The 70,918-nt window shown below is 41.2% G+C and overlaps 6 protein-coding genes and 1 long non-coding RNA gene across 20 annotated transcripts in view; 4 read left to right on the top strand and 3 right to left on the bottom strand.

The window, feature by feature from the left end:
• The window catches only part of wnk2 (WNK lysine deficient protein kinase 2), a 42,305-nt gene extending 34,030 nt beyond the window's left edge, over positions 1–8,275 (bottom strand). For 4 of the 10 annotated variants that reach the window (XM_035520430.2, XM_081705579.1, XM_081705580.1 and 1 more), the window contains exon 1: positions 6,639–8,275. In XM_035520430.2, coding sequence (XP_035376323.1) covers positions 6,639–7,301 — 663 coding nt within the window. In that variant the 5' untranslated portion in view covers positions 7,302–8,275. The remainder of the gene's footprint in view (positions 1–6,638) is intronic. The other 6 variants (XM_035520429.2, XM_081705578.1, XM_035520432.2 and 3 more) reach the window with 3 other exon arrangements.
• Positions 8,276–12,315: 4,040 nt separating this feature from the next.
• On the top strand, positions 12,316–18,996 carry LOC145653101 (uncharacterized). The gene is made up of 2 exons (XR_014119421.1): positions 12,316–13,363; positions 17,801–18,996. It is a non-coding gene; the product is annotated as an uncharacterized LOC145653101 (long non-coding RNA).
• LOC145653100 (uncharacterized) lies at positions 13,409–18,996 on the top strand. Its single transcript, XM_081705647.1, has 2 exons — positions 13,409–13,457; positions 13,782–18,996. Exons 1-2 carry the CDS (start codon positions 13,424–13,426, stop codon positions 14,969–14,971), a joined length of 1,224 nt encoding a protein of 407 aa, XP_081561773.1. The 5' UTR covers positions 13,409–13,423; the 3' UTR covers positions 14,972–18,996.
• A 5,577-nt stretch (positions 18,997–24,573) lies between these two features.
• ninj1 (ninjurin 1) lies at positions 24,574–34,351 on the top strand. Of its 4 annotated transcripts, XM_081705174.1 has the most exons (4): positions 24,574–25,021; positions 31,425–31,474; positions 32,496–32,733; positions 33,306–34,351. In XM_081705174.1, exons 3-4 carry the CDS (start codon positions 32,541–32,543, stop codon positions 33,446–33,448), a joined length of 336 nt encoding a protein of 111 aa, XP_081561300.1. In that variant the 5' UTR covers positions 24,574–25,021; positions 31,425–31,474; positions 32,496–32,540; the 3' UTR covers positions 33,449–34,351. The 4 variants fall into 4 exon arrangements, with proteins under 4 accessions (XP_081561300.1, XP_035376085.2, XP_035376084.2 ...); XM_035520192.2 differs by lacking the exon at positions 31,425–31,474; XM_035520191.2 differs by lacking the exons at positions 24,574–25,021; positions 31,425–31,474 and adding an exon at positions 25,044–25,571.
• Positions 34,352–34,496: 145 nt separating this feature from the next.
• Positions 34,497–38,949, bottom strand: card19 (caspase recruitment domain family, member 19). Its single transcript, XM_035520190.2, has 6 exons — positions 38,802–38,949; positions 37,882–38,021; positions 37,556–37,715; positions 37,223–37,288; positions 37,054–37,119; positions 34,497–36,684 (listed from the first exon to the last, which is right to left on the bottom strand). The coding sequence occupies exons 1-6, from the start codon at positions 38,806–38,808 to the stop codon at positions 36,572–36,574; spliced, it is 552 nt and encodes a 183-aa protein (XP_035376083.2). The 5' UTR covers positions 38,809–38,949; the 3' UTR covers positions 34,497–36,571.
• A 51-nt stretch (positions 38,950–39,000) lies between these two features.
• On the bottom strand, positions 39,001–52,545 carry bicd2b (BICD cargo adaptor 2b). The gene is made up of 9 exons (XM_081705173.1): positions 51,999–52,545; positions 46,896–47,108; positions 46,415–46,567; positions 44,535–44,972; positions 44,054–44,383; positions 42,888–43,529; positions 42,242–42,393; positions 41,748–41,997; positions 39,001–40,332 (listed from the first exon to the last, which is right to left on the bottom strand). The coding sequence occupies exons 1-9, from the start codon at positions 52,236–52,238 to the stop codon at positions 40,330–40,332; spliced, it is 2,421 nt and encodes an 806-aa protein (XP_081561299.1). The 5' UTR covers positions 52,239–52,545; the 3' UTR covers positions 39,001–40,329.
• A 1,138-nt stretch (positions 52,546–53,683) lies between these two features.
• Positions 53,684–56,892, top strand: LOC145653104 (uncharacterized). 2 transcript variants are annotated; one of them, XM_081705665.1, is made up of 7 exons: positions 53,684–53,770; positions 53,861–53,897; positions 54,139–54,210; positions 54,997–55,065; positions 55,400–55,450; positions 55,618–55,680; positions 56,133–56,892. In XM_081705665.1, exons 1-7 carry the CDS (start codon positions 53,768–53,770, stop codon positions 56,222–56,224), a joined length of 387 nt encoding a protein of 128 aa, XP_081561791.1. In that variant the 5' UTR covers positions 53,684–53,767; the 3' UTR covers positions 56,225–56,892. The 2 variants fall into 2 exon arrangements, with proteins under 2 accessions (XP_081561791.1, XP_081561792.1); XM_081705666.1 differs by lacking the exon at positions 54,997–55,065.
• The last annotated feature ends 14,026 nt before the right edge of the window (positions 56,893–70,918 follow it).

Genomic DNA, 70,918 nt, shown 5'->3' with positions numbered 1-70,918 from the left:
AGGAAATTTTAGATATGGTGAACTGGGGTGAGGAAAAAATATGCAACTTAATGTTGGGAAACCAAAGAAATGATCATCGATTTTAGCACACAGGGGAGGGCAGTAAGGCCAACTAAAATGAATGATGAAAGGGTGAAATGGATAGTTGAGGAGGTGAGGGAGTTTGCATTTCTTGGTATGGTCATGGCTGTTGATTTTAAATGGGATGGCAATGTACAAAAAGATTTAAAAGACTGCACACCAATGATTGTACTTTCGTAGAAAGTTTAAAAAGTTCAGAGTACCTAGAAATGCTCTGTTTTTTTCGATAAGTCTGTCATAGAGAGTGTGCTCAATTTCACCATTACAACATGATAAGGCAATCTAACTAATCTAACTAAAGAATCAGAGAGAGTGAAAAGGGCCACATTTTAGATTTCTGGTCATGCTCTTCATCTTTGTCTTCAGTGTACAATCTCGCCTGAATTGGCCTGGAATATAATGAAGGATCCCTCCCATCCTGGCCTTCCTCTTCTACTTTCAACTTTCTGCAAGGTGGTTCAGACAGATAAGGTCTACAACAGGACATTTTAGAAGAAGCATGTTTCTGGAGGTAATTCCAACTTGCTATGCAAGACTACTCAGACAGCAGCAACACAGATGGTTCTCAACTGACCTTAGAGCAGCTGACAATAGTTATACATTTATTTGCTCAACTAGAATTGGCCTAATGAATCAGAAATAGCCTATTGAATCAGACACGGCACTGCTAGCATTAGTATTCCTAAACATAAAGGTTTGGTTTGTTATATTGATTTTTTTTTTTTTTTTTTTTTTTTGGAGCATTCATAGTTTTCTGTAATATTCTCATTAGTCCTCAAAAAAATCCACTGCTTTCCTATTGGCCATTTTGAAGTTGTGTGTGTGCTTAGTCAGTGCCTTTCCTTGGTATTATTGCCAAGCCACAATATCGCTTCACACATGTCGTGCAGTTAATAATGCTGACTTAGCAAAATTTATCTGGAACTTTTAGCAGCATTTGAACAGTACACTAAGATAGACACATTTTTCCTAAATGACACAAAAACGATTCTCTCTGTCACACACTCAGTCACAACAGACAGCCTGTCTGCCTGGCTGCAAAAGTGCATTGTGAGTGACATCTGCAGTGGTTATGGCTCAGCTCAGTAGCCAGACACATCAGGAACAGAAGTCATGGCTGGCTGCAGCAGCAGTGCTACACTAAAATACAGAGGCAGAAAAGCTGTTAAACCAAATGAGTGTCAAAGTCAAAGTTAAGAAATAGCATGTCACTGCCGACTCTTTTCTCCACATTCCTCGTGTGGTATGGACTGGAGCTGGCTGGTGATTCCTGCTATCAGAATTATCGAAAGTTCAGCTCAGCAGCAGTTTGGCACCACAGCAGCAAACAGCTTTAAATTTGCTCTGTCCGCTTCTGCTAGTTCCAGTTCAACGACAATGCAGCTGGACAGTGACGATGAAGAGGATTTCCTTGCCAATCTATGATTTAACTTATTTACATATGCAAGGAGTGCACAGCTGATGGTGGCAGTGTTCAGTGGAGTGTGAACGAGCACAGTGCCAATATCTGGAGGCAACCATTAAACAGCTAGCCAACCAAGCAGCACAACAGCCTGGAGAGAACTGGAGATAGGTGTCTAACACACACATCATATTTGAGCTGCTATTCTTTTATTTGCAATTGTTCAATAAGATAGCATATATGATAAACCTTGTTAATAGATTGAACATATAACTGTTGATCAGTTACGTAGCATCTTAACTAACTATAATTGTTCAGAATTGTGTAGTTTTATTAGTTAATAAGTCACATAATCAAGTGATAATTTACTAGTAAATAATTCAATGTGTTAGCATAAAAATGTGTTGTTTAAAAATGTGTTAAACAAACAAATCCAAACTAACAAATTTCAAATCATATTTTCGTTAAGAAAATATGATTTGTTTCATCCCATCAAACAAATAGATTCTGAACTGAATGTGTGTAAATGATTTGACCCAAAGAAATTTTGTCTGGTTGAACACGTTAATTCTGCTGCAGACATCCAATTTGAGTAATGTCAATTTTTATGATCCGCAATGATGACATTTTAAGTCATTATGTAATAAAATCAAAAGCAATGACACCACAACATATTAGCCACACACTGACCTGCATGTACCAATTTCTGCTGAAAATTAGTTGGCAATATTGTGTACAGACATGGTTAAGTGAACTGTAAAACCTGTTTGTAGCTAGCTGCTCTCAGCGATGCAAATAAAACTGTAAAAACATTTGATTATATGATCGTAGTACCTTCCCTGGTACTTTTAAATTATATTAGTAGTCTTGTATAGTTTTATAGATGAGTTTGAACATTTTGCATGCTTCTTTTAAGTGACCAGCAGACTTTGGTGCCTGCTGGTTCTGAGATTATGCAGCTAGCTACAAAGATATAGTTAGTTATATTTGATCTGTTGCTATTCACCAAAGTTGGCTTGTTGGATATAAAATAATTTTACAGTAGGCTAACAAAATTAGTTTTAGCTAGCCAGGTAAATCTTCCAGTGTAGATAGGCGGCTCATAAAAAAACAGGCACCCTCAACCCTAGTTGAGCTGCCTCCACTGTTGAGCCCAGCACAACCTTCCAACACTGAGCAAAGTGTTGTGCTGGGGGAAGCAAACTTCCATCCTCTACAAAATCAAGACACACCCTCCTCCATCTTAAGTGTGTACTCTCCTGACTTAAGTATGGATAGCCAATCCCAACAAATTTTTAGATATTTATCCCACGTGCCCATTTGGACTAACTTTTTATTATTAATAATAATAATGATAATAATAATAATAACTTTTGAATGGTCCAATATATATATATTCAGTCACAGACATTATATTCAGTCACAGACATTATGTTGCTCACAGGTGCAATGCTCCTACACTCAAAAGGCTGTTAGAGATTCAATGGATTAACCATCATGATGTCACCAAGACCATTGTTAACAATAAGGAAGGTATAATGCATCTTTTGTCTGAGGTAGCAGAGGATGACGGTGCTCCTTTAGATCTTAGTACAGAAGTGTGCGGTCTTTTGACACAGCTAAATAGGCAGAACTGCTTTGACATTGGCAAATTTCTCCTCCATGTGCTTCTTGCACTGTAGCTAGCCAATTCAATTCTGCAGTCACAAATAGTGGATTCGGTGCCCTCACTGGGCACACTGAAGGAGATGAGATGTGACTGGTTCTGGGAGGAGCATTTCTATAAATGTGGAAATAAACTCTCCTAAGAGAATAAGGATAGTGGACTTACAGCTTGAAAATAGTATTGTCTGGTGAACAATTGGGCAAGGTAACTCTGATAGCCAAAGTAGCACTCCAGATCAGCCTTTTAAAAAAACTATGTTTAGCATTCTAGATAGAGCTATTGAGGAGAAGGAGACAAGATTCTCTCAAAGAATTGTTAATTTAATGAAAGTACAGAATGAAATTGTTGCAGTGAAAGTAATGTTGCTCAGTAAACTGCCCACTGATGCAGTCCTTTCTTTAGTATGCAAATGCTTTCAGGAGTACAAAGACGCCCTCCCCTTGCTGCACAAATTGCATGTCAAAGCACTCATCATAGGTATGATTCCATTCTGTTGCATTCTATGAGTAGATGAAAAAGCACTTTTGTAAGTCGCTCTGGTTAAGCGCATCCGCTCAATGCCAAAAATGTAAATTATAAATGTAAATAGTTAACATCAGCTTCATGTGAAAGCTCTTTTTCTATATTGTCCCACATTCGCCACCCTTTCTGGCAGGGGCATGGTCACTTGTGATCACACTGTGTGGCAGCTGCCACCCTAGAAAAAAAGCTTTGCCATCACAACTCAAGTCTTAAAATTCACTAATATAAATAAATACATTAAACTAACATGTGCTCAGATTTACTGCACCTCAGTAAGAATTATAGCACCGTGAGTTCTGACTGTGTAAACTTGATTGGTAGATCACTGTTATGATGTAGTATTACCTTAAGTGTGTCATTTGTGTAATTGTTATGCTTGGATGCAGGTAATATGTCTTTCATTTCTGCGTAAAAAGATATTCCCAATATAGCTTAGTGCATGGTGAATACAGATTCATTCCTCACTCATGTAGATCTTAGCTAAGATTAAGGTTGGTCCCAATATGAAGTGAGCATGCTGTTCATTGTTCAAGGTTTTAAACCATAATTTAATTTACCAAAATGAGATTTTTAATATTTGAGAGGTATATTAGACCTATACAATTTGACTAGTCTTTATTTATCAAAATTAGTTCAAACAAATTCAAAACAAATTTGTTTTTTATAGTTTGTCATGTTTTTTTTAAAAAAAATAATTATAGTAGCACTATAGGTAATTAAAATCAAATCGCATGAGCATTAGGAACTACAGAGTTAATATGAAGCCAATACTATAATGTCATTATAACAATCATAATAAATTTAATTATAATAAATAATAAGATTGCCATCCCCTTGCCACCTCATAAAATCCTGGATATGCTACAGCTCTCTACTGATCAATGCTGAATTCAAGTCATAGAGATTTAGTCATTTCAGCACCTGAGAAAACCATTACAAAAAATCTGCACATGAATCAGTTTGTTACAGAATGTACCAAGGCTAACAGCAGAATGGTCCTGTAATTAATGTCTATTCACTGGAAACTGGCATCTCAGCTTCCCATAGGAATGACTCTATTGGCCTATGTTTTACTGTTCTAGCTGTCCCATTGACATCATTTGTTATATGTGGTGAACTGATAATTTACTTAACTGCAACTGTAAGCTTAGCGTGGCATCAACAAGAAGCCTGTGTGATTTAATTGCACTCAGTAGGCACACTGAACATTTGTTCATACTGTTTCCACTCATCTTCCTCACATGTTTCTTCATCTGCATTTACTGTTGTTTAATCTAACTAGTTATCAATAAATAATTTAAAAAAAAATTAAATTAAAAATTTGATTGCATCTGCTTATCATATTGGTCCTAAACATTGTTCAGTCCTAGGCAGAACTATCCTAGTTCATCATACAAAGATTCATCATATAGGTACTGCTGATCCTGAACCTTCTATTCTCCTCTAGCCTACTGAACATACAAACAAGATTTGCTCACAAGTTTGCTCTGTTCTTGCTCAATATAAAATCTATATTCAAATTTTACAGTTTAATGTTTTTTCTTTTTCACATGTAATGCCTCCACTTACATGGCCTATGTAGGAAAAGCTACATTTTTGTTGCTGCCCACCCAAAGATGACATCCTAGTAACACCTCAGAAATGACTTTATAGTCTATGAAGTTTACTCTGATTGGGTATACACTGCCATTAGGGCATCTAAAACCATACTGGCTGGGACATATGTCTACTAATGCTGATATCCTAAGCAAGGGTCATATTTAAGAGGTTTTTACAGTGCTTGTATAGCTACCTCTGATTTCACCACTTTCACTTACGCATGTTATGGTATACACACATTTGTTCTAGAAAATTCTTTTTAGATGACTCAGGAGAACCTTTCTTAGCCTTTCTATGATGAAAGTGTGGGACCCCACTATCAATAAACAATTACAGTATCAGCAAAGCAATTATAATATCAAAACGTCTGTTGAGTCATGATCATTCCTGTAGGTTTTGATATTTCTGAACAATGGTAGAGGCATCATCTTCAATACTTTCCGTTGGGTTTAGGTCGGCTCAAGCAGCAGACTCACCAGTCTTGTTCTAAAATTACAGTGTACTGTTCATATACTGGTGAGTTTAACCACTACAGAGGAGAGAGAACTGTCCCTACACTTAAGGAGTCTGGTGTTTTTGCAAAGCCTTCATTCAAATGACAAGAGTCAGACAATGTTACAGACCAAGAAACTGATAAGCCTAGGATAGAAGAAGACCCTCAGAGCTTCTGCATCAACAGGTCTAGATGAAATTTGTAATATGTGTTATTAGTTTTCCAGAGAAACCTTTCCCAAAAGGGGAAAACTCCAGAGAGTCAGTAAAGTCAATCAATCAGTCTTTAAACATATCCAAAGAGGCACATTAATAATAAATCACACTGAAATGAGTCAACATCTCATGGACAGACACTCATCAACAGAGGTTCATACACTCACCTCCCACTTTACTAGAGATGCCTAACTTGGAACCTACCCTTACAGGTCACTTTATTAGGTACAGCTGTTGTATAGTTGCACTTTGTAGGTATATAATTACTGACTGTAGCCTGTTAATTGGCATGCACAATTCATCAACTAGTCATCAAACCACAATTAAACAAATCAGCTTTCCACTACCAAGTTCATCACTGGTCAGTTTCTCAGCACAAGACCACTGCTGACGAGATGTAATTTGGGCAGTGGACAATTTTCAACGCAGCAGTAACATCAACATGAAAGTAGCATAGCTATTATGAGTGGTAAACTGGTACATGTTAATCAGTTACACAGTACTGTCTTTATAGACTTCAGTCTCAGAAAATATCTATTATACAAAATATTTTGAATTGAATAAAACGTCACGATATATGCCTGCTGTGAGAGTTATAAGTTTGCTAGTCTAGGCACTTACTTTCAGAAAATCTATATAACGGGGTTTATTCCTACTTACCTGTAGTTCACACCAGGCAACTTCCACCCATGTCTCCGTATCTAGGCCTTTGTATACGGTTTTAAACGACCCCCTGCCAAGCTCTATATCAAACTTAAGGAACCGACCGCTCGGGGATGTAGACACAGCTTTCATTCCGGCCTCTTCCTCATTTTCATCGCTCCCCGTTTTCCCGGGGCTCTTGTTGTCCTCAGAAGCCGTCGCATCGTCTTGTTTCTGCTTGCCCTCCTTTTTGTCTCGGTCCTCGTGCGCGCTTGATGTCTCCGTCGGCCGGTCTCTCTGGCCGAGGCGACTCTCCGTGCTCGAGCTCTCCCGGAACCCCACACGTGCGCATCGAGTTCTGTCCACGATCGTGCGTAAATGTGCGGTGGCGAGGGGGCTGTGGATGGCTTCGCATTCTGGGCTCTCAAAGCCTTGGTCCTCGGACTCTGAAAACCACAAACTTCTGCGTATGAACCGCTGCCGAACCAAACACCTGTAGTCCGACAGGGGATACGCGCTAGGATCACTCGCCCCTCTCGCTGCAGCAGGCTCGGTGCTGACGACATTCTTGTCGCTGTTTTCGTAAATGCCGGCGCTGACAATCGTTTTCACGTCTAGATTTGGCACTGACGAGAATGCGGCCAAAGACGGCTCACAGCCTGGCGCTGTCCCCGTGTCCATTTCTCGTGGATAGTTAAGCGCTTATCTGTGACATTCAGGAGTTGCCGCTAATATCGTTTTTCCCGAACAGCGGGAATAGATGCACCTGCAATGTCCGTATACACTGACGTAATCTGGCATTCTCTGAAGACTGAATTATAAAAGATTTTGTTTACATGAAGTCTCAAACCTATCTAGGCCTACAGAATGTATTGGAATATTATACAAATAATTGTAACAAACAGGGAGCAAGGACATTTAACTCATTTCACCCCTCACTCCACGAGGAGCAACTGCCTCCCCTAAACTACAATGTCATTATGTAACGTAATGCTGTTTCGAACATTAGTAAATAAACCTATAAAATTTCTAAAATAGTAAAAGAAAATATATCAGTATTGTCACTGACATATTTTAGTGTTAAATGGGCTATCATCGTGCATCGCCCTTGGAAACTCACAAACGTGCTGGGTACTTCAGTGCTTACGTCGCTTACTAATCCTCAAGCGGCCCATCATAAAACTAAGTGCGCAGCTGTTCACCACTCCAATCCCGCTAGTTGACGAACAATGCCCTTAGAATAAAAAAAAAACGAGGAAAAATCTCACGAACAAGACTTCCACAATCAAAGCTCGCACAGGTCATTTAACACCCGTCCTTCCTTCATGAATGTCATCTTCGAAAAGGTGCCCGATCTCCACCGACAAGCATGCAGGGTTTGAGGAGATTATCAGATCACTGCGACAACGCATCCGTTCAGCCACGTATCGCCGTCCTCCGCCGTACCTACATATTGCCATAGATCGTTTTCTTGGTAGTTATGTTGCTTTTATAACACACATCCCACGCCCCTAGCAACAATTTGCGTCCAATAAAAGCGTACGATTTGGGGCGGTACCTTACGCGTCGGTCTCGCGGGCCATCACGGACCACACGCCACGCTGCGCCCGCTGCGTCCGCCCAAGCCCTCTCCGTGACGCCTGGACCACAGCTGAAGGAACGTCGGCGCAGCGAATAAAGCATCTTAATATAGCGCTCCTCAGGACGCACAAGTGTTATGACTGTGAAGGTGAATATGCTGTTAGACTTGGTTGGTAACTGTGTGTATATTTATATAAATATATATAAATAAATAAATAATATATATATATATATATATATATATATATATATATATATATATATATATATATATATATATATATAGTATCGGAAGTATCGGAATCATTATAAACGGCGCACGTGCTCTGTGTATGTGGTACAGTGAATGTAAGGAATTCCAAATATTTCATATTCTTATAGAATCAGTGTTGCATGACGATGCTGTTTTAACACTGACCGCCCTTCACCCCTCCCGCTCTGAAAGATCTTTCCACCTACTCGTACTGCAAGAGGTCGTTTTTCTCATCCATCCATTCGAGTGTTTTACGAGAGCTAACCGTGATTCCGCTCACTGATAGGAGGATCGGTTCAGACTGGCTACAGCGCTTGGTTTATAGGCCACAGGGCATTAGTCATCGATAGCCTATGCTACTTTATATATCGTGCTTTACTGATATATAAGATTTATCACTTCGTTCGTTTCCGACGGCTGATCTGAATTTGATTTGATCACCTCCTTATTAACCCCAACGATTAATCGTTACATTCAGAGCAACCTCTCATACGTCACTATACAATAAAATTCATTAACATCCTAGGAGAGACAACCACTGTCTTCTCAATTAATGATAATACGAGGAATATTTTCAGAAGTAGAATATACATTTATTCTGTGAATATACATTTAAGTCACAAGGATTCATGGTTACTTGAACTCGACTCATTGAGCTCGCAGCGCTCAATGTCGCGTGCTCAGGGTTCCTGCTGTGCCGCGTTCCTCTGCGCGTGGGTCTACTATCCGGCGGAATGCCAAAGTCATCGGTAATGCTACAACCAATAATTAGTTTAATGAGTTTCTAGTGTTGTGAACGGTGTTTAAAATCTGCTCTTTTTGTAAGAAGACTATAGGCTGTGCAAAATAAAAAGGTTGTAAATCAACAGGCAGTACACTAAAAAAAGTGAAAGACGTGCTGTTGAATATGTTAGACGTGTTACGTGTTAAATTTAATAAATGAATGTCTGCCCTGTAATGTCCAATATATTAAAGCATTATAAAATGTAGTGCACTAATATATTAAATAATTGATGTGTAATCAATATGCACAATTCAGTATCTTTTCAGCATATACATATAGTGCTATGCCTTAGATTATGAACAAAATGCCATAATTATACAGTAAAAATAGGAGCTGGCTGTTTATTATCAATCAATTATAATTTTAAATATCTAGAGCTTGATTTGCAAGTAATCAAAAGCAATTGTAATTATTAACATCAGGGCTGTAACCAGTATCAAAATTAAAGAGGTACATACTGTAGAAGTGTGACTTCACATAAAGTAATAAACCACACTGCTGGTTATTTGTAGGCTGCGTGTTCCAGCTTATGGAACCTTTATTTATATTTGGGGTTGCCCACTCAGAGGACTCATCAGCCCGTCCAATGAAAATTCTGAAAAAATCACAATTAAACCTACTTAGTTTCTTTTTTCTTTTTTTTCCTTTTTTTTTTTTAGCATTTATAGTTTTCTGTAATTTTATTATTGGTTAACAAAAATACACTACTTTCCTGCTGGCCATTTTGAAGGTTTGGGTGTGCTTAGTCAGAGCTCCTTTATTATTGCCAAACCACAATGTCTTCACACATGCAGTACAGGTACTGATGCTAACTCAGCACTTTTGTTGCTAGTTTTAGCAACCTTTCAGACTTTGCTGGGAATGTTTTTTATTTTTTGGTTGTTTGTTTGTTTTCAAAAAGCACTTAGCAACAAATTTAGCTACTTTTTAAACACGTTCAGTTGAGAGTGCAGTTGTTTGGGTAGGAAGTCAAACAATTGTGGGTGATTATCAGGCATATGGTGTGTACTGTAAATTAGACATGTATGACATCAAAAAACATGCTACAGCAGAACATTTAAATATATCGAAAGGCGTACAACCCCACAATGCAGTCTACATTACCACAGTTGGTTAGCAAAGTGGATAACTGCAACATAATAAAACACCTGCTGGATATTTGTTGGCCTGGTACTATATATTCCAGTCACCTTTAGGTTTTTCAGTACATGATTGTTGCCTTAATTAACAACATTCGAGTCTTCAAACCACTCATTCTTTTTACTGTCATTCCAGCTATATACCAGTATACAGTAAAATAAAATAATGTTCATCCAGGACCTGGTTGCAATACAAAAGAACAAACAAAAAGAAATACAACAATAAATACAAAAGTGCAAACAACAATAAATACAAAATATAGGTAATCAAAATTATATCTAGGGCAACACCAACCAGTTAGTCTACATCGCACTGATTAACATGACTGGATGTGCAGAAGATGTAAGTATTAAACAGATATGCTTATAGTATATATGAACACAGCAGTCACTGAGATAGCAGCCAGCACAACAATGTAGGAATACAATATTTCTTAAGTGTTATATATTTGTTAGATATTGCATTCTAGATTTACTCCAGTAGTCTGAATGAGCACATCACCCATGTAAATGCAGTCCTGAGCAGTCTGCTAGAAGCACCAATTATATATCAAAGCCAAGAAGCATCTTTTCCACTAAACTCAGGTTTCTATCCTTAGGTACCATATAAGTTTGGAACACATACAAATGGCCACAAAGACGGTACAGACTGTCAGAGACTGACCAGAACCCAAATCAGTCCATGAGTTCCAAAAGTTTCATCAGAGGCTTTAGTACCATAGCAGCGCCTCTCACTAGTCTATTCAAGGGCAGCTGAGCATAATTATGACTCCTGGCCATAAAGCTGACATTAGAGGAGTGGAGATACTGGCTGGAGGGACTGAACTCCCTGTGCCAGAACACCCACGGGACTGCCTCTTTGTGCCTGTTTCCTTCCAACAAGAACTGATCTCCTGGGCCCATGCCTCTTTGGGTACTGGGCTTCCTGGCATCCAGGCATACCGCTGACCTACGTTTGCACAGGAGGTCTGCACAGCTGCACTCTTGTGCATCATAGCAGCAGTTGGAAGAACTAGAAAGAAGAAGAATCAGTTGTTGCTGACAGTTTGAGAACACAAATTTTGATAAATGGAGGATCATGCTTATTATGTAGTACAAGAAAAAGCAAGGGAGGATGAATCTTTGTTGTCAAAGTTGCAAAATCATGAAGAAACAAATCTAAATCAGGACAGGCAATGGCTGAAAACAAGGATAAACTTTGGTGTGCCCTTTTAGATGGAAATTGTGGATGTGGGACAAATATTTGATGCAGAAGAAGCCTGCTTTCTGCTGGACAGGTAATTAGCATATCACTATAAATGCAATTTGTTGTTTGATAGCTAAATATCTATCTAAAATAGCCTCATCACTTGTCACTTGACCACTCCATAGATGATGACATAATTTTGGAAGTAGTTTGGCATCTGACAGCCACTGTAGGTTCTACTACATGCTTGGAATGTGAGTGGGTGAGGGAGGAGATATTAAGTTAGTTGCAATCTCACCACTAGATGCTACTAAAGCGGATACACTGCTCCTTTAATTCTAATTGTTTTATGTCTGTAAAGCCACTTCTACTTGTTACAAGAAGTGTAGAAATAGGTATGTGATAACAGTTCGGTACTAGATCAACATACAGTACCTTGATTTCCATAGCATGGAATGCTTAAGATGGGGGATGTTTGTTAGTCAAATTTAATCTTTCAGGTGATTTTAGGAAGGGACAACTTACCTATGTGGGTAGAGGAAGCCCTTCAGTAGCTGGCATTGGATCTCATTTACATAAGGTTTGTGTGATTGAGTGAGGTGATGTTTAACAAGTTCAGCAAGTTCACTTGTTGATAATATCACTTTCCCCTACAATGTGGGTTAAACTGATCAATGTTATTGGTATTTATTCTTAGAGCAGATTAGAGCCTGATCTGTTGGCAACAAATCACCATATTCTCTGAACGAATGTCTGACATGCGAAATTAATTAACTAGATAGCTGTTTAATCACTTGGCTATAAAGCTAGCATGTCTGTCAAGCTGTCAAACCTCATTTAATACAATCAACTATGATCCAAAGCCAGAATTTTATATTTGTCAAAGTCAAATGTATTTATATAGCACTTTTTACAACAGCCATTGTCACAAAGCAGATTTACACATGTCTGAGTTGTGAAGGAAATATTGTTGTGTTTCTTTCTCTATCATTGTAAAGCGTGAGAAAGCTTAGCATAAGATTAGAAGAACAGGACGTTCCCTAGAGAACGTCCTTGAAGAAATACACTCCTTCCAAGGAGTTATCTGGTCTCAGCAGAAGCAAACCCTCCCTCGTTCTCTCGAACGCTACGGCTATTATATAAGGGGAGGGAAATCACCCAAAGGGGAGCGAAGCAAATAGGCACGCTCATTTTTTGAAACTAATAACTCAATAAAATCTTCTTATCCACATCTGACTCCTTGTTTGCTGAATTTCCACCACAGAATTTGGCGTTGTCGGCAGGATCAGCGAGAGGCACCATGCGGAGCGGCGGTGACTAAACTTCGAGGACGCGCCTCAGAGAGAAAACTGAGCTGGAGGAAGAGGGAAACCCACAAGAATACGGGAAAGTACCTAACCAGGGAGTGACGTCCCGCTTGACTCCGGTGGTGTGCTCCGCCTGATCTAACGAACAGAAAGTAAGTGGTGAAGTTCAGTAATTTAATCCTAGAAGAAAGTGACATAGTGATCCGCCTGAGTCTACCCTGGGGTGGGTCTGTAAAGTAGCATAGTATATGAGATACTAGGGCTTAAAAATAGGGTCTAGAGGACTCCGGAGTCTGGGACTCCGCCAGCCTAAGAGAATAGGCACACTGAGTAGACGTACTAGTGTAAGAAATAGGCCCGGGCCGACAGAACACCCCGCAGGGAAAGGAGTGGACTCAGTATACTAGCACGATTTGCTGGAGCGGAACTAATCCATATCGGGGGTAGATGGTGTGGATAATAAGATAAAAAATAGGAAAATTGTAGAGAGTAGGTAAGTTTCCTTTGTTCGTTTGTTGCCTGAATCCAAAAGTAAAAAAAAAAAAAAAAAAGAATGGGTGCGGGCAATAGTAAGGAGTATGAGTTCGGTAAGGACAAGCTCTCCAGTAGCCTATTCTTTCAAATGAGTAAAGATTATGGGGAACATGTAAACAAACATGTCCCGTTTTGGATTAAACATTATGGGTTTAATACCTCAGGGACGCTGAGTGTTGCATACCTGTTAAAATTAATTAAGAGAGTCGAGGTCAAACCTAGAGAAGCTGATAAGAAAGCACGGAAATATTTTGACAAAAACAGTGAGGATATGCTAGAAAAGGCAAAAATGTGGTTAGAAGAAGCTGAGAAAAGGCAGAAGAAACAGGAAGGGCAAAAGAAATGTAATAATGAAGTGTCTCAGTGTGTTTCCTTAGCTGATCCTGACCTCGATGCCGCCCCGCCGAGAGCCCCCCAGCTGATTCAGCAACCACAAGCGCTAGCAAATCCACCTCCTTATCCCCAACCAGGAACTTCATCAACACCAAAGCCGTCTCCATATGACGAATTAAGACGACAACTGGAGGCAATAACCTCACCAGTGGCTCATCGTACCCGAAGCCACACCTCTGCAGAGTCCTCCACAGAGCCTGAGGTAGGCTATGCCCCACAGTTCCCGATGGTGGAAGTGTCAGGACCTGAGGGAGTGATTATGGTCCACCGTCACTGGACTACAGACGACATCATGAAAGCGGCCGACGGCCTGAGCAAGCCAGGTGACATCGGCGGACGACGCTTCGGACAAGAACTGATGGCATTCGTGCAGTCCTGCAGACCAACTCAGGCTGAATTGAGACGGTTGCTGATGATTCGACTCGGACTGCAGTATAACCGCATTGACAGAAACTGGGTGAATGGAGATGTCCGTCTCCATCTGCCTGAGTGGAATGCACCGCCCCAAGGCCAACCTGACCTAAACAGCGCATACAGAGAGATAAGAGGACTCATCGAAAGAGTGGAAGCAGCATACCCAACAACTGTTAACACTGATGTGATAGCAGCATGCAAGCAAAGAGACGATGAGCCCGTCGCAGATTTCCTCGTCCGCTTGACACGCGTCCACACTGACCATTGTGGAATTGACGCGCCAGCACAACGTGCAGTGGGCCCAGGAGAAGTGGGGGCATGGGAAGCTCATCTGAGAAACAGCTTCCTTATGAACATGAGAAAGGAAATTAGCGACCTTATCAGAAAAAACTGCATAGGCTATAGTAGAGCTCCCCTATCTACTATTGAGGAGCACGCCAAGCATCATGAGACGATCCTGGGAAAGAAAGACGCCAAACGAGAGTGTCAACGAGCAGATACCACGCACCAGGCAATGCTAACACTAGTCCAGACGGCGGGAGACCAAGGGAAAGGTCGCGGACGAGAAAACAATCGTGGAAGGGGACGTGGCCATGGACGAGGCAGAGGCAGAGGCAAAGGAAGAGGAGGGAAAAACGAGTGGATGGAAAAGCAGGAATGCTACAACTGTGGAAAGCTTGGACATTTTGCCAGAAACTGTCCGGAGGAGGATAACTCATATGACGGGGGCACAGACCTGGATCCCACTATCCACGAATGACGGGCGGTGGAGAGGCAGGACAGCAGCGGACCACTGAGTGAAGACGGCAAAAGGGAAGTAACAAATTTAAATTACCAACTATTGCAACAAATTAGTAAGGGGCCAAAAGGCCTTCCTGAGGTAACTGTGAAAGTAGAAGGGAAAAGTGTTAGGTTTTTGGTTGACAGTGGTGCCACCCACTCAGTATTGAAAGAAGGGCTGATAGAATGTAAAATGAGAACAGGATATGGGATAACAGTAATCGGAGTAGGGGGTCATCCCATTGATGAAAGGATGTCCGAGCCTCTCCAATGTAGTTTAGGAAACAGCCAATTCAAACACAGCTTTTTGGTGTCAGAAACCTGTCCAATTAATTTGTTAGCTAGAGATTTAATGTGTAAACTCGGGTGCACAATTAGCAGCAACCCAGAGGGGTTATTTGTTATGTGGGAAACACCTACACAGGGAGTCCAGCTAGAGGCAGGAGTCCCTTTGTACGTGTATGAATTGTAGTGCACTGCTGGGGAAGTACTAACACATTTTATGACTGAAGTTACTAACACGCTACCTGGTGAGCTGACAGTTAAACAAAGTGACTCTATTCACTGTACAATGAAGGTCCATGAGGGATCTGATGTTGATTTTGAACAGAAATTTGACTTAGGGGGCAGTGACAGTCTGATTATCACAGCTATAGCGTGGGACTGCGAGTGGGCTGCGGGAGTGGTGCAGCTCTCAGATAAACAAAAATCTTTATATGCGATCTCACATGCAGCACCTCATGTGTCGCTGGCTAGCGCACATGTTGACCCAGACTGGCAGAGAGTAGGGTTGTGGACAAAACGCGTGTTGAGCGCAACTGATTGGATAAAAGAACCCCAGTGTAAAGTCATGTACAGCCCAAGCATAGATGTGTGGAAAATGCCAACCCCGTATAGGCTAAATTGTAAAAGGGGGGTTGAGCTTGTAAGTCCTAATATAGTAATTATGGCAGCCTCTGTTACCCTCTCAGAGGAAGAGGAGGAGGAATTGAAAACAGTTCCTGCAGGGTTAAGGGCACAGGGAAAAAATGATGTGGGCTTAATAAAAGGATGTGAGCCCGTCCACATCACCCCAAAATCTGATTATAGACCACACCAGCACCAATACCCTCTAAAACCAGAGGCAACGGAGGGTATTGGGCCAGTGTTCCAACCTTTAAAACAAGCAGGAGTTATCATACCATGCCCAGATTCACCAGTACGTACTCCAATTTTCCCAGTTAAGAAGCCAGGGAGAGATGAATGGAGATTTGTGCAGGATTTGCAGGCTGTCAACACGGCAGTACACCCTAGAGCCCCAGAAGTTCCAAACCCGCACACCATTCTCTCTCAGATCCCACCAGACAGTAAGTGGTTCAGTGTAGTTGATTTGGCCAACGCTTTCTTTAGCGTACCTGTGCACAAGGATAGCCAATTTTGGTTTGCTTTCACTTTTGAAGGAAAGCCATACACATTCACGAGATTGTGTCAGGGGTATTGTGAATCACCAACCATTTACAATGCCGCCTTACACTGAAGCCTAGAAGCTTTAGAGCTCCTCGAAGGAACAGCCTTGCTGCAATACGTTGATGATCTTTTGATGTGTGGGAAAACACGAGAAGCGTGTAAACAAGCCACGGTGGCACTGCTACATCATTTAGCAGGGGAAGGCCATAAGGCATCCAAATCCAAATTACAGTTTTGTAAGCAGCAAGTGCATTTTTTAGGACATGACATCACTGAACAAACGCGCATGCTGACTAAAGACCGAGTGAATGCCATCTTGACTATACCAAGACCCACGACGAAAAAACAACTGCTGTCCTTCTTAGGCATGTGTTCCTATTGTAGAACATTCATACCATCTTATGCAGAGCATGAGGGGCCACTCAGAAATATAATACGGACCAAGGGATCGAATTCCTCTCAGTTAGAATGGGCGCCAGAAGCTGAAGCGGCCTTTACAGCACTAAAGCAGTTATTACAGGTCATGCCTGCTTTAGGCATTCCAGATCCCAATAAATCATTTGAACAAACCATGTCTCCCCACTTCTTATATGAAAGGACCAATTGAGATTGCTCATGGGAGAAGTCACATGAGCAAAGGGGGGATAGTGGAGAGCATAACAAAATATTGGTATGCACCAGGAATAAACACACACACCAGTAAATTTTGTTCCCGATGCTTGGTATGTGCACAAAACACACCACACGGAGACAATCATACCAAACACGCACCCGCCGGACACCCGCCGCCTAGTGAGCCATTTCAACATTGGCAAATAGATTTTGTAGAACTAACACCAGCCAAAAGGAAGAGGTACATGTGTGTGTGTGCATGTTTAGTAAGTGGGTGGAGGCCTTCCCAACGGGAAAACAAGATAGTGAGGCAGTAGCAAAAGCGCTATTGAGAGAAATTATTCCCCGGTGGGGGTTACCACAACGAGTGTCCAGTGACAATGGGACACCCTTCGTACACGAAGGACTAAAAGCTTTGACTAAATACCTAGGGGTAGATATGAGAAAACACTGCAGTTACCACCCTGCTAGTGCAGGGGCAGTAGAACGGACAAACGGCACCATTAAAGGAGGTCTAGCTAAAGTAACGCAGGAAACAGGCATGAATTGGGTAAAATGCCTTCCCCTCGTCCTGTGGCAATGTCGAACCAGACCACAGGCACGAACAGGGTTATCAGCTTTTGAAATAGTGTTTGGACAGCCTCCCAACACGGGGGTGGGTCCGCCGGACTGGGATACTAACCTGACCAATGAATCACTTTTGCAGTACTGTGTGTCTCTGCACAAATCTCTCTCCCATGTGTCTAAGCAGGTGAAGGCAGTTCTTCCCGAGGTGATGGATACTCCACTCCACACCCACCAACCAGGTGATTGGGTGCTGATAAAGGACTTCAGAAGGAAGCGGTGGAACCAGCCCAGGTGGAGAGGACCATTCCAAGTGCTGCTGACGACTAACACTGCCGTCAAAACCGACGGACGAGCAACGTGGATACACCACACTCATTGCAAGAAGGCGCCAGAACGACCTGAGGACTCATGATGAATTCTCTGTTTGTCACTATCCTACTCACTACTCTCGCCCCGATCGCGGGACGAGAACTCCTGCCAGAGGAAAGATGCAAAGGCAATATCGCTTGTGCAATGGCATTGGTGACGGCAACCACTGCAGCCTTGAATAAGATTAACGGTTTAGCGTGGCAAATCCTAACTCTGGCCAATAGGACTGAGACGATTTTTACACTCCTAAACCAAGAATTGCACCAGATTCGCCAAGTAGTCCTGCAGAATAGAATGGCCTTAGATTTGCTCCTAGCCGAGGAAGGTGGGGTGTGTAAGAAGATAAATGTATCATGTTGTTTTCACATCCCAGATTATTATGATAATATAACAGACCTGATTACACATATGAAACAGGACATCCAGGAGCCGTCCCCAGCAGACAATTCATGGTTCTCATGGTTCACCTCGTCCCTGGGCCCGTGGGGACACTGGACAGTGACGGTGCTTTTTCCTGTGCTCATTGTCGTATTGATGGTTGTGTTTCCTGCCATGTATTATGAATTGTTGTGTCACCTGGGTGACTAATCTTACTCGTGTACAGTATCAACTGTTGCAAGAACTGCCAAAGGGGGTGGATGAGGATTCTGAGGAATTTAATGACCTCCAGGCACTATTCATTGAAAATTGAAGTCTAGATGATGTTGATGATTGACAAAGAATCAAAGGGGGGAAGTGTGAAGGAAATATTGTTGTGTTTCTTTCTCTATCATTGTAAAGCGTGAGAAAGCTTAGCATAAGATTAGAAGAACAGGACGTTCCCTAGAGAACGTCCTTGAAGAAACACACTCCTTCCAAGGAGTTATCTGGTCTCAGCAGAAGCAAACCCTCCCTCGTTCTCTCGAACGCTACGGCTATTATATAAGGGGAGGGAAATCACCCAAAGGGGAGCGAAGCAAATAGGCACGCTCATTTTTTGAAACTAATAACTCAATAAAATCTTCTTATCCACATCTGACTCCTTGTTTGCTGAATTTCCACCACAGAGTCTAAGCCTCCAGTGAGCAGGCCAAGAGCAATATTTGTACTAACATTGTGCACCTAATTGGTGATTAAGCAACATTGAAATTAACTTATTACCAAACATTATTAAACTCATCTTCAGCATTACCCTTTGGTTAAGCATCATGATGACGATGATTGGAGGCGGGTACCGATCACTTTTGAAAGCTGTGACAACTACTCAGTGAGTGTTATGTTTGGATAAAACATACTTGCTCTCTGATTGAACCAGGAATACCTTTCCTATTTGTCAACCAATTTTATGGCAAAACACGGTCAAATATCCACGCTTGAAAAAAAGTAGTTCACACAAACAGATGTGGAGATGTGTGTGTGTGTGTTTTTGTTGTCACTCTTGAAAATAGAACATTTTCTTTATCTGAACCATTGGGAAATCTCAGTATGGATCTCACAAAGGTAGTGAAATGAACACTGAACAAACAATAAGTGCCAGCCAGCCTGAGTGCCCCAACAGAGCCACAGGGCTCCAGCATATAGACACAGCAGATGCCCTCATCATGGAGGACCAATGTGTTGATGATGTGAAATATCAGAGCCTCATAGTTTAATGTGAGCCAAACATTACAGACTCTGAGCTTAATGAAAAGATGCCAACAATACTGGCTGACTACACAACAGTAAAGCAGATCATTGAGCATGTTGACAAGAATGGTATGAGAAAGCATGTCATGAGTTATTAAAAATGGACTTTAATAACCTCTTCAACACAATTAGGAAGCTCAACGTTCAAACATTTATCAATGGTCTTCTCTTCAATGCTACTTGAAAAAAACATTTGGCTACACAAAAAATGTATGTCAAATAGCCTGAATATTATTGACAACTTTAAGCAGTTTTTTTGGGAAGAGGGAATTTTATAGGTGAGATAGACTGCACACAAGCAAGAAGGGTGTCAAAGTTCTGACAAATAATTTTCTCATTGTGCGGTGTATCTACCCCCATTAGTAGCAACACATTGGCACAAACCCAAAGACTCCCCTGTATCAGCAGAATTTATTGCTCCAAAGCCACAACATCTCCCCCCCCCCCATGGTGGGCGCCTTGACGGAGCTGCAGACCTTGGATGATGACCAAGCTTATCAGCTTCTGGGGACACCACAACCCTGTGAGGACTCTACACTGTCTGCTATCTCCACTCCCCTCTCACCCCACATGAACCTCCCAGCAACAAAAGAGAAGCCGATATATCGGCTGGTATGAGGGTGTCACTTTCCCTGTCGGCCAACCCTTAGGTACAGCGTAAAATCAGCCCAGCTCCTACACTGCTCTCATCTACTGTGTCATCTCCACTTCCATCCCCTAGACCTTTCTCTAAGAAGCATCAAGCTGCTCCACCACCTGTAGCTCAAAAAAAGACAGAAGCTCCTCCACCATCAGAGAGGCGGCTTCGCTCTCTTCTTCTCTACCCCATCGCCAGCAGAAACCTCACCCACCATCATTCACTGTAATGGAGGAAGACACCCCTTTCTCAGATAGCATGTCGCACTGAAATTCTTCAGGTCCCTGATGCTACAGTGATGACTTCAGCAGTGCGAGTTTTCAAAAAGAACTTGGACCCGACATGCCTATAATCTCTCCCATTTGATTGCTTATCAGAAACAGAAAATACAGGGAGTAAATGTCAGATACTGTAAATGTGTCTAACCTTCAGTATGTAAAATGTGAACCACAGCTAAGATATCGCTTCTCAATATTAGATCACTCAGAAGAAAATCTCATTTAATTAATAGGTTTATTGTAGCCCATGGGCTTGATCTTCTGCTTTTAACTGAAACATGGTAAAATGAATATACTGCAGCAACTATATTAACTGAGTCGGCAATTTTACAAATGTCTTGCTGGCCAGCTGGAAAGATGGTGGTACAGCCGTTCTATTTTATGGTTCTTTCCAATGCCAGCAGTTATGATTTGGTTACTTTACATCCTTTGATTATCTCTGTACAGTTCTGATAGGGATACCAAAAAATATTACTAGTAATGGTGTTCAGGCGTCTTACAGATGTTATCTTTTATTTCCACTGATTTTGACCATTTTGTAATTGCTGGTTATTTTAACATACACATTGACAATCCCAAGGACAATTATGCAAAGGATATCTGTGCCATATCGGACTCTGTCACTCTGTAATGGTCACACTCTGGATTTGGTTATCTCAAAAGGTCTCAATATATCAGCCTATGTTAAGGATGTGGCTTTGCTACATTACTGTGTGTTCTTTAATATGTGGGACCTCCGTAGAACCGAGACTCGATGTGTTTGTTTTAAGATGAGGTTTATAAATAACAACACAGCTACACTTGTCATGAACGAAATGTGTACAGGACCGTACAAACCATCAGAGTCTGTTGATGCTCTGCTGGACACCTTCAACTTGAAAATGGTTAGTGTTATAGAAAAGACTGCTAAAGCTTTTAGTTTTTAGTTTTAGTTTTAGTTAAAGCTAAAATCATTTCATGCCAAGAGAAAGCACCATGGAGAAATGTTACTGCAGTTCAAATTCAGAAGAGACAATGCAGGAAGGATGAATGCAGGTTGGGTACAACAAAACTGATTCAAATCTTCAAAGATTGGCCGCATGAATACAATATAATAATATGCAAAGCAAGACAAACCTTTTTCTCCAGAATTAGCAGCAATAACATTAACAATAGCAAAATACTCTTCAATGTCCATGTTAAATAGCAAAATACTCTGCAATATCAGTGTTTTATCCCTGAATCGAATAAATACATTGTATAAGTATACAAGTGCTGTCTGACTGCTTTCACAACTTTGATTCTTTTTTGCAGGTCCAGCACATCAGAATTCTTGTTTAGCTATCATGCAAATGTCCCAGTTTAGTACTAGTAATGATGAAATTTAAATTGTTAAGGCGAGTTACCATAAATCAGTGGAAGCCTTGACACTTTACTGACTTACTACTTAAAGAATGTGTTTTACTCAATAGCAGCCGACATACTTCAGATAGTTAATACCCCACTCTTATCAAGTGTTTTTCCTAACTCACTAAAAACGGCATGGGTGAAGCCTCTTTTAAAAAAGAAAAATCTGTTAGCATTTGTGTTAAATAATTACAGACCCATTTCAAATCTACTGTTCACTGGGAAAGTATTTTGGCCTACTCATAGTACTGAGACTGCTTTAATTAAGGTAATTAATTAATGGCATTCATTTAAAGACAACTTAATGTTTTACTATTGCTCAGCCTCAATGCAGGTTTTGATACCATAGACCATAACATTTTTATAGACAGACTTGAGAAGTAGGTTGGCTCTTAAAATGGTTCAGTAATTGTTTTGTCTATATAGAAATAGAAAGCGTAACAGTGACTTATGGTGTTTTCCAGGGTTTGATTCTTGGGCCAATATTATGTAACTTATATTTGCTCCAGTCCCCTTGACTCTCTTTGCAAGTGCCTTCAGCACGTCATTAACTAGATGGGCCAAAGCTTTCAGCAGTTAAATAAAGATGAATTGATAAAACAGAAATTATTATATTTGTCAACAGCAATGAGAGACAAGCAGACTAGTGCCTTTTGGGGCTTGAAAAACCTAAAATCTAAAAAGCTAGATTGTAATTGTGGTGTACTAATGATCTTGGTTTTGGCAGTTACATCAAATCTTTTACTAAATCACATTATCATCAGCAAGAAAATCAACAAGATCAAAGATTTCCTGACAATAGCAGCCCTGGAGAAACTCATCCATGCTTTCGTTTATAGCAGAGTACTATAACATCCTCCTAAATGGGCTCTCAAGAAAGAAAATCAAACACCTTCAGTTTGATTCAAAATGCAGCTGCTGAAGTTCTCACTTGAAGCAAAAGAAGAGAATATTTCACCTCCATCCTTAAGTCCTTACACTGGCTACTAGTGTACTACAGAGGTGATTGTATTATTACAGGTATTATTACTGGTCTATAAATCACTTAATGGTGTAGAATTGGCATATCTATCTGATATGCTGCAACATTATGATCTGGGTAGGACTCTCAGACCATTAAGAACTAATCAGTACTTCCTGCCTTTGGTGGAGAGGGAGCATTTAGCTATTTTGCTGTTTTTAAATGGAACCAGTCTGAAGATAATAGAATAGCCTAGACACTATATGTTTTTAAATCAAAACTAAAAACATCCTTATTTGGGCAGGCTTTCAACTCAGGCTAAACATTGTCCTCTCAGATCCTGTGGCATTGCACTTTTAACTTTTAAGCAACTATTGTGCATTTTAATTTTTATATATAGATTTTTTAAAATATAATTATTTATTGTTATTAATTCTTAATTTATTCTTAGTATATTAAATTTGATTTTATTCACTTTATATTTTTTATATTTTTTATGAATCATATTATTTTAATTCAGATTTTAATTCAGAATGTCCTGACCAGCTGCATCTTTGCCTGGTTTGGCAACTTCTCTGATCTGAAGACTCTACAGAGGATAGTGTGGACTGCTGAAATCCGCATCAGCACACCTCTATACCCTGTAAAGGACATTTTCCACTCATTCTGCAAGGCGTCTAACAGTGTGGAAAATCCCTCCCAACCTTCCCGTTGTATGAAACGTACCGTTTACCACACTAAATAATGTCTCATTTTATACTTCTCAGTTCCATTACCATTCATACATTGCCACTTTATTCTGTCACTACACTGCAGTTGATACTTTACACTTAATTTCAGTTTGCAGCCAACTTGTGTGTACTGAAATGTCTTTCTGTCGTGTTCTTGTTATTATCGTATTAAATGCTCTACTCCCCCAGCCATGTGGGCCATGTAACCCAAGAACCAGTTTCCCCTTTCTCCAACCATCAGCCAACATGCTTCTGGATGTATTTCAACTGCACTCCTTAAGAACTGTCTTACATATATGCATGTCTTGCACCTTGGGTCCAGGAGAAACTTTATTTTTCATTGTATACTGCACACTGTATATGGCTGTGATGACAGTAAAGATGAACTTGACTATTATGCATATGAATATGTGTAAAATATTATTTCATTCTTTCATATATTCGGAAACAACTTGTGCAAGAGGATAAAAGCCCTTATTTAGCTGAGTAAGCAGTTTGTCAAGAAACTCCGGCAAACTTTTGATGTTGCTACACTGCAGTTATGTCCTGGATTTATGTATGCTTGTTTTCCACTCATTTAAGCAATTGATATTAGTTAACAATTTCCTTTCATTACAAGCACTAGTGTAGCAGGGGGTCCCTTTTTGGATTTGAACACCCTCCACCCTTAAGAAACCATACGAATCCTGTCGGTTATTTGATATACAAAATTTGCACCCTTGGTCAGATGTAACAGTAGCAACATATTCAACAAACATGAAGATAAAACCATAGCCTATGGTTTTTAAAAAAAGGTCTAATTTATTGAAAAGCACTTTATCTGTGTGGGCATGATCTGTGTCTGCTAAAGTAGAACGGACGCACACCAACGACTCCAGTTATATCCGTAGCCCATATAGACAGATGGAGATCAGATTCTGTCAGCTGAGACTAGTGTAGTGTAAACGCGTAGTGTAGCACGTTGACTGTCTTTGGGTTCTGAGAAAGGCACTATACAAATGTAACATCATATCTTAGAGATCTATAGCAATTAAACCACTACGACGAGCACATCCCCAGGGGAGGAGATTCAGCATTCTATTCAGTGTAGTCGCACAGTAGCCTAGTTATCAATTTAGTCCTCAGGAAAGTTTAGGTGTTTCTTTGAATTTTTGCGAAGGCTTTCATTGCGGAAAACCCCGCGGTTACTCGAGACGCCCCCAACGGGTGGGCACAAAGCCAGCTGACTCCTTTCATGTGAATATTACTCATACAATTTAAGAAAAGTCAATCGCACAGTCAGATTTTTTAGAGACATACAAGGTAATTCTAAGGTGTGGTCATGGCGTCTGAAGCGATGGAGATGAACGGAGATGCCGACATACATCGTGGACGAGAGGTGAGTAACTTAATGCCATGAGCCCATCCAGCTAGCCGTGTTTACTCGTAGCCTATAGGCAGTCTCACGACATGTAACGTTAAACATAGCAGGTTTATCTAATAATATCTAATCAAATACCTTAATCTAATATGGTTTGCCATGGTTAGGTATTTAGGTACTGAATGTTTGGTTCGGTAGTCGAGATGAATTAGGCTAGGCTATAAGATACTCTTATTGAAGAGCTAACGCTTGTTACATCTCACTCTTATATCCAAACTTATGGGGATGTTTACATATTTACTATCTCGTAGTTTAGTATTTTTATGTGGTGTATAAGATGTTAATATAAATAGCCGGTGGATTTTGAGACGCCATAGATTGACGCTTGAAAAAATGGTAACCTAGCTAGCTTAGGTGGTTAAAGAAACTTGATCGGACTTCCACAGAAGAATGGGCCCAGTTTCCAAGGAACTTTAAAAAGGGACACTTGATCTTATAAAATATGGCTTTGTCTGAGCTAATGGTAGTCCTCGATGTCCCGTTAACGTCGTCTTCGCATAGGCACAAGGTGAGTTTAGCCGGAGAGCATAGAGCCCTGCAAAAATGCCCCTGTTCATTTTAGTAAAAGCTCACCTGTTTGTTGAAAACGATTTGGGAGATAATAATAGGCATGTCCAGTGGGATTTTACAATCTGTGAGTTTGCCAAGTGACTTTTAGTAAAACGTTAATTTAACTTTGAAAACATGTATTTGATGACTTAAATTTTAGTATACTATAATGGTAATTGTCTTACTGACAATTTGTACTAGGCCTGTATAGAGTTTTATTATATATGTTTAATGAGAGGTAATAGGTTGAGGTTATAAAAAAGTTGACCATCTCTCACTTTACTACAAAAGCTGACCATCTCTCTCTATAAATGCCTCAATGTTCCCACACTGAGAATGTTAACAGGAAAATACTTTCTTTAAATATTTACATTTGGATGCCAGTCCCCCTCAAAAAATAAACAAGTAGTAAAAAAGTGTTCAGTACAAAAATAGCCTGATGTTTTGTTGTTTTGTCAAAGGTACTAATTCTTTAAAATATTTTTAAAGGATATTAAAGAAGAAACAAATGTTTGTTGGTGTTCATTTGCTAATCTTTTCTAGTTTCTGGTTGATGGTTTCTGGCCATCTGAGAATGATTAACAGACTCTGTTTGTAAAAAAGAGTGTAAATTAAATGCTAACTCTCCAGGCAAAAAAGCAAAAGAAAGAAAAACAAAAACCAGGCAGATTAAAGCAAGCTGGGAATCTCATTTAAACCCCTCAACATTCCATCACTGGGTGAATTTCAGTTTCCAGATGAACTGAAATTGTAATGGTATGGGCTTGTAATGTGATTGTTTTGTGCTAAGGGCCGGTTTCCAACTCCCATACACTAGTTCCTGGTCACATGCCAGGGAACCCTGTTTAACGTCACTGAAAACCAGAAGAAATGAGCCGAAATGTCATAGGGCCATGACTTACAGTGATCCATGCTGTAGGAGAAAGGGAAACTTACATAAGTGATCTTATGAGACCTGTAAAGGTACAAAGGCTGTAACCTAATACCATTTTCACTTAAAAGTATTCGTGCTTCAATCAAATAATAACTCAAGTAGAAGTAAAAGTACCCTACAAAACATGAGTGCTGAGTTCCATACTGTAAACCTGTGCACTAAACCTTCTTAGTAGCATCTATTAGCATAGGAACTGAAGTTTATTTGGAATCACTTTATTCACCAGCACCTGTCAAGTACAGAAATTTTCTTTAGCATAATGGAAATTGCTCAACAGAGAATGCTGGCAACATTCCAGTGCACTGACATATCTAACCATAATAGAAGAGAAGTACACAAGGCACAAGACATCTCTTTTTATGACACTTTTGGTCTAAAATTAGTTATAAGTATAAAAGTTATAAAGTAAGAGGTATGATGAATAATAAAACAGTCCAGGTGCTGTAACCAACTAATTATAATTATATCACATGAAAAAGAAAAATTAGTAACTTATTATTATTATTATTATTAGTTATTATAATATATATTACTTATTAGTAATTATTATTTTTAGTATTAAAAAAAAACAAAAAAGCATGACATGATGTTACTTGTTCCAGCTCATTAAAGAAGTTTTGTTGTTTCAAGTATAGCATGTAATTTTATAACATGCAATTTTGTGTAACTGTATTCTTCACAATTGGGTATACATTTTACTGTACTTCAACAATTTCATTAGTGAGGCAGAGAGCAAAGAAGAGGAAGTGAGGATAAAGCAATTTAAAAAAAAAACCTCTAGGAGGAAGGACCTATACAAGATACAAGAACAGAAACACAGAAATAAATAACTGAAATTCAGATAAGCGACTCTGTCAGAGAAGCTTGATGGGTATGTCTGTCGGGAGATTCTGTGTGTGTTTTTGTGTGTAAGGGACAGAAGCTCTTCCCCATTATGCTGTGGCCAGCTCACACACAGGGACCCTTGTATTGGGCAGAAGGACTCCACTTCATACAAAGGCAGCGCATGGCCCCTCGATAGCCAGGAAACATGGAGAATGTTTGTGCAGCGTTGCGTTGTAGGCCAAGACGAGACTGTTTCTTACAAATTGTGGAGTTTAAACTACCTGACTGCCTGGTAATACACAAGAGGCGCAGAGAAAAGTTGTCCAGAAAGATGACCACAGAATCCTTACATGACTGAGCTTGCAGCATAGCGTTTATATTAAGGTGGAATATAAAAAAAAAAAAAAAAAAAAAAAAATATATATATATATATATATATATATATAGAGAGAGAGAGAGAGAGAGAGAGAGAGAGAGAGAGAGCTTGCAGCATAGCGCTTATATTAAGGTGGAATATATATATATATATATATATATATATATATATATATATATATATATATATATAAAATATATTATAGTGGTATTAGCCTGTTTGAGGAGAGGCAGGAGATAAAGAGGCGCTATGTGGCCCAGTGCTGCTGATACAGCCGTTCGCAACTGCCAGTCTGATAACTTGAAGGAATGCTTCATGCAGAGAAGGTGAACATTGCTGATAATTTACAGAAAAAAAATTTTGGCAGGACAGTTGAAGTAATATGGTTGAAATTATACTTGTTCACAGTATAGTTCACACTAGCTTTCAGGATTTCACTCTTCTGCATTAAAGCCACTTAAAACATGTAGATACTTCTCTCATATTGCTGAATAACAGTAAGAAACCTTGAATAGCAGCTTGTGAGAGCAGCAGAAAACATTACAGCTGAGCTCATGACATAGTTGGGTGTGTTCCAGTGCAAACTGTCAGCTTTTGGTTTGAGTTGGGTCAAGGACTCAGGGCTATGAGATAATATATGGATGAAGATACTCATGTCGGAAGGTCTAGCAAAAAAAATTGACACCAGTTTCAAACCCAAACGACATATTGCTGGTAGCTGCATATGAACACTGGCCACCTGCCATGTACACCAAAATTGCTGGATGTGGTGGGTGAAATAGTTGTCACCTGTAAGCTTGGCACATTAGCTTTTACACCTTAAAAGACTAATGCAGAACATTGCAGGTGTGACCTAAAATCACTAATCGTTTATTAATTTATATATGCTAGTTGCAATATATAGCAATATGTTTCACGATTATTAAACTTACAGAAAAGAGAATTAAGGCAAACAGGTGAACTTTTAAGATGATACGATTAAAGATTAGCCTGCTTTATTTTGGGCAAAATGATTTGTTGATCATGTGGGCACCATGGTTTATCAAAGCACAGTCATATGGAGTTCCTGCATCAGATCATAATCTTCAAACACATAGAAAGGTGTGATTGTTAGAGGGATAATTTGCATTTTGCACCATCAATATCAATATTGTGCACCTGCCTTAGAGGCTGGTGGAGAAAATATATAAAATATATATTCCGACCATGATTGATAGACCTTTATAGAACTAAAACTGCATTCTAGAGCCAAAATGTAGAAAATCCTAGATGGTTTGACAGAAAATTCACCATTCATTTAATATCATTAGTGTCATGAATGGCCACCCTCCTGGCATCCCTGTTGTCATGGTTTCCCTGTCGTCTGTTTTCCTGCACTCCCTGGTTCCGCTCCTTAGTTTCGTTTTCTCCGCTCGTCGTCTTCATTCCAGGCCGTGTTTTGGTTCTCCCTGTCCCCAAGTTCACCTGAGTCTGTTTATTCCCTAATTGTCCTGGTTCTTTGTACCCTGTGTTTTGTCTTCGAGTTCGTCGGTTATTTTGGTAAGTCACGCTCATTCTGTCCTGTTTCTACTCCGCTCGCTGCATTGTCGTCACCAGTGCTTTTCCGTTTGTCTAGTTCTTGTGTTATTCTACCTCACTGTCCTCCCCTTGCTCCCTGTTTATTTTGCCCTTTGTGATTTTGTTTCCCTCATTCAATAAAACCACCTCCTGCGAATGCATTCTGCCTCTCGCCCGTTCTGTTAGGGAAATCGTTACAGAATAACTGACCACTCTAAGAGAATGTAGCGGGACGGCTTCGGTCCGTTGCATTGTGCTGAAGCATCAGCAACCCTCACGCCACACAATGAGGGACGCTGGATTACTCCCTGAGGCGGAGTTGGATTATATCAAGACTCTGCTCTCCACGCTCAAGGATGGGAAACCCCTGGTATTGCCCCCACTTATGGCGACTCCGAGTGAGTATGACGGGGAGGTTCATTATGCAGTGCCGCATCTATCTCCAATACCTGACCTGCCCTAAACCCCCTGAACTAGTGAAGGTGCTGTTCATAAAGATCTTTCTTTGGGGTAAAGCACTGGAGTGGGCGGAGATAATCTTCCAGCACAGAGCTCAGGAGGCTAGAACGGTGGAATCTTTTCTTCCGGCTGTTAACACGGGTTTCCTACAACCCCACCAAACCTGCCTTCTCTAGCTACGCCCCTCTCAGCCGCCCAGCCAGTCTGTGCCTCCTGCGTGGAGAACACAGCCCGACCAGTTGCTATCTCTGGCGTGGTGGTCGCCACCTGGCTGGATCCAACCCCCGGCGTGAGAGATCCCGCCGACCCTGATCCTGTCCCCGTCCCTGGCGCAAGAGAAGACGCAGCCCGGCCAGCTCCGGTCCCTGGTGTGAAAGAGGACACCAGTCACAAGCTGGTTCGAGAGATGCCGCCCGGCCAGATCCAGTTCCTGTTCCCGGTGCGGATGATGCCACCTGGCCGGATCCAGCGTCCGGTGCGAGAGACGCTGTCCGGCCGGATCCGGCTCCCGGTGCGAGAGATGCCACCCGTCCCGACCAAGTCCCGGTCCCCGACGAGAGAGACGCCGTTCTTCTTGAGCCTGTTCCCGGCCTAGTGCTGGCCTCCTGGCCTATCCTCGCCACCCAAGAGGTCTCTCAATCTGTTCATGTTCCCTGTGTCAGGTCTGTGTCTGTAGGTGCACCTCTGGATCTCCCCGCAGCGCCGCTGATCGCTGTAGCCACGCCTCCAGACCCTGCAGCACCACTAAGCAGCGCAACCGCGCCTCCGGACCTCCCGGACCCGCCGCTGAATGCCGCAGCCATGCCCTCGGGCCCACCGCCGCTGAACGTCGCATCACCGGACCCGGCTGTTCCTAGAGTGGAAGAGGCCACTCCACAAGTCCCAGCGCCACATGCCAGGCTTGTACCCGTGGTCGCTCCACAAGACTCCCCTGTGTCACCTGTAGCTGCTACAGGTGTGCCTCTGATGACATTTGGGACTCCCTCAGTCATGCCTCGTGGTGAGCCAGTGACCCTTGAGGTCCCTCCGTCAACCTCCCGGACCCATACGAGCTGTTTGGTTATGCCGGGAGTCACTTTTGAAACTCCTCTGCTCCCTGAGGCTGCTGCGCCAGCCCCCATTACTGCTCCCTTCAGTGCATCAGTGTCCCCAGTTCCTGTGTTGCCGGTTTTATCTCTGTTCCTGTCTGTACATCCATACCTGTTTATGTCAACCTGGTGAGACCCGTTACCCTGCCATGTGGCTTTAGTGTTTCCTTCCCTGTCCTAGTGCCTGTATCCATGTACTTTGTTCCTGTTCCTGTGTCGGTCATCCTGGATATACTCACCTATCTTTGCTTTTGCTTCCACATCTTTGCCCGCTACCTGCATGTCTCTTCCCCTCTCCTGACTCTACGCCCACCTACCGTTCCAGCCGCGTTACTAGTCCACCTGCTTTTCCCCTTCCTACTCCCGTCCCTAAGTCTGCCCTGACTCCTGCGCTGGCCCAGGGTTTAGCATGGAATCCCGTATCTGCCCCAGGCTCTGACACTAAACCTGGCTCTGAAACACAAGTCTCAATTATTAAAGGAACATTGTATTTACACCATGAACAGCAAACATTACATGTTAACAACAGTGTTCAAATGTTCTCATGTACAAATCATTTTTGCTTTTCCTCAGCTACCAGTATACCTAACTCCGTGATCAGGAACAGAGAATATGTGGTACAGGTGTGTTGTGAACTGGAATATCTTAAAAATATAGATTGTCTGGGGCACACAGAGGAATGCACTTGGAAATGCTGGATTCGTGTCTGTTTGAAAAAGCCTGTTTATGACCAGACAGAATACTAATATAATTTATTTATATAAAAGTTTTATATATTGAATTTGTCAAGGGTGAAACATATGGACTTGCTGGCATGAGCACCACTCCCAAATATCACGCACATGGGTCCATGCCACAGGCCCACCCTGAATGCGGGAAGGAAGTGTGGTCAGGGTAACTGCTCAAATCCTTCCACTTCCCTTCTACATATTGGTCACATGTCCTGCAATAAACCCCAAATTCTCCTTTCTTTCCTCACTGAGAAAAGCACAATACCAAGGGCCTGAAACTTCCTTTCAACCTTCAAACTGCAAACAGAGCATGTTGGAACTTCCTTGTACAGGATTCAGTGGAAAGTAGAATCAAGCACAGTAAGACAAGTTTGGAGTCCTAGAGAGGCAAATGTTCTCCTGCATTGAAAGAGTACTGCAAAAATCTTAAAGCCTAGTCTGGGACATTCCCAAACGCATGCAAATGGAAAAAGGTGGTGAAACACTGAATTTACTTTAAAATCAACCATCAAGGAAAATGTAAATATGTTGTTTCCACTGATACTAAATGACTAAGAGAAACATAAGCAGTCAGGCCTTTGGTACGCTCAATAAATCCCTGTAAAAAGCAAAGGAAAGAAAACGGTGCTTGAATCTCCCTGATTGAACTTGGAATTTAAAACTATGGAAATTATATAAAAACTGGGGAAGACATGCTGTATGGACCACTGCAGCAGCAAGTATCTGCTGCTTTACTCGTTTTCTTTATGGCTGTCCTCAACACACCTCCTCTCTGCAAGCCTACTTATCCCAGAGTAATTACAGTTTGTCACTGTGCTCTGGATGCTGTAATAACAGTATTTCCCTGTGTGATGCTGGTATGCATCTACAACTTGTGCACAATCTGTATGTTTACGTGTGCGTGTGTGTTTAGGCTACGACGTCGAGCCGATGGAGAAGGTCGCAGATCCCCCTCAACATGAACCATTACGCCAATAAGAAGAGCGCAGCGGAGAGCATGCTGGACGTGGCCCTGTTGATGGCCAACGCATCACAGCTGAAGGCCGTGCTGGAGCAGGGCCCTGCGTTCTCCTTCTACACCATCCTCATCACCCTCATCAGCATCTCTCTCATCCTGCAGGTATTCGTCGGAGTGCTGCTTATCTTCATAGGTGAGGCATGCACTTGTGCACACATGCACACACTATGCCTGCTTTTGCTGTTTTTATATAGAAATAATCACTGACCTAAATGTTACTGGAATCAAACCATTTGGTTTCCCAATCCTGGTCCTGCAGTACTGCTGCACTCTACATTTTGGAGTTCTCCCTGCTATCAATAACCTGGACTGGGCTGACTTATTCATAATTGTAACAACTGGACTGAAACAGACCACTCAGATTGTATTTCCCCCCAATATTTTAGTCATACTCTCTGACTATAAGGCTTACCTTTATTGTGAACATGACATGATTACAAGTGTATTAAAAATGGCTACTGGATGAGGTGATGTGGCTTGGCACCCTCTAGTGGAGATCTCTTGAATCCGGCTGTTGGGTCAGTCCTGTATAGCTGGATTCCCAGTTTGGTGTGTTCCTACCTTTATTCATCTGATGAACTGATAACATAGTAAATTTTTTGGCACAGTGACCTTGTGGCCGTGTGAGAAACTTTTATAAACCTCTAGTTGTTTATTCTTTGATATGTAATGTTTTTCCCCTCAATTTCTGTCTTTGTTACTTAGTGAAGTGGAACCTGAATGATGAAAGTAAACACCACAAGCTGAACATTATGGAGAACATCTCCACAGCCCTTGTCTTCATCATCGTTGTCGTAAACGTTTTCATCACAGCATTTGGCGTACAGAGGCCGCAGACCAGTGCTTGATTGACCAGGAACAATGCCCCCCCGCCCCAGAACCTCTCTGCACCCAGAAGAGCTGCATCACACCTGCTGCACCTTCTGTCAGACCAGCTCATTGTGAATCCACCCAGTCACAGGGCTCCCCAATGTTACAGAGGTTCAGACTTTCTTTTCAAGCAACATAGCCGTTTTGTGCTAAAGTTATATGCATGTAAAGACCAGAAAAGTCACATCTTCACTTTTTAACTCAAATGGACTTTTTCTGTTACAAGACATTTAGTTTAAATGACTCCATATTTTTGGGGGGGCAGGAAGTAGAACCCCTCTTAGAATCTCAATTATGGGCACACACAAAAATAAATTACTGTATGCACTTGTATGAAATGTGTGTAGAATGGATGCCTACCTCTATTCACTGAGCACTTCCACCCTGCAAATTAATTCCAGTTCATTCCACTAAGCTTTAGTTCTTTAGGAGAATCAGAATGAGAAGCATGATGGAATGGCAGATTCCTTCTGCAGTAAGTTTTCCAGGTGTAGTGATGGCTAATGTATATTTTGCTCATCTTTGTGTATCTATATGTCTCAAACCTGGCACACGTACAGAAGGAATGTCAAAGTCTGGTTCTACAGGTCCAGAGTCCAGCACACATTTTGGTGATTTCCCTGCTCAAAACACCTGGCTAACTCATCAGGAGGTGCAGTTGATCCTGGAAAAAAAATTAAAATCACCAAAATGTGCTGGAATTCACTACATCTGATATTAAGGATAAACTTTCCTATATTAAAGACAGAATGGAATATGTCAAAAGCTTGGAAAGATAATTTTAGCAGACATTCAGGGAAGTACTGTGCTCTGACCCTTTGGAGACAGGGCAGATCTGAAGGTGGCTGTGGGATATTACAACAGACTGATACTGTACCATCACAGTTGGAGGCCCCCACTGGGAAAAAGCTTAACATAAATCTCTAATAAGGAAAAAATAATGCTTATTGCTTTTACTTCAATATGTCTGCGCAATAATATTTAGCTCCAACTGTGGGTTTGTGTTTATTAATGCTTTTGTGTGTCTTTGTTTTTTTGTTTTTTTTTTTGCATTTATGTCTTTGTAAGTCATCACTGTGGACCACATAAAAGATTTCTTTTAATATTATGGATTAGTACTGCTGTAGTGTTATGTACAAAGATTAAAATGAAATGAAAACAATTAACTGCTTGTTTAATTAAATTGCTGGAGTGGTTTACTGTTAACATAATTGTCAGAGAAAAAGGCACTTTTGTATCGATTTAAGCATATACATTTCAGCACTGTTATTCAAAGTATTCTTGCAGTGGCCTTACTACATGCATAAAAAGTACAACAGCAGCTCTACATTGATGGTACAATTTTAGTTTAAACAGTCTTTAGAGGTCTGATATATCAGACATGTTATGAGTAGAACAGTCTTGCTCTGATGGTCTCTTAAGACATACTAGGTTTGGTAAAACACTGGTTACAGTTGTTTTGGCCAGATTATACTTGCATGTTGTCAGTGACCTTTTCAGACTCTCCCTGCAGTTGACATCTGTGGCTGGGGAATAAAGGGGCCCGACCTATAAGTCTTAACCTCCTTCACAGTGTAACCCCACAGTCTGCCATATTCAAACCCAATTTTACTAACTGATGGAGTTAACATGCTCTTCTTGGGCTAATGAACTTTGCAGGCAGCTAGATCTCCAGGAGCTAAGACGGAGCTAAGCTATGCAAGGAGGTGGCTCTCCTGAAGGGTTGGAACGAAACTTCACAGGAAGACAGCAATCCAAGTAGCCTGTGCAGGCTAGACGCTACATGATGACCAACGTCCAGAACCAGGTTAGGCACTGCCTTAAAACACTGCTACAAATTTAACATTCTTGGAAGCTCTTAGATCAAACGAACAAACTTACAGACAACTTTCTAGACTTCGGTTGCTTTAGTTTAAAATATACATAAAATGAGTTAATAGCTAGTTAATAAATAATATGTGCAAATGAGCTGCCAACGTCAAATAAACCCATGACTGAAACAACTTGAGCTGGTGCTCTCTGATTGTCTTTGATGTGGCTGTGCAGTTTATGCTCTTAATTTCCCGGTCAAATCAAGAGAAAAAACACTCAAGGTCACAAGAGTGAAGGCGGATCAAGAGTCAAATGCACAGCCTGATTTGCAAGTTGTCCAAATTGTTCAGGGGTCTCACAGCACTGCAGTTTGGTGTTTACCTTCCCCAAGTCCCCTGTGCTGGATCCAAGACTGCATCTACAGCTGCATTAGATCAAGATGACAGAACTAAAAGGGACATCAGGTATAAGGTAAATACAATCTAAAAGTGCAATTTGCTGTCCACTTAAAAGATCGATTTAAGCACACTGATGAAACAGCATTCCAACATCTTTAGTGTAAACTCTCAGCTTGCTATTAGACATGCATGCTGCACCAATTAGCAGAGTAGATAATATTCAGAAGCCTCTATTTTCCACCACTAAAAAACACCAATGGAGTGGCTCCACACAACAGCTAAAATCCGTTATCATATGGACTGCATTCTCTCCCTATTGATTGAAATCTCTCTCTGAATTCTAGCCACTTTTACAAGGTAGCATATCCTAGACACCACAAAATAGCAACAAAAAAACCCCCAATAATATTCATAATAGTAATTTGTAAGAAGTCTTCAACACCAGTTGTTTCTGATTGTTTAAATTATGATGAGACTTCTGTTTTGACACTTCCTATCCTTAGTAGAACAGTGCAGACAGACAGGCAGGCAAGGTTAGCTCTATAGGCTTGCCTACAGTCTGTCAAAATCATCTGTTGTTGCAACATACAACTAGTGAAACACCCGTACTAGCAGGTGGGGGCAGCAGTATTGTTTGAGGCATCATGAAGCGATGCATCTGATACAGGACAATGTGGGAATGTTTCTTTCATCATGACAGCTGTGCTTTGTCATAAAAAGGTAAAAATAAGCAGGACGTAAAAACCTCTCATAATCGGACCGGAGAGACAGGAAATGACTGGAGAAGTTAAAAACCTCTTTGGGGTCCAGGCAAGGCAGTATTACATCATTTGCAGAATGCATGAACTTAATAACCAAGAAGTCAGGTATTGTGCCATGGTGACTTTGTAGTTATCTGCTCAAGCTGTCTTCTGTGTACCAGATGAGAACTTCTCTGACCTTCCTCCCAATCCCCAGCGCAGCAAGACCCAGAGCACTGCTTGATCCTGACACTGTTTTAAAATCTACACACACACACACACACACACACACACACACACACACACACACACACATTATTTTTGTGTTTTGTGTTTTATTTCTGTTTTGCTTGATAAAGTGTATTTGACCCATCTCTGGAGTTTAATGGCCTACTAATAATGCTAATACATACAAACATTGCTAATAATCAGTAAAAGCTAACAGAGGCCAGGATCCATAATTCAGATAAGGTTAATCCAAATTCTTCCAATTTGTAAGACATGTTTGAATTTTTATACACTCCTTTCATCATATTTACTGGCAAGAGGGTGGTCAGTTCAAGTTAATATTTAACCCCAGTAAAAAGGGCTGAGTGGTTTGCTTGAGCACAAAAGCAGTTTGATTGTTCTTACCCCCATGGTAATAGAGCAAGGCTGCTCCTACTACTGCACTGAAACAACTCAGAAAGAACAATGGGCCTAGAAAAAGGGACAATGTTACAGAAGAGAAACATCCACAAACATACATTTACAAATTGTATGCATGTGTGGTATTGTTAAAGGGAAGGACAGTAGAAATTACCTTGATCATTCAACACAAATCGGTCATTCGTGCTCATGACTGGATTCAGTACTGTGTCCATGGATTCTGGAAAAAGGAAACAAAAAATTATAAAATGTTAACACCTCTTTTCAGCACTTGTTTAAACAGATGTGCACTAAACACAACTTTTATTTGAAGGGCTGAAAAGTCACTAACCAGTGTCATATTGGTAGGTATTTGATTTTCCAAGAGGTACTATCTGAAGTATCTGAAGCAATTTGAGAAATTAGCAAAAATGGAAACCAGTGTAGCTCTTCTGACTGGTTATTTGAGTTGTTAGGTACCTGTCCACGTTATCTGAGTGACACTAACCCGTACGCCGGCGGAGGCGTGTTGGCAGGCTGAAGTACACCTCCTCCGCGTGCAGGTGGAGTGCACTGTAGAACTCTCGGCACGCCTCCTCCCTTTTCTGCTGCAGATGTGTCAGCAGCGCGTCCAGCCGCACACAGGTGGGCACGTCCAGGTCACGGAACTACTCACCACAGCACAATTCAGAAACAACTACTTAAATCTCCCCAGCTCCATACCATAAACAGCAAGGCAACTAGAAACCACACCCCAAAAGGAATAATCTTCCCCTTTAATCATGGAAATACGTAGTTTCTGGAGTGCAAACCTTTCTCAGTTTATAGTCTTACCTTTGTGGCTTCTTTGTCGGTGAGGATCTGAGGGTAGATTCTGTTAAGTTGCAGAATGAGTTTATCCACCAGCTCAGTGTCCAGACGATGGTCTGATTTCAGGAACCAACTGTCCAAACGTAACTGCTCGTGGAAACTGTCTGATGTTCACAATGAAACAGCAACATTTAACAGTTTATCAATACAACAAATTATAAGGTGTAGAAATTGCATCTTTAAACACTGGTAAATACGAGCTAATCTTACCAAAACCTTTACCTTTACTTTATACTATAAGGCTGGTAATAACACGGAGTCACCCATATAAATGCTTGTATCCTTGTGGCAACGCTACGCTTGGCCGCAAATGGGCGCTGTATGGACCGACGTGAGGCAAAATTGAAATAAGGAATTGTTGGGTGACCCTTTAAAACATGGGACAGGTTAGCTAGGCAACTCGTTAAATGAGTGAGAATAAAGTAATCAATTAAGCTTATTTTACAGTGTGCTTGAATGGTCGGATATGAACATGTAACTTAGCTAGGGGTGAAAAGATAGCCGTTGAGTCTATGCTGACAAGCTAACGCTAACTTCGTGGAAAATCACAATAATAAAAAAAAACCACTTTGACGTAACTTGTGTTTAACGTAACTAGCTAGCTAACCAGCTAACTAATTCGATATTGTTCGTTTTTACACAGAGAAAGCGTATTAATGCCAAGCTGTAGTAAGTTACTGCAACCACTCCGCAGAAGCCCTCATGCCAAGTTGAACTTTTAGCTAAGATAAGCTAATGCTACGTTTAGAGCCGTCAATACCTATAACTGCTAACTAGTGAAGTGCCCAAAGATAATCTGCAGTTCACAAACACCGATATTACGCTGTGGGGTAATAATTCTATAAGAGGGAAGGTAAAAGTGCCAGTCACTGATAGCTACTCACCTCCCATTTTGGTTTCCTTTGACACTCCAGCGACTTCCCCATGGAAGAGGTGGCGACAGCCTTCACCGGAACCTCTGAGAAAGTTAAACCCGACTTGCCTGCCTCTACATTTCTGTAGATACCGACCAAATACCAAATGCCAGTGTTTAGACACTTATATGTTTCAACGAAAAAACAAGGAAATAAATACATCGCAAAATGAATATTTAGTACGGTTTATTGTGCAAGATGAGAACCTCGACAAAATGAATTATGGCTCATACAAGCTAGTGTTAGCTAGCCTGGTAACTTGCCCTTGAAATGTATCACAAAAGAAGAAAAAATAAAAGTTTTGTTTCCCATTAGCAACACAAACTTCAACTTTATAGCTAGCAATAAAAATACACATCACTCATCTTAATGCACACAGACGTACACGTAAGTGTCATGAATGAATACGTGGTCATTTCATGTGTAAAAAATACTGCAAAATCGTCGTTCCTATCCTGGATGGTCAGTAAGCGCTGTCTGAAAAACAAACTCGTGGGCTACGGTGGGATGGGGGATGCAACTTTTCACTGTTGTGACAAACGGTATTTTGAAATGGTTAAACCGTCCTGTAGTGAGTGAACAGCCCTTTTTCTTTTCTCTGAGAGCGTAACATTTTCTTCATAATGAAGAAGGTAAGTAATGAAAACATTCCATTTGACATGTGTAAATTACGTTTACATAGACTGACAGTATTTGATAGCACGTTAGAAAGCACTGAGTTATGTACCATGGTTACAAGACAAATTTACAGAAAACAAGAGCCTTTTGCTGTCTAATTCCTTATAAAATATGTAAATAGCTTCAAAAAAGGCACAAATGGTCTTTAATGGGGGGGAAAAACAAAAACAAAAAAACACTTCCTCTGGTATGAACGTTTCTGTTACAAAAAGTTCTGACCTATTCCATATACTTCCCAAGGAGAGGAGCACCAACATTCTTCTAATCTGGAAATGATTTCTTTTTACTTGTACTGAAGCCAGCAATTCTGTAATCCACTCTGATACACTCCAAAGCTTTATGGAGTAATTGTTTTGTATTGGGTCTACAAACTAACTAGTTAAAAAGGATGACAATGAATTGTTCAGTCTGGCTATTAAAACAAATACATAAATTTACAGAATTTGTAAGTACTTTTTCCCTGGGTTTTCCTCAGAACATGACAAGCAAGAAACCATAATACTATTAAAAGCATACTTATATTATCATTTATATTAAATACTTAGAATTTAAGAAGTGGTAAATACTGAAATATGCATCCTTTACATAATGCTGAGTAATGGGTGAAAAGTGCAATTAAACTAAACAGAACGTGTTGATGACTGCAGTGTCGTTTCGCTTTTTTGGCTGCCAATAAATATAAATACCAGTTCCGTAACTAATGTAGGGAAGGACCAGAACTGTGTGTGTGTTGAAGCCTTCTGGAGCAGGGCTGTCAATGGCATGAGGAGTTGCAGTCATGGACTAACCACTTTGAGGGCAATCTTCATGGAAACTAAAATTACTGTAAGATTAAAAGCAGATTAAACAATATATTAGAATTACTGTACAATCCATAATATTAACCACTCAATATTATAGATATTATAGATATGAATTAGAAATACATTACAATTTATACAAAGATGCATTTTATCAGTTAATGACTACATAAAAAATACACACTATGTCTTATGCCACTAGTGGAATAACCAGACAGGTTAAGTCAACACAAAGCACTGGAGACACTTTTTTTCATGCAATTGGATGGACTACAGAAAAATGATCACTTGCAAGTATTTGTGGATGTAATGAATGGCATGCAGAGTAAAGCCTTTTAACACCTGAATCTTTTCCCAGGGTGCTTGTTAGTTATTTTCCATGGACACGATAACTTAATCCACAACAAACTCTAGTTGGAGAAATCTTGGACAGTTGAAGCAGGTGTGTTAGAACAGGTTGTGTAGTGTTGTGACATTTCCAGAATTTAATAACCTTGCCCAACTCTACATATGAATTTCACTACTGAAAAAAATAGCCATTTCAAGGTCAACTCCTTTCAAGGTTGCCATTTGGAACAACCAGGATGCATAAAAATCTTCTTCTCTATTTACAAAAATAAAAAATAAAAAATTCAGTTCCTCTAGTCAATAAAGTTTAGACACGAGAGAGCTGATTACTTTAGGCTAATGAGGTACCACATAATTACAATGCTGGCTGTAAACTGCCCACTGTACACACTATGGCACTACAAGGCTCAGTAAAGGACATCTGACCCCTGGATTACAGAATAATTTCCACTGACACTCAGTTTAAGGATTAACAAGCAAGCACTGACTGGTGCTGAATAAGACATTCAGCATATGCTAAGCTTGGTTATAGCAGGGCAGAAACAGAGATGTGGCTCACTGCAGAGCAGTTTTAAACTTACAGAATCAAGATGAGGAATACAGTCAAAACGGAACATACAAAATCTACAGGTTTACTCTGGGTTGATACCTTTCTTTTTAATTACCCACAGCAGTGACCCATAACTATGTAAGTGAAGGTGATGATGCGCATGAGATATGACACAACAACACAGTGAATGAAAATACTGAAAAACAGTGATGGTAGCTGGTAAGTTGATCATGTTTTGCCTGACAGCAGCGATGAACCACATTGCATTCAAGATGTTTAGCCAAAACCAACAATGAAGCATCGACGGCGAAGGACAGTTAGTTGTGTGGAGTAATGAAACACCAGATGGAGATGGTTAGTCACTCAGCAATGAAGTACCCACGGATTGGCTCAGATGGCAAGCGTAGTAACGAAATCCAACCACAGTGGCAGCGCATCTCAGTCATACATGATCTTGTGCTTCTCACTACAAAAATGCACCGGGCCACCCAAAAGGCACCGGGGCTGTGGGCGGCTTCTGCATGGCAGGCTGGGACTTACGTGAGGGCTGGAGGAAAAGGAGGGCCCCTTGCCGCGTGCAAAGGGGCCTTTTGGGCGGGCGGAGGCCCCCACGCTGGCCCCACCCCTGCGGGCCTGCTCGTGGTCGAACTCCAGGTCCTCTAGGCGTTGGGTGAGAGCAAGCTTCTGCTGGATGGCCATGCGCAGCAGGGAGTTCAGCGTCTTCTTCTCATCCTCGGCTGCCGCAAGCTGTCTCTGCATGTCGTCTAACTGAGTCACATACTCATCGCACCTAGAGAGGAAGGAAGGAATGGGTAGAGGGAGAAAGGCAGAAAAAAGGGGTGAATGGTGATGGTGAGTGATGGGACAGATGTACAGAGAGAAAGAGTAGAGGGGGAGAGAGGGATTTCTGCATTAAAGTCGTGCATGCCATTGATAACTTGGTCCTGGTGCAAAGCCAGCCAGTGGCTGTGAGTGACTGTGAGCATGTGTGTGTAGCCAGATTGAAAGGCTGTATTTTAATTTATTTTTTGTACCTGGTGGCAAACATGGCTCTGAGGGAGGAGAAGGTGGCCGCGTCCTCTTTAAGAGCCTTTAGCTCGTTCCTCAGCTTCATCATCGTCTCCGTGACGATGGCCTTCTCATTGTCGTACTTGCTTTTCAGGTTGGCCAGAGCCACCTCAGCAGTCTGCAGAGGAGGAGAAGATGGCTTGAGTCCGAATGTTCTATTGGTGCCTAGTCTTATAACGGTGCTCATAGTTATATTTTTTTGTGATAATAAACATTGTTTATGGTGGGTTTGTAAACTGCATCATATACAGAGACAAACACACATAATAATAACATGCTCCAATATTCATACTAAATATTAATAAGCAATTATAATAGTTCTTTTAGGGTTTGATATTACATATTGTCACACAGAAAATACTAATCACCTTAACACTTACAGAAGCCACCATCTCCTCTGTAAACTTATAATTCTTTTCATTTTTAAACACTCCAATTTTCAGTCAATCCAACATAAGGAACTGGAATACATTTTCTTAGTCTAACCTGGCACACAGACACATCTTTGTTGGTGTAGAATATAATATTTGTTGGTGTAGAACATAATATTTAGCATGTATGTGCATGCACACACCCATACAGACAAACACAAACACAGCCTTTGCTACTCACCTGTTTGTTGGCTTTGAGCACAGCCCTGAGAGTAGCGATCTGTTCCCGCTTGGTGCTCAGCAGGGACTTGAGCTTCAGGATCTCCTCCATGCAGGCTGTCTGGTCCTTATCGGCCAAAGCCGCCAGTTCCAGTGACGCCACGCGTTGCCGTGACAGCTCCGTGGTGCGGTCCACCGCCTGCTGCAGGTGTTGGATCTGGTCCCGGATGATCGTAACCAGGTTGTACACATCCATGGACTCCTTCCTGGAGTCCTCACGGGCAGGGCATGTTGCGGAGACGCCGCCGCCGGCCGTCTCTGTGGCCGGCGCCACATCAGGACCGCCGGGAGTATGCCCTGCCTTGCCTTTGCCCTCTTTGTAGAAGTCGAGCATGACACGGCTGGGCGTCTCGTTGTTGCACATACAGACATGGTGGTAGAGGTTGGCCAGCTCCTCACTGAAGGCCACCAGCTCGTCCTGGGCCACGCCCAGCGCACCCTGAGACTGGCCAGCGAGCGCGCTGGCCTCCTGCAGCTCCTGCTGCAGCCGTGCCACCTGCTCCTGCTCTGCCCGGCCCAAGCCCTCTAGTTCGGACACCTGGCCACTCAGCTCACGCACCTGGCTCTCCAACCGCACGCGTACCTCCGCGTGCTCCACCTTCACCTAGGCCAGGGAGGCACAGAGAGACATTTAATGTTTCATAAGATGAAATCTTTCATAAGATGAAAGATGGAATGGATTATTTCATGTGCAATGTTTAGGTATCAGCAAATAACAAAGAAATGTAGTGGCTCAGTACTAGGAATTGCCAGTACAGGGCACAGGGCAGCTAAGATGATGTGTAAAGCATAATAAGGGATAGTGACACATTTATCTTCATAACAAGTTGAAATTATCTTGCAATAAAAGCTCTACCACTGTCATTTTGGATTATGATTGTTTAAAGTGACAGCATCTACATAAGGCTAACAACAAAACTTAAAACCAACAATAGGAATCAGCGTTTAGAGCCAGTGTGGTATTCCCAAATACTATTTCAAACTTCTTGAACCTTTATGTATTACAGAAGCCACAATGTTTTCTAAACACAAACAAACGTAGCAATTGAGATATGCAATCTAAAAACAACTCGCACTCCATACGCACAACTTGCAGTCCACACACTGAAACCTCTGACACTACCTTACCTCGTCATGCTCCGCCTTCAGAAGCTTTAGCTCCTCCCTTAGCTCGCTGGCCTCAGTGATGGCCACCTCGTACTTGCAGCGCAGGATCTCGGGCCCATGGATGTCCAGCTCATAGTAGTCGGTGTCTCCCTCCTCGTGGCTGTCCCGCTCCCTCTCACTGTCCAGTGCAGAGTGTCGCTCCTTGGCGGCCTGCAGGCGTCGCATGACCCCCAGGTCATCGCTCAGGCGCACCACGGCCTCCTGCTGCTGGGCCAGCGCCCCACGCGCCTGCTCCAGCTGCTTCTGGGAGTCCTGGAGAGTGGCGAGGAGAGCCACCTTCTCCCGCTCCACCTGAGATGGGGGGGACAGGGAGACAAACAGAGAGAGAGTTTTTATTTAATAACAAGCAGTGCCTAATGTAATTTTCCTCTTAAATAGATTGTGAAAAAAAATCTAATAAAGAGGTTGCATTTAGCATTGACCAATTTTTAACTGTTTCCACCTGTAGGAGCTGCTGTTTAAGTTTCTGGATCTCCGAAATATTCAGCTCACTCAGCAGGTCATCCACCAGGCTTGGTGCCGGCCGGAACTTCTCGCCCTTCTTGGGCGTAGACGACCTGTTGTCCTCATCACCGTCAGCCACTTTGACGAAGCCGTTTTCAAAGGCGCGCATGATGTCATCATTGTTGGGCTCGTCTATGCCCAGTTTGAGTCCATCCAATGAGCCAGCGAGGAGAGAGTCACCCAGAGTCATGTGATGCGTTAGCTCTTTGCGAAGGGCCGTCTTCTGCTCACGCTCAGTCTTGACTGTCTCCAGAGCCTCGGTCAGCTGGCGCTCTGCGATCTCACGCAGCCGGATGGCATCGTCTAGCTGGCTGTTGAGGTACTGTGCCTCTTCCTCCAGCCTCCGGTTCTCATGTTTCAGACCCTCAAACTCCACCTGCACTCACACAGATCAGTGGTCATGAAAAAATTTTCTCAGTCCACACATTCTTTTGCCTATTAAACAAATCACCTATGCTTAACATGAATAACCATTTGTAAAGACAATGGGAAGCAATCCTGTAACCCTGATTTTGCAGCTATGGAAACCAATGATTTTGAGCCATGATTTTTCCATTGTTATACATATTTATAATTACAAATGTAATGGGCAGATATACAAATGATATTACAGCTCTTTTGCACAAGCTAAACTGATAAATGGGACTTCACAGTACCATATGTCAATCTGGCAGTCGAATTTCTACATTTTAGAGGTTCACACACAGTTGCATGCTACTGCTTTATTTAGTTTCCTGTGAATTTCATATCAGTTTCAGTAGGTTGTGCAAGACTCTACAGAAAAGCCATCAGGAAAACCAACAATTGTGAAAACTTTTTTTTGTTGTTGTTTCTCAACTCTGACCATTATTATTTACATTTTATTACAGTGGTTTGTAAAAAAAAATTCTCACCCCAAGTGTAGGCCAGCTGATGTCTGGTACCTTCAATTACTTCTTTATCTTAGTATTAAACTCATGAGGCTAATGTAGCTAACACATAATATAGGTTTGCAAATATGCAAAATACTCCAATACACATTTTTCCATATAACTTAACACTGTAATGTTAATGTTTACAGTAGCTTAAATAACAATTTCCTTAAATTTAGTGAATACAGATCTCTGATATTACACTATGTACCTTAACTATGTCATGGAGATTATTAGACCATTATTTATTATCTACAGGAGACTTGAAGCTCCAGTGCAAAACAAAAAAGGAAACATTTGACAATAAACATGTCTGCTTGACTACACTTAGAGTAAGTAGAATTTTTTTGGCCAAACCATTGCTTTAAGTAAACAGCAATATTAGTTGTGACCACCTCTGAGAGTATCCCACCTGGCCCTGTGTGAACACTCAAAGTGCTAATTCAGGCTCTGTTTGTGTAGTGAGAGTTTGAGTAGTGAGGCTGTCTAGTCTGGCCCTGTTTGAGTAGTGAGGTTGCCCCACCTGGCCCTGTTTGAGCAGTGAGGTTGCCTCACCTGGCCCTGTCTGAGTAGTCAGGTTGCCTCACCTGGCCCTGTTTGAGTAGTCAGGTTGCCTCACCTGGCCCTGTCTGAGTAGTCAGGTTGCCTCACCTGGCCCTGTCTGAGTAGTCAGGTTGCCTCACCTGGCCCTGTCTGAGTAGTCAGGTTGCCTCACCTGGCCCTGTCTGAGTAGTCAGGTTGCCTCACCTGGCCCTGTCTGAGTAGTCAGGTTGCCTCACCTGGCCCTGTTTGAGTAGTCAGGTTGCCTCACCTGGCCCTGTTTGAGTAGTCAGGTTGCCTCACCTGGCCCTGTTTGAGTAGTCAGGTTGCCTCACCTGGCCCTGTCTGAGTAGTCAGGTTGCCTCACCTGGCCCTGTTTCAGCACTGAGACTTGCTTTTGCAGGCTGATGTTCTCCTCCTCCAGCTCAGTGCAGTCCTGCAGCAGCCGGGACTCTCTGATCTTATACTCTCTAATGTCATCACGGAGACGAGAGCGCTGCAATTCCCCCAGCTCGTTATTCTGAAAAGCAGACAGAGAAAGGGTTTATGGGAAGCATATGACACATTTAAATCATTTACATTCATTTACTATGTCTTTATTTGTACAGAAGGTTCACCAGATAACATACAGAAATACTTTGATTCATAATTAGACTTATATCTTATTTAAATATTGATCAACTAATATTTTACCTCCAAAAGATCAAATTGTATTTTATTAATGACCAAATTCTATATTTTATCCAAGGAAGTGAAGTTTTCCTAACTCATTACAATGTATAAAGCCTGTGTTACTGGCCTGTTCCTCAAACCCCACCAGCCTCAAGTCCCTCCCATGCCCCACTCACCTCTTTCATCTCCAGCGAGAGGCTGGTCAGCCGTTCGTTCTCGCTCTGACTGCTGGTAAGTGCGGCCTTGGTCTGCCGCACCTCTGCCTGCAGCTCCTGCACCCTCTGCTCGTAATATGCCTCCTTGGATGCTGACTCCAGGATCAGGGACTCCTCCCGACTCTCCCCATCCTCCGCCACCTTCCTGTGGGCAGAGTGGGCCTGGCCATATGCCTGTCCGCATGAGCACAGAGACACAATAAACTTCACTGACAGTGTAGGCAAGTACAACGCATTGTACGGTCTCAAACTATAGATGAGCCAGGACCATATTTGTTGCTAATACATTCTTTCACCGTTAAGTGTTAACTTGATTTGCTGAAAACAAGTTATCAAGTTTTGGAGGAAAAATCATATCTTTTAACAAACTGATCATTTTAAGTATGCTGAAGATGGAGAATGTCTTTGGCAAATCTATGAGCATTTTTTTGCACTGTAACACTGGGTATTTAATGGCAATTTTGCACTATAACACATGGACAAATGCATCTAAGTAAATCTTAGATCTTGTGACTGATCTTACTGTCTTCCAGTATGCATGCCTCCAGGATATACAAACAAACATCTGCTTCTGAGTGTTACCAGTGCTTAAAAACACACTATGATTTTATAACATAAGGATGCCTTTGTAGTACCACTGCTAAGCCAATGGAAGGGGTTAGCTCTACAGCTCATGAACAAGAAACAAGAATTAATCAGAAGGAGCTCCTCCTTGCTCTGACATCTAAACAACTCTACAAAGCATCAAACTGTTCCAGAGATTAATCAGATAATCAATCAAATACAGGTGAAGTACGGCAGTTCCCACAATTGCAGTCAAAAAAACGTACTGCTCAACCCTTAACGAGTGGATAAAATACTCTTCAACTATTTTAATTAGCCTTTTGCCTGTCTTCATGCAGATCTATGAATTATCATACAGATTATTCTCCAAAGCACGCACTACAAAGTCAGACAGCCTGACTGGGAAGGAAGTCAAATGTGCCCCCTGAGAAATCAGATGACCTCAATCCCACCCACTCACCCCCACGCACCCATAAACCACATGGTCACTGGTAATGAACTATCCAGAGGCAAAAATTGAACAAATAAAACTGAACAAATAAAAATACATGGGCTATAACCCGCGTCCTCCGCGTTCTCCTCCCCTGTCTCTTTCTCCCTCTCACTCCTCCTTTTTCACCACCTCCTATTCGCATGAGTCCTTCCTTCCCCACCTCAATTCATACTCTCCCTAACAGCCTCTTCCTTCTGTCTGTCTCAATTGTTCCTTCCAATCACCTCCCAGGAGACCCCTGCTTCCACCCCCACTATTTCTCTCAATATCGTGCCTCTTTTTGTTCTTTGTCCCACCCTTACTTCCTCCCTTCCCATCTCCCAACACAAATCCCTCCTTTCTCTCTGTCCCTCACACACACACACACACACACACCTTTTCATCCTTTTTTTTTTTTTTTTTTTTTGTAAAAAATATAAGCACATTTTTGCTCAACAATGACAGACACAAAGACCATGCAATGAATGGAGATTAAGGTTCATTTGTGACATCCTTGCAGTGCATCTCAAATCACTTCATATCACTTACCCAGGTTCAATATGCACATAAAGAAGTCTAGCATTTTTTTATACATTTAAAAACCTGTTGTCCACTAAGTAAAATAAGAGGGAGACAGAACAAATGATTGAAATGGAAATCAGGTTAGAAAAGTACAAAGATAAAAAGGGGGCTGATACAACGCATTCACCCATCGCCGTGAACAAAGCATCTGATAATAAGTAATGATAAGTATATATGACCATTGATACCATTAATAACTTTTTATGCAGTGGCAAACCATAGGTCAAGAAGAGTGATACGTCCCTGCCTCAGATACCTGTAAGATAAAAAACGTGCTTGTGCCCGTTTCAGCATAAATATAACTGGAGTGGTGATCAGAAGGGTGTGTGCATGTGGATGTAGTGTATATGCAAACATGGCACCACTCTGAGATGATTCTGAGAGCAGAATAATAGGTTTTATGCTACAGATGCAAATTTAAGTTTCTTGTGGTTTGAATGCTCTACCAAACACCAGCTCCATCCTACAATTCTAGGGTTTTCATCAACTCCCTGATCTAAACTGTGTCAGGAAACTGTTGCTCAGGCAGCCTACAACATTCAGTACATTTCTTAGTTCCTGATTTATTCTGAACCTTAAAGGACTTCAAAATTATCTGTGGCCCAAGCCTGAACAATTCCAAAACCTTGAATATTTATATGTACTTACTCTTTACATAGGTCTGGGCCCTATAAAAACCTACAGTCTACAGCCAAGACATTAAAATGAGGCAGAACCAGTTCCCAGCTCACTGGCTGGAATACCCCTGTATTCCAGCCTCTGTACAGTGGTGGACACCTTCTATTGGTGGAGTTCACATCCTGGGCACTTTCTATTGGGTGGCATTCCAATGGTTTTTCACTTCTTCTCAGGGTAGTTCTATTTCCTACATTTATTTCAAAACATAAAAGCACAGCAAAACAAAAAGTATGAGGTAAGAGAGCTGAACAGTTACAACAATTACATAAATGACTGCCCAAGACTCTAGTCTCTACTGAAAACACCCAGATGCTAACATATTGCAATTAAATTCACACAAAACAGTGAAACCAAATATTTTTTTAAATAAACTGAATGCCAGATTTCATTGTGCAGCTATATAAGATATATGTAGCTCGCATCATGCCAACAGTTTCTGTGACCCTGGGATCTAAAAGTGTGTGTGTTAAGTTAGTCTGCAGTATAGAGTAAATGCTGTGTGCGATAGGTGCATGTGCATATGACATGTGAATGTGGTGTGTGTTGTTATAGGCACTAACAACATTGGGTGAGTCCAGTTAAGCATTCAACCTCACCAGTGTCATCATACCCACAGTCACACTGCACTGCAAAAACTGTGCTTCTCAAATTGTCAACAGAAAGCGCCTGGCTTGACTCATTTGAATTGTTCTAAATTTAATAGAGACCATGATTTACTCAAATAAATGAAGTTACTTGATTTACATTTACATTTATAGCTGGTTGTGTAACTTAGTATTAATTATTAAATGAACTGAGGTATCTTTTGCAAGTACACAATTTACAGTTAAATTAATTTACATTTGAGGTGTGGTACTCAAAACTATCTTGCCTACCAAGTATGGAATAAAGTCAGATTTACATCTGCACAGAATTATTTAACAAAATGTGGTTTTATTTTGTTTTGACACATAATTCATTAGTTGTGAATGTTCTTCAGCATGCCATTCTACTCTGTACGATCCTGCGCACATGCTGTAAACTCTGGGTGGCAGAGTCCCAGTTGCAGGGCTGAGCTACAGCAAAGGCTCCAGCCACAAGGGGTTTTTTTTAGCTTGATTTTGTCACAGATCCTCTTTCCACCACCACAGATTTGCCCCTTTATTTAGAAAGTGCTCCATTTAGAGAAGGTTGGAGTTTATGCAGGTCATTGCAAGCCACTGTCAAAACAATGGCTATGGATCGACACTGAGCTTGATGGATATGTATGTATGTATGTGTGTGTGTGTGTGTGTGTGTGTGTGTGTGTGTGTGTGTGTGTGTGTGTGTTTGTGCTTGTGTCATACACATGATCAAGAGGGAGCGACAGAGACAAAGAGAGACAGAGAGAGATATATTACTTAGCCCATTACTAAGTGGCACTAGACTCAAACGCATTCTCTGAAAACTTTATCATGACATAAGCAATTTTGGACCCTTAAGATAAATAAAGTCAGTCTGAGTGGTTATGGTTAAGTCTGTAGCATAACAGAAAGAGTCCAAGTGTGTTCATCACTAAGACAACGTCATCACAGGGTCCAGGGATTTGGGGCACAGAGTACAACATTTAAATATGTGCAGGAACAGCATTTTATAGGACTATGGAAATTGTAATGATAATATTCAGTGTTCAGTAGACATATTTCGGAGATACAACCTCAATCAATTAATCAAACTTCCCTTTAAAAGTTATTAAAATAATTCACTCGCACACCAACAGAAGAACAAATATGAACATCCTGCTTAGCCTCTGGTAGCACACAACAAGGAAGTCCTTTGTTGTGGTCTTTTTAAAGTCTGTCACCCACACACACCTCGGAACAGGGTGAGCTGCGTTGGTTTGGTCTGGAGAACAAGTCTGAGATTGCTTTTACAGTGCTGACTTATTTATATGGCTCACTCAGGATCTCAATAAATATTCCAACAAATAGCTCCATTTTGCTTAATAACTTAAATAATTAATTTTACATATATTGCAGCTTTTTAAAATATTAAATTTGAACAACTGGATTCGATTGATAATTTTCATGGTTTTTTTATATTTCCTATCAAATTCCTGTAAAAATCCAATTAAAGGATCAATCAACTATTCAATCACACTTACTTCTTTATTGATGAGACATTGCAGCTTGTAGCATTGCACTTGCTTGTACAACAGTATTGTAGTCCAGGCCGTCTGTGTGAGTGCAAGTGTTGACCAAAGGCATATGGAAGAAACTAGACATAAGCCTATAAAATATAGTCTAGACCATATTTCTCCCATTTTAAAGGAAGGTTACTAGCAGCAGTGGCAATTTATTTTCTGTGTATATTCGTTTCCTTACGATCCGAAACGTCTATGCTTTAAAAGGTGTTAAGAATTGTTCGTTTGTGTGATTGTGTCCCATTCTTCATCGATTTCACCTCTTAATGTGCGTAATAAGCACTTTGCCAACCTTAAACCGTTTAGCTCTGCCACTGTGGTATTAGACTCTTCAATCTCTGCATCACTAAACCAAGCCGTAGTCTTTAGCTCACTGCTGAATCTAACAAATGTAATTCATTTAGATGAAACCTCTGGAGTACGTGTTTTAACCGATTCTCGTACAAGCTCCTTTTCTGCTAGTACATGAGAGCAGGGCAGCGGAGGCAAACAATGCAGAGCTCAGACTACTGTTGGTCATTTGATTTTTCCTTGCTTCCTAGTAGCTACCCCAAAAATTAAATATAAGCAAAATTATTAACACAGTAATAATCGGAGAGATCCTCACCTCCCTGAGCTGGTCCAGTTCTTGCCGAACGGCTTCATACTCGCTTTCTAGTTCGTCGTATCGTTGCTTTAACTGCTGCTTCTCCTCCAGAACCACCAGCCCGTACTCCGCCGCCTGGATCTTCTCCCGGCTCGTCTCGCCCAGCTCACGGGACAGGCGCTCAATCTCGGCCCGGAGCCAGTTGGGTCCGGCTTCTGTCACCAGCTGCGCCTCGGGGTAACCCTCCTCGTCCCCAGACATCCTGCCCTGCCGGGGAGTCTAGCGGAGGCGAAAGCGGACCTGGCCCGTCAAATCCTTTTCGCCAGTCATTAAATTAACATTTAAATATTTTCGGCTTACGGTACATTTCCTTGCCGTTACGCAGAGAACAGTGAACACGCGAGAAACCTCCAGCATTCAGCAACGTATTCTCCATGTCATGACTCCCGTTGTGTTAAAGAAAGCCCATAATTTCCTCCGTTAGTCTGTGTCACCCTGGTAGGGAGGGGGGTCCAACACTGAGATCATCTGGAAAACGACGAGATTCGCGACCCTGAGCACCCCTGCTGGAGAATGAAGTTCACTATGGAGTCAACTGTGAGGAAAAAGCTGCGCATGAACTACAAGACCCGACATGCCTGGCGGTTTGTAGGCGAAGACGACCGTCAGCAGGATGCCTTGCGTCTTTTCCCTGAGCCGTCAGTTTTGAACAGCCACTGCATAAAAGTGAGCGACTGAAACGCATTTCTGCTGCCACCTGCTGGCTGAAGTCTGCCGCTGCTGTCGCACTTCGATAGGCCTTAGTTGGGTTGACGAGTCAAGAAACTCGACTGCAGCCTGACCTGTACTATTGTAATTGACTTAGACATTTGGAAATGAAAGCCCCTGTTTGACAGTTTCCTTATTGTTTATAAGACTTATACTTTCATTTATAGAAACTCTTACGAAGTTTTCTTAAAGTGCATATAAAGCACACATAATGAAAATATGTTTACTGTAAACAAGGTTATGCATTTAAAGCATGGATTATCATAACATGTTTTTAGGCATGTGTAGTCAAATCTTTGACTGTGCAACTGTTTTTTTTTTTTAATGAACAAATTCATTTTTTATTGCTTGTGAAAAATGTTTTCCCACTGTGAAGTGACTTACTGACACACATTTCACCATTGTTAAACTATACCCTGCCTAAAAATGCTGATTCCATAAATATGAATGCTGCGAGGCCTAAAATAGCATTTAAAATTGTTTAATTACTACCTGCACTGAATACATCTGGCTCCATCTGAACAAATATAAACACTGTTCAAGTTCAAGTTCAAGTTTGATTTATTTGTCATATACATAGTGCTACACAGTGTAACTCGCAGTGAAATGGTTGAGAGTGCTCTGTCCAAACTGAGGAAAAAAAACAGGGGTGCATAAAGAAATATATATCTATATATATACAAAATATATTAACAATGTATGTACAATATATGTATATTATGATTATATACACAATGTACAATGTATATGGTTGGGTATATATATGTACACAATGTACAGAATGTACAGATCCATTTTGTAAAATGACATATTTACAGTTAGAGAGAATTCACTGATATTCCTTGAATATGAAAGAGAAATGTACATCTGGGACTTTCCACTTCCTTTGTCACATGGCCTAAACGCACCAAAGTCAATAACGTGACTAACCGTAATGTCAGTTTTGCTAGTTACTTATTCTGCTATCCAGGTATCACTTGAGCACACTGTCATCATCTTGACAGCAAAGCAGGAGGTCCTCCATGGTAAGAGTTCAGATACTCATAGGTCCACACACTATGAAAAATTATACCTAAAACAAGAAACACCTAAAAAGACAATATTATTGATTTCAGGATGGAGACCACAGCATTCTGGATTTCTACCATCACTGTAAGTTGCTTTTCGATGAAAGGATAATGATTTGTTTTTAAAATGAATCAAAAATGTACCTACATTTACAGCATTTGGCAGATGCTCTTATGCAGAGTGACTTGCATATATTTATCAGTATGTCTCAGTGTATGTTCCCTGGGAAACAAAAAAAATGCACCTTGGTGTTCCTAGAACTTTGCTCTACTTGCTCCATTGCCTTTTGTGTGACTAAATATTTTTGTTTGTTGATTTATTTCAGACAAATTTTATCATTTCTTTGCTATCTGCTTTGGGCTTGGGTGTGGAATGGGATTCTACAGGCCATACTACTGTGAGTGTTGACATGGGCTCAAAGTCCTCAACGTTAGGCAGATTGGACACTGTGCTTTATGGCATTAGGACCATTAAAAAATTGACCCCGTAAATATCAACCATGCAAACATTGTAAACAGAATGCCAATTTATCTCATCTGAGTGTGTTGAGTGGGCTACTTATAATGTTGCTGTGATGTTAGAATATAATATTTAAGTTAAACCTATACCTTATAGTTTGCAGTTTTCCAGTTAGCAACACCAACTTTCTCTTTATTGTCTTTTTTAGTCCAATTCACTTTCTTTTCTGAACGTGACAACACACTTTCTGTTTTCTTATGATAATGGGGCATTAAGGCTGTCAGGGTGATCATTAGTGAGACTGTGCCCCTAGTGCCCCTAGGAGCGAGGGACCTCCTAGATGGACCCAAATGCAGATGAGGCTGTGCATGGAAAGGGGAGTGCAGAAGAATGACAGAAGCCAACGAAAAATATGTAACCAGTACAGGGAAGGGGATAGAACTGAAAGGGTGGGGGCACTAGAGCACACAGCTTGGCCCGCCACACTCCTGGGAAAGTAAAATAAACTCAAGAAAATGCAGGGAGGAAGGGGAGTGCGTGGTGCTGACTGGGTTGAGGTACACTTGACTATCCCCGTCCAGGAGAACCTCCACCTCACCCACCTCCCTGTGGAGGAGGTACACGAGACAAACAATTGATAAAACCAGGAACTTGCGTGCCACTCATTACAGATAAGACCTGTATTTGTCTTGATGCGAGTGATCATTTCCTGTTATCTCTCCAGCCGTGGTGATGCCAGCCATCCTTGCAGTGTTCTTTGTGTTTGCCTTTGAGTGTGTGGGTGTGACCTGCGGTGAGAACAAATATGTTTCCTTTAAAGTCAGAACACATGTTCTATGACCCATATTTGTTTAGTGAAGCGCAGTTGTTCAGCATCTCATGAAGTAATGAAGGGAGGACATGTGCGACCTTAACCTTTTTTGAGGCCGCATTCCTCAGTTCAAACAGTAGACACCAGCATACTACAGTTAAGCATCTCTATGCCTCTAACATGCCTGCTTGGAATTGGTGGCATAGAGCAGGGAAAACCCTAATCAGGGCAGTGCTGTGGCTCCCAGACAGGGTTCTGTGCATCCTTGCTTCAACACCCCAAGGTACTGAAGATGTTACATTCCTGTCTGTTTCAGGTTTGCCCCCACACACTAAAAAATGCAAAGGTCCACCTTTCCACAGGAGGGGTAACGCTAACCCAATACTAGCAAGCATAAAGCCATAAAATGAATAATCATTTAAAAATCTAAGTAAACATTAAAAAATGTATATTAAAACGCATAACATTAAACATTAAACTGCTACTGTCATTTTTTTCTTCTCTCATCTTTCTGTGTTCTTTGCTCTTCCCCAGATGCAGTATGGGGTTTTACTTTTGCTCTGCTGGTGGCAATCTTACATCTCAGATCTTACCATGGTATGACTCCAGTTTTCTCTGCTTTACTCACTTTACTCATGTCATGTCTGCATGCCTGCTGTCACCCACGCTCTCGCTGATGTGTAGTCTGAGGGATAACCAGTAGAGCTTCTTTTACATTAACAGGATGTACAAGAGCTAAAATGAAAGAAACATGCAAGAGTTTAGTTTCTCCTACATCTAACAAGCTATATGCTTCTTTATATGGTACACTTGCACACACATAATAAATTCAGCCAAATTCAGTGAACTGAACTGAGTTTAATCAAAATAAAATAATTAACAGGTAATCAACAACCAGTAGGTTCATTGACAGGACAATGCAGAAATGTCTTGACAGAAACCTTTCCAGCAATATTGTGAAAAATGAATGTCTATCTTTAAGAATGAGTCATAACATGCCATGTGAAAGCTATCTAACAGAACCTTGGTTCCTATTGTCTGCTCTGCAGTCTACACTCTGTCTTATGGAACCGGCATCGCTGTGTTCGCACTTCGAGGAGCTGTAAGGAAGTACAATGCTTTATGGCGTGACCGTTGTTAGAAAACCCCTCCCGAGCTGTATGAAATATAGACTCCTTCTGTCTTCTCCACTCTGGACTGAGCCACCCTGCATTTTAGCATCAGAGCAGAAATAACGCTGATCTGTGTAATGCACTCATGCTCCTTGTCTAATACTGAAAATCCCTGCTCTGTGTGTACATGTGGAAAGTGGACACAGAGACAGGTGGTTCATTAAAGAGGCTGTATGAGAAAGACAACCAACCAAAGGTCCATCAGTGAACATCTGAACACAGCACTTGTACCGAAAACATCACAGTTCACAGACTCTCAGTCTGGTCCTAAAATGTGTAACATAGAATTAGCCTCATACAGTGGCTGGTATTTCCCAAGCCCTCTTTTGATTTAAAAAAACAAACAAACACATGTAATAGCCTCAAATTAAGGTGCCTGGGCTGCAGTTTCATATGCATCCTGAACAAAATAATTGTGTTTCGTCATTTGAATTATGAAATGGTAATTAATTCAAGCATCTTGCTCTCAATAACTAGTTAAACACATCTTTATCTTTATTTCCTTTGTTTTTGGTTCTACTGTGAAATTTAAAAAAAAATCTGGTGGGTTGGTGTTATCCTTTAAATAAATAAGTGCATTAAATGTTTTTGGGAATCCTCAGCAGAACACCATCACACGCATGCACATACTCCAACACATATACACACTTAGAATTGAAATAAATCACATGGTCACAAAAGAAGTGAATAAGAAAATAAAGGCTGCTTAGTTGATTCTCCATCACCTTCTTTCTCTCTCCCAGACTAGCACTAGTGCTTGGTCTGTGTGTGTGTGTCTGTGTGTGTGCATGTGTGTGTGTGTGTCTGTGTGTGTGCGTGTGTGTGTGCGTGTGTGTGTGCGTGTGTGTGTGTGCCTGTGTGTGTGCGTGTGCGTGTGTGTGTGTGTGCGTGTGTGTCTGTGTGTGCATGTGCGTGTGTGTGTGTGTGCGTGTGTGTGTGTCTGTGTGTGTGCGTGTGTGTGTGTCTGTGTGTGTGCGTGTGTGTGTGTGTGCGTGTGTGTGTGTGTGTGTGTAACTTTGCGTGTACAGACACTTGCAGATTAGATTCAGAGAGTTTTAATACAAACATCATAAAATCCCTAAGAGTACAAGAGCAGGATCAGAACCACTTATCTAAACAACAGTAAGATAAAGGGATGTCTGAGCCATCATCAGAAAAACAATATCCAAAAGCCAAAAACAGACATAACAGGCATAAATAAACGCCAGCAACTTAATCTAATCCAAAAACAGAAAAATAAGAAGAAACACACACAGAGAAAGGAGACAAGGATAGACACGGTATTTACTAGAGTTAACAGTGGCAATACCTTCAAAGATTGAGATGAACTGAGTTTTTATGAGATGGGATAACAAAAAAAGGTGGGTTTGATTAATATTCTGGCGAGGATAATCTACTGACGCTGTGATAGTTTTCCTGGGAATTTTGGGATATGAAGTTATCTGTAGTTCTCCATAGGTCAGAAGGCTGCGTAATAGTCTGAATGTGTGCCTTTGACACTGTTTCTCACTGTTTCTAATGGCAATGGGAATTTCACTGCCTAAGTATGCACATCTAAGCCTTTCCAACCATCACTTTACATCAATATCTAAGTGCCCCAGCTTCATTATCAAAACCTTTCAGATGTGAGTTCAAGTTCAAGTTTGGTTTATTTGTCACATACATAGTCATACACAGTATAACTCACAGTGAAATGGTGGAGAGTGCTCTGTCCAAACTGAGGAAAAAAAACAAGGGTGCATAAAGAAATATATATCTATATATATACAAAATATATTAACAATGTATATACAATACACAATGTACAATGTATATATGGATATGTATATATGTATGTACACAATGTACAGTTCCATCTTGCAATTGAACATATTTACAGTTGCATGTTACATGGTGGTGGTGGTCCCTACAGTTGATCAGTTTCCCTGATTCAGGGCCGAATGGCCTGTGGGAAGAAGCTCCACTTCAGTCTCTCTGTCCTGGTCTTCAGAGAGCGAAAGCGCTTCCCTGACCTCAACAGAGAGGAGTCTATTGTTGGGATGATAAACTAAAGAAGGATTTTTATGATACTTTTATTATCTTGATAACAAAAAGACATGTGTCCTAGAAATGTTCTGGGTTGTTAGAAGATGGGTTGGATTAGGGCTAGATTTGTTTGAGTAACCTTGGCATGGTTTCCTTAAAGAGGAACTCCACCTTTGTTATTTAGTTTAGGTTTTATTATTTGGGATTTTTCTAATACTTAGCAGGACATTGGTCAGTACCTCTGCCATAATTTATAATGTGATTATTTTAGAATCAAAAGAAGCAATTTTCTGAATTAATCTAAAATGGTTTCAAATATAGCATGATTTAGGACTATGTGCTCCATGGATTCTTAACATAAACACTATCTTAGCTCTCTGCAAACAACCAGATGTCAACATGTCAGACACAAAGACAAAAAGACACAAAGAAATGAAATACATTTCCCTGAGTTATCTCAGTTTCGTTTGATTTATAGACTGGTGAGCAAACAGACCTGCTAACTGCTGCTAGTCTAAATGATTCTTCTTCACCACTGGGTTTTCAGTGATAAATACATTTCAGTCATAAATACATTTCTGTTTCATCATTAGTTACTTTTGTGCTTTTTTGTTGTTGTTCTCCTGGGACTACACCACCCAACACAACAATTAAAATATAGTGCCTAAATATAAAGCATTGTTTTTGTTACTGAATCCTTAAATGGTGCTGTAACTACACACAACACAATTATAAACATCAAACAGCACACAATCAGAACTGCTGACTTTTTTTTTTTACATAATAGTAACTCTCAGCATCTGAACAGAACCTGGCAAGCATTTGTGTGTGTTTATAGAAACAAAACTTTATAAGTAATCTGAACTCATATATCACTTAAGTGTAGTACTCCCAAAGGAGCAGTCACAGTAAAAAGGTGGGAGTGATATATGTATAGTGGGCAGGGCAAACATAGGAAGGCCTTACTGGCACTGAGCTGCTGTTCATCTTCTTGACAGTCTCAAGTGACAGAGTCGGGGTCAACAATGTAGTTCTTGATCAGCTTGGTATGAGTGATGGCAAAACCATGCAGCACAAAGTCAGGCTCATTCAAGACCACAGAGCACAATGCCTTCAATTTTGGAAATTCAACTAGACAGAAGAGATGGAGAGAACAACATGGGGCATGAAGAAAGGTTGCTGAACAATTTTACTGTTTAATTATTTATCCTCTACAATACAGGATGACACAAACATTTCAATTTATCATGTTCATGCAATAATCAATATACTCATAAAAAATAAAATGAAAAAAATAAAAGAAGAGCCAAAATAATCTAGAAATGCTTGTTAGAGATTACCTTTACCATGGTAATTGCTAAATATCATGCTCTCATCCGTCTTGTCCACCTCTGATACTGTTTACAAAGAGAAAATAACTAAAATATGCAAAGAGTAATTTGCAAAAAGCAAAATAAACGAAATTCATGTTTCTCTGTACCGCCTCCTACTGGATAGATTTGAAATTGCAATAACCAGGACTTTGCTAGCGCTATCATATAGGACGAGGTTGGTCAGCATCACTCCCTATTTTACCATAACTCAAGATCCCTCCAAGCATCTGAAGATTTCAGACATTTCAGATTTCACTCATTTGCTAACTCTCCCTCTTCTCCTGATCATGCCCATCCTCTAGCATGCAGGAAGTAAGCATGTCTAATGAGATTATGTTATACAGAGCACAGTAACATCCCCCACTAACATTTACCTGACACTTTTATCCAAAGCAACTTACAATTATGACTGAGCACAACTTGAGGGCCTTGCTCAGGGGCCCAGAAGCAGTGGGACTTGAACCAGCAACCTTACGATTGTAACTGAAGTACATTAATCACTAAGCTACCACTATCTCACCAGCTCTCTTAATGTTATGTTAAAATGATAATCACTAAAGAAATTAAAGGCTGTATAAAGTAATTTATTTAAAAGCTGTTTACAGTTCAAATAAAACTAAACGATTACTCTGTTTGTGAGTGTGTCCTGGTCTCACTTTCCAGTGCCCTCTGTTTTATTCTGTGGGCCTGTATTTCTTCTCAGGCAATGATAATGTCAGTATGACAACACATAATGCATCTCATATGCTAAAACAATGAACTCCAACTCCCATGATTCCCCTGTCAACTTCATCCGTTCCAATTGCCCTGTCTACTGATTTCACCTGTTCCCAATGTTTGCTCAGCCTCACGTACGACTTTGGCAGCCTATGGAGTTGGTGGGTGCTGACTCTTTGATGGAGGCCATTGTGGCTCAGGGACGGCTGCTGAGCCAAAACCATCAGCACCTTGAGCTACTCTGCAATATGGTTGACAAGCTCACTCAGCAAACGTAACAAATAGCTATTCCTCAGGTTACCGAGCTGACTCCCCATCTCTTGCTGCACCCTAGTCCTCCTGTTCTTCCTCCGCCCTTGGTTGCTACTGTTCTCGCTCTCCAGTTAGCTTCACCGGACCAGTATGACAGCAATCTCCCAGACTGCTGTGGCTTTTTTTTGCAATAGTGCTTGTTACACTTCGCATACAAGCCTCCATTTCCTGATGCTTCATGCATCACCCTAGTCATTTCCCTGCTGAATCGGAACGCGTTAGACTGCGTTAACACTGTGAACAAAGGGGAGGAGACCTACCTGCTCAGTGACGATGAGCAGACTGGTACCTATTTTAGTACAAATTTCAATCACTCACATGAGGGAAAGGCCAGGCCAGTGAGGATTATTGATTTGCATATTGCAGTGGAATGCTGTTCTCTAGCTGCTAACAGCTGGAATGATGCAGCCCTTCGCAAAGGCCTGAACAGAACATTGGTTACAGAACTAATTTGCAGGGATGAGGCCAAGTCCCTCGAGGAGTACCCTCTTGGCCTACTACAGGTTCTGGGAGGTGTGCTGAGGTTTCTACGCATGACGCTGAGGTGAGTGAGTCTCTTGCCCAATATGTCTCATGCCCCCTTTTCACTGAACTTAGTGTTCCTCTGTGTCGGTCATTTCAGTGCTGGTTAACTTGGGAGCTGCCATCAGCATCATCATCAACAGCCTGGTGGAGCATGTCAGTATTCCACTGTCCCCATGAAAAACCCCTAGGCTGTGGATTCATTACTCACTGAACTTGTCACCATCCAGTGTACAGCAACCCCTATGAAGTCCAATCCCCTGAATACCTCCCATCACCCCACTGTATTAGGCAGTCCTTACCTACAAACATCTATCTCCATCATCTCCCTCTGCTGAGAGGCCTAATTCCCTAAACACCTCCATCATACCTGAGAAGTGCTCAGGCCTATTAGATATGTTTATCAAGTAAGGTGCTGTTCCTCCGACGTCCATACCATGTCCATTGTAACTCACTGAGAATAAGGCCATGAAGCATAATATCTCTGAGGCTTTATTGCAAGGTTAAATAAGGCTATTGCAGTCCCAAGCAGCCATGTTTTTTCTTTACTGAGAAGAAAATTGACAGCCTACAACCTTGCATTGACCTCTGGGGCTTGAACTCTGTCACCATCAATACCCTTAGCTTTTGGTTCCTTCAGCCCTAGAACAGCTTAAGGGGCTATTCTAGTCTGAGCTGAGGAGTGCTGACCACTTGGTGTGGATCAAGGATGCAGACTAGTGGAAGGCCTTTGTCACGAGATCTGGATATTAAATAGCAAATTAATGTCCCATCAGTTTTCCAATCATTTATCAATATAAAAAAATGTCAGGTGATTGTTATTGCTTATATCAATGACATTTAGATTTACTCTCCCTTGTTCCTAGAGGGTATGACCCACATAAGGGCTATTCTGAAACAGCTATTGGGGAATAACCTCTTTGTTGAAGTTGAAAAGTGTGTCTTCCAAACAGCCCCAGTGGTGTCACAGTGGAAGAAAAAATGGCAGCAGTCACACTGAAATGATCAAGGCCCATGTCCCTCAAGGACTTGTAAGGCTTTCTGGGTTTGGTTAACTTTTGTAGGTGATTTATTTGCAACTACATCATCATCATCACTGCCCCTATCACTGGATTGCTCAAGGGCCAACCTTTTGCTTCTCAAAAAGATGGAACTTCATATCAAATGATTTCAGTTGTGCATAAATTTGAGACACAAACATTTTTTCCCCTGCAGACTTTTATTCATTGTGTTCAGCTGGCCAATGACGTCATCTGAAACACCAGGTCTGCTATCCATCCTGGTTTGCTCAGGTCATCAAGATGCAGTTCTTTTTCCTTTAAAAATTGATTGATTTAGATCTGAATAAAAAGAAGACTGAGTGGTCTTGATCATATTACAGCTATTACATTATCCAGCTATTACAATAGCTATTACATTACCCAGATAGGTGGCTCTTACACAGATTGCTTTCTGATGTATAATGCAGTACAACTTCACCTCAACTCCAGACTCTTAAACCTTTCTGCATACCTAGAAGCCCTTCTGTTTCACTCACCTGTCCTGGCTGGAGCTCCACACAACTTATCCCAAGGGAGAGGTATGTTTTCAATGGCAATTGACACAGCCTCAAAAATGACCTATGTTAAACACACACATCTTCCCTCTGTAAAAAAAAAAATCATTTTCCAAATGTGCCTGAATTCCTACCCAAAAGCTCAGGATCATTAATGTAAATGTAACATCATTAAAGTTTTTAGTTAGCGTGAAAAGGAGATGTGGAGCGTTCTAGATTGGTTTTATATGATAGTGACTCCCAGTGTTCAAACTCGGAATACAGCTTGGTTTTACGTGATAGCAACATGCAATGACACCTAGGAACCTCAATTTTTAAAAACTGCTTAATAGTGGGCCAACTTTCATTTTATTTCTAAAATACCTTGCGGGCCATCAAAAATGGTAATGAGCTGCTAATGGCCTGTGGGTCCAAGTTTGGACACCACTGCCCTACACCTACTTTGGGAGAATAGGGACATCCATACTTTTGTTTCATCCTATTCCAAGTGTGCTCAGTCAAAAAGAATCTGAACACTGCCAGCTGGGAAACTGGTTCACCTGCTCATCACATAATGAGGAGATAAAGCTTGTTTATACCTACTGCAGATGCTGGACCATCAGAGCTGGGGTGATGCTCTAGGGAAAAGCTACTCAATTAGTAAGGTGGGAAAGTTGGTGGGCTTTTTAAAAGATTTTGTGTGTGCCTTTGTGAGTATATGGGGAGGGGTGGTGTGATCAAAAATGGTTATGTGAGTATGGATCTATTCATGTGAGGTAATTATCCTTAGTCTAGTTATTTCTGTCTTGAAGGAACCTCAGGAAGAACATGATGGCCCAATGGACTCAGGACACAGTTCAACTGATGGCCCTCAATGTCTTTGACTCACATTGCAGCCCCATCATAAAACCTGTCCACACTGTCAGAAGAGACAGACCAAGTGTTTCCAAATGCCAGTGGGCTGCCAAAAGTGCAATATAAAAAGTGCCCTTTTAATTATGTTAGTCACTTCCTGATCCTTGAGGTGTGTTGATCAGAATGTGCCTTCCATCAATACTGGCAAGACAATTGGGAAAATTTCACATTCTCCAAAATTAATTTGCAATTTCCTTCCTTCTATTGCCCTGCTCTGTTTGGGTCCTGCATGAATTGCAGAATTGAATTGAATTGTATGCCCTATAGCCTCGCACGTCTTTGATGTTACTTGGCATGCCATGGAACATCCTAATTTCTAACTGGCACCAATACTTTGCTGGGATCCCCTAGAAGGTTAAAGTTACAGCCAACATTTTCTGCCAAATCCACTGGAGCACTGTGACTTCCATGTTTCTAGTAGGGGCCAACAAAATGTAATAAATCATGACTGGCATTCTATTAGAAGAATCTAAAACTGAGTCTCCTCATCAATGTTGCCCATTTATTGAATGAACATGCTAAATTCACCTTGCTGCCTCCGTGTAGTGTTTTTAAAGGACGTACATACCATGGCCGTCTGTCAGCTCACCTAAACAAAAGTTCCTTTTATTCATTGACCAACAACAATTGCCTTCTAATGAGCTCTAAAATGTTTGACTGTTTGACATCAGTGTGTTGATTCTGTTTAATTTTTTCCTGGCTTACTGTGTGAGGAAAACCTTCTTGAGCAGCTTTGCTCCACAGTGCCACCCAAGTTCTGGCTTCAAAGTACTCAGTCACCAGGAACAGGGATACAAAAGGTGAACATAGAACTATGTGGACGGTCTGGCAGACACATGCTTAAATGAGCCTTTCCTGTTACTTCTCTCCAAACTGGCACACCAACCATCTCATCTGTAGTTATGTCTTTGAACTTTATGGTGCATCAGCATCCTCAATATAAACCATGCCATACACATCAACCTCTGTTGCGTTTTGTATATGTGTGTCTGAGAGAGAGAGAGAGAGAGAGAGAGAGAGAGAGAGAGAGAGAGAGAGAGAGAGAGAAGGAATCCCTTCTGATGTACTGATATTCACTACATGGTGTGTAGTGCGACTCATGCCTGCCACGCGTTTGTTTCAAGAACAGAACAATTCCCCCTTCCACCGCTTAGTGGTACAGTCCAGAACTATCCAGAAGCTTTGAGAACATCCAGAACAGAGGGAACGTTTTATTCCCTCTTTAGGAAAGGTCATTTTAGATAAGACGATGTGTGGGAGGAGAGAGAAAATACACATACATCATTTAAAGCAATATCGGCCAGTCCTTGCATGCTACATATAATATTCTGCACTGTGAATATGCAAATGTTTTTCAGAGTTTTATCATTTTAATGCAAATGGGTGCATCTGAGATCATTTGACACAGGGAGAGGGAGCGATAGAGGGAGATGACTTATGTCTTGATATTAAAAGATAATTCCTATGGAAGAGTCTATGTAGAGGCCTCCATTAGTGACCGACATTTTTTGTTGTCTGCATTAAATAAAAACACGAATCGTTGTTTGTTAACAGTTTCTGAATAGTAAATCGATCTTTTCGAACCAACGTTGCCTCCGCCTGTTATTTCACCCTCTCACCAGCAGATGGTCTCGGTAGCGCACACGAAACCGGAGTTCCACAGAAGGTGCTTCGTTTTTATGGCGATCTAATCTATGGCCTAGGCCACACTATAAATGAAATTGGGAAGCGTCGTTTTTGTATTTTGGATACACTAGTGCTTTCAGTACGATTTCCAAAAGTCTCCCTCCACAATAAAACACAAAACAACGAAAAAGGCGAATGGGGATCATGGGCGCGTGTGTCTGAGCTATGGCTCCTGCGTAATTTCGGCACTTCGTTTACACGATGCTGTCACGTGCAACATAGCAGCCAAAACACAGACAAAAAGACTTTAGACAGATAAACGGCAGTAATCCGCGTGACAATTACAACCTTACGTTAGAATTTTGTAAATGCTCAGTTTTTCCTTTTCCACTACAATTCCAAAGCTGTGTTTCGGAGAGCAGATATGAAAAGTTACATTTTCAGTGGGCAAAACGTATTAACAGATGCGTTTTACCAGATGTGTTTTTATTCGTGTTAGTATGGACTCTGCATGTCTACTGTTCAAGTCATCTGGTTCCGTATTTGATAAGGTGGGTCATCATAAAGAGCAAACCGTGAACATAGAGAAGTAAAGCATATTAAGAAAAAGATGAACAGAATATGAAAATAATGCTTTTTCATTTGATCTTACCAATATAGATTTTAGAGACTTAAAAACATAACATAACATAAGATGCTTTTGCTCTCTCTCTCTCTCTCTCTCTCTCTCTCTCTCTCTCTCTCTCTCTCTCTCTCTCTCTCTCTCTCTCAATCTGTTTCTCCATTGCCATTCCTCAAGCAATCCTGTCACCCACATCCATATATCTCAGAGGTTGCTGTGATGTCTTATTCGTCCCCAAACAAGCAGGGCATTTGATGTCATGAATTATGCAGGAAGTTTCTGAAAAACAGAAGCAGTGAGAGAAAGTGTGCACCATGTAAATGCTCCTGGGCTGGAACACTCCTCCCTCCATCTGCGCCTCTGTCCCACACAACGAGGTTCCTTACTCTAGAGAAACTGGACCAAAATCAAGACATATGGAGCTGTGGTCGATTCCACATATACTGCACTCTTTGAGAAATGCTGAAGCCTGTGTCAGTTTAGAATGTCACACAGCTGGGAGTTCTCAACTTGTAATGCAACAATGGCATATGGACAGCTCTAATAGTTAAAAATGTCAAAACATTCTAAAACCATGCAGAGATTACTTGGAAGCAGACATTCAAGAAAGCTTTTTCAGCATCATTTTCTAGTCCCTAGTTTTCACCACAGTTTTCTTACTCCTGCTGTTCTAAGGATGAAGGGTGGGTTGGGAGTTCCGTGGAATGGGGGGCATTTTTTGATAATAATAAAAGCTAGATGACAGCAAGTTGTGTGGTGTGAAATGGTGGTAATGTAGGAATTTGTCAGATAAGTAATTCGATAGTGGCTGGCTTTAGAGTCAGCATGAGTGGTGATGTGCTGTCATATGGTTGTCTATGTTTTCTTTCACACCTTTTTTCTTTAGCTGAGCATCTCTCTGTCTTTCTCTCTGTCTATCTCTCTCTCTCCCTCCCTCCCCCTCTCCCCCACTGGGCTTTCTATCGCTGTGAGAAACAGTTTGCTTCAAAGTGCTCCAAAACGTGGAATCCAATCCCAGCCTGGGAACGTGTACTCATGTGATGCATCTTGTCCAATTGGAGCTGTCCAAGCCTCCTCAACTTTGTGGAAGGAATCATACATTGCGGGTGCGTGTTTCTATTTTTGTTCTTAGTAGCTGCAAAAGACTATGACTAGAGTTAGAGTCTTGTATTAACATAAAACTTCATTACACTGGGATTTGGTGCAGTCTACAGAGGATGTGTGTGAGTGTGTGTGTGCATGTGTTGGAGGGGTTAGACCTGTGACTGTGGCAGCTTATGCTTGCACATTGACTGAAAGACACTAACAGTCAAAAGCTACACCATAGAAGTTATTTGAAACACAGAATGCACAAATATATAAACATCTCTCTCTCTCTCTCTCTCTCTCTCTCTATATATATATATATATATATACATATACACACAAATCCACCAACCAATCCACACATTATGTCAAGCCACTCACACAGAAACACGCATAAACTCATCTTTTTCTGCCTCCTCCACCCTTTGATCACACATAATGGAACATCCTGGTATTTACCTCTCTCTCAGACACATACACACACACTGATATTGATGCTCACGTTTTAATGCAACATACTCCTCATTTCATTACCCATAAACCAAATATGGTTGCTATGGTGACACAGTGTTTACCTTACTATCTACAGGATCAGCCACATGCAAGTAATCTGCACCTGTTCATCATGCCCATTACATGTATTTAGAAGAGACAGAATCTAATGGGGAAATAAGAAAAAAACAGATATCAGATTCTAAGATTCTACTGGCAAATATCCCTCAATAGAGAAGCAGAGAGAAAGAGGTACATTAGAAAGAGAATTTGGAAGTCCATGCTTTGGGGGTGAGGGAAGCAGAAAGAACTAGATGGAGTAGGTAACAGAAAATATGTGAAAGGGAGCGACAGAGAGATGGAGACAGATCAGCAGCCTAATGGAAGCCATATATGTGGATGAAGTTTACTGTGCATTGAGACAACAGGTTCAGTTAAAGGATTCCAACCTCCATCAGTCCTGCTCCCCTTCTCTCTCTCTCTCTCTCTCTCTCTCTCTCTCTCTCTCTCACACACACACACACACACACACACACACACACACACACACGATTTGCTACATGTGAACAAAATGTTAGTTCAAGAACTCAAAAAAGAAATGCTGCTTAACAGTACAGTCAGTAAGACTTTCATGTTTGCCTTGTAAGTGGCCCACTTTCATTAGGCTGTTAAACGCATGGCAGGCCAGGTGGCCTGTCAAAGCTCTGGAAGAGACAATGAGCCCTACGGTCGACCTCACTGCTGTAGATACCAAAGGCATTTTCTCAGCATATAGAATTTACACATTTAACCTTTAATCTATTTTTTTCCCCCCAAATTAATTTTGATATAAAAACAAAGTCACATTCACTTGACATTTATTGTCACTTGCATGACGTCATTGAAGGAATAGAATGTAAAGAGTGAGGTTAAGGCTGACACTAATGTAGACCTCAGATCATTTAACCCTGTTAAACACCAATTAGTCCTGATATAGTATGAAACAGAAGCTTGGCCTCAGATCAGTTTAAAAGGGAATCCATTAGTTGAGTCACTCAGTGAAATTATATGCTTTAATGGACTGGTATGCATCGCTGATATGGAATATGTAAAATAAATAAAAAAAAATACATGTGCGTTATGTCTATTCTACACTTCTACACTTCTGCGTGTTGTTTTGTTGTTGGGAGTGTTGCTTGTCAAAACTCTTGAAAACTCTTGTTACAAATTCCTGAGCTTCCGCAACAGTGAACATTCAGGATATGGAGAGATCAAAGACAGACATGATTGAAGCAGACATGAAGGTGGATGGACAGTGGATGTTGACAAAAGCTGCCCTTTCAACGTGATATGAAGCAAGAGTTGTGTTTCAAAGTATAATGGCACTCATTAGCATTTAGTAAGGTTAACTGATCACAGACCAGCATTTCTGTCAGCTTTTGTACAGTGTTCGTCTACCCCATCCTATTTTTCCTAGGGTTTCATTGACTTAAGCCACATGACTTCCCAATAGACTCTCTCCTATTGGTCAAGGCACACTGTGAACTACTCAATAATTCAGGTGCGCCCTGAAAGAGGACATTATACCTGGCTGGTAGGTAAATGGACACCACCTGCTAAAATATCCAACACACCCACTGTAAGCTTCTAGTTTGTCAGTCTGCACAGCAAGAGAGGAAACATGGACAGATTCTTTACAGATCCACATAGCAAGTTTCTTCACAGGTGAGTAGGCTCTGCTGTATTCTACTTAAGAAGCAGCTTTTAAAGTTAGATTCTAACTTATTTTTAATATTTATACAATATTTGTTCCTATATACTTCTTTATGAGCAAAACCCTATATTCACTCCTTAATAATCCAGTTAGTGTAGGCCATAAACAAAGTTTTTTTGTTGGAAATGTCTTCAACATCAGTAAATATTTCCTGCTAGTTTTACAAATTGCGCATGCCTGGTATATATAATTTGGAATATGTTGTACATTTGATAACTGAAAGTTATCTAGATTCTTTCCACACATTTGACAGTTTTCGAAAGCTTTACCTTGTGGGCTTATATAGACATCTTCCTACTGTTTTGGTTAAATAAATGTTCTGGAGCACTCTGAGCAGAGTGTTGTGACGGGGGAATATTCCAGAGATAGCTGTAAAATGAGAAATGGCTTGGCTGTAAAAGTGGATTGGATGGAGAGTGCAGTTTTGTCTTATTGTAGCCGACCTAAAAATAACGTCTTTCAGACGTTAGGGTGGAGACGCATTACAGTCCCGCCAGGTCAGGGGCCCTTTATAAGGATACTAGAGCTGTTTCATAACATCATTGTCCACACATTATGAACAACATATAATGTATGGAAAATGATACATATTGATATGGAATATCTATTGCTTCCCTCATGTTAGTTCTGTCTTAGAAGACACCTCTAGAACTTCAATACATCACAATGGGCAATGTGTTCACTGGACAAAAAATGTTTCAAGCATTTAGGTATACTTTTGTTCTATTTTAAATTGGAAACAGTATTAAAAGTAATTTGAAAAAGTATCTGATATGATTGAGACCAGGTGAATTAAAGCAGTAAGTTGGTTTATGATTAGCTGGAAGCTCAGCAGCTCAATATTCCAGCAAATGAATAAGATTTAAATAAGACCCCCTGTGGGGCAGGAAACATCCTTTTATGCTTTTGTGAGTGACTGCCAGTGAAGATGTCTTGAAATTTTATCAAACCTTTTGAGAAAGATGCTCAAATGAAATCAAAGTCTCATTTACATTAGGGCCCTTCACAGAGTTGACTGTCCAGTCACTGAGACATGTTTAGACAGCAGGTGTTGGATTTTATTACGTTTGAAATGAAGTAAAACGCTTGACCAAGCACCTACACGACACACGCGCGCACACACACACACACACAGAGAGTTCTCCCGGACGGTGGCTGTCCATCCTGATGTTTGTGCAAATTATGTACAATTTGACAGTTTTGCTTTTTGTGCCACTTTTCTTTCTTCCAAATCAGTGCAGGCTGATGCAGAAAGGCCTTCTCTCTCTCTCTCTCTCTCTCTCTCTCTCTCTCTCTCTCTCTCCATCCTTCACTCAGTTGGGTGTAATGCTGAACTTGGGTGCATTGGGTGTCATCTAGGGGCACTCTGTTAAGTCTTACATTCCGTTACTTTTCCTGAGGAACATTTTATCACACTAATAGCGCTGATTCCCGTCACTTATAGTAACATCACACTGTAAGATGTAACTCTGATATTAATTTGACAGTCGAATACACTGATTTCGTTGAGGAGAAATTTTCACGCTGCAACACCCACAGGACCCGGATGTGAAGGCTTGCTTTGATGAAATTACCGTTGCCACGTGGGATGAACACGCACCAGGGTTATTCGGTTATGCGAAGCAAAATACACAAGTTTCTCCCCATTACTACACTAGGTTTACCGGCCCTACCAACTGCTGCAGC

This window comes from Electrophorus electricus, chromosome 22 (assembly GCF_041902795.1).
Source record: "Electrophorus electricus isolate QZ-2024a chromosome 22, ASM4190279v1, whole genome shotgun sequence".
NCBI lineage: Eukaryota > Metazoa > Chordata > Actinopteri > Gymnotiformes > Gymnotidae > Electrophorus > Electrophorus electricus.
This window is presented reverse-complemented; position numbering and strand designations above follow the sequence as displayed.

Coding starts and splice junctions, on each gene's coding strand:
- card19 (XM_035520190.2), bottom strand. Junction 37,716..37,881: donor CCGACAAAGAAGCCACAAAG/GTAAGACTATAA, acceptor TGTGGTGAGTAG/TTCCGTGACCTGGACGTGCC. Junction 36,685..37,053: donor CTTGCTCTATTACCATGGGG/GTAAGAACAATC, acceptor GTGTGTGTGTAG/ATTTTAAAACAGTGTCAGGA.
- bicd2b (XM_081705173.1), bottom strand. CDS start 52,238: ATGTCTGGGGACGAGGAGGGTTACCCCGAGGCGCAGCTGGTGACAGAA. Junction 43,530..44,053: donor TGAAGGCGGAGCATGACGAG/GTAAGGTAGTGT, acceptor TCCCTGGCCTAG/GTGAAGGTGGAGCACGCGGA. Junction 42,394..42,887: donor TGCTCAAAGCCAACAAACAG/GTGAGTAGCAAA, acceptor CCTCCTCTGCAG/ACTGCTGAGGTGGCTCTGGC.
- ninj1 (XM_035520191.2), top strand. CDS start 25,506: ATGGCTTTGTCTGAGCTAATGGTAGTCCTCGATGTCCCGTTAACGTCG. Junction 25,572..32,495: donor CGTCTTCGCATAGGCACAAG/GTGAGTTTAGCC, acceptor GTGTGTGTTTAG/GCTACGACGTCGAGCCGATG. Junction 32,734..33,305: donor AGTGCTGCTTATCTTCATAG/GTGAGGCATGCA, acceptor TTTGTTACTTAG/TGAAGTGGAACCTGAATGAT.
- LOC145653100 (XM_081705647.1), top strand. CDS start 13,424: ATGGGTGCGGGCAATAGTAAGGAGTATGAGTTCG. Junction 13,458..13,781: donor TAGTAAGGAGTATGAGTTCG/GTAAGGACAAGC, acceptor GTGTTTCCTTAG/CTGATCCTGACCTCGATGCC.
- LOC145653104 (XM_081705665.1), top strand. Junction 53,898..54,138: donor TCTGGATTTCTACCATCACT/GTAAGTTGCTTT, acceptor GATTTATTTCAG/ACAAATTTTATCATTTCTTT. Junction 54,211..54,996: donor ATTCTACAGGCCATACTACT/GTGAGTGTTGAC, acceptor TTATCTCTCCAG/CCGTGGTGATGCCAGCCATC.